The sequence below is a fragment of the Battus philenor genome, unplaced genomic scaffold (assembly GCF_028537555.1).
Source record: "Battus philenor isolate CCGP_79_NKW_IND1 unplaced genomic scaffold, ilBatPhil1.0.hap1 SCAF_9, whole genome shotgun sequence".
Taxonomy (NCBI): Eukaryota; Metazoa; Arthropoda; class Insecta; order Lepidoptera; family Papilionidae; genus Battus; species Battus philenor.
The window spans coordinates 5618396-5690484 of record NW_027181759.1 but is presented as its reverse complement, the minus strand read 5'-3'; the positions used below and the strand labels follow the sequence as shown (position 1 = coordinate 5690484).

The 72089-nt window shown below is 31.7% G+C and overlaps 1 protein-coding gene across 1 annotated transcript; it reads right to left on the bottom strand.

Annotated features, from left to right (window-relative positions):
* Positions 1-13635: 13635 nt before the first annotated feature.
* LOC137932489 (voltage-dependent T-type calcium channel subunit alpha-1G-like) lies at positions 13636-43479 on the bottom strand. The gene is made up of 33 exons (XM_068776118.1): positions 43383-43479; positions 41852-41985; positions 41548-41645; positions 37678-37849; positions 35413-35689; positions 35241-35333; positions 34756-34988; positions 32916-33030; positions 32169-32267; positions 31270-31420; positions 29551-29744; positions 29296-29479; positions 29020-29230; positions 28740-28949; positions 27662-27779; positions 25200-25355; positions 24757-24891; positions 24473-24643; positions 23720-23920; positions 23184-23479; positions 22863-23032; positions 22203-22372; positions 21570-21675; positions 19482-19636; positions 19196-19344; positions 18852-19044; positions 18628-18777; positions 17859-18020; positions 16959-17177; positions 16250-16442; positions 15162-15731; positions 14862-15091; positions 13636-14622 (listed from the first exon to the last, which is right to left on the bottom strand). The coding sequence occupies exons 1-33, from the start codon at positions 43473-43475 to the stop codon at positions 13843-13845; spliced, it is 6588 nt and encodes a 2195-aa protein (XP_068632219.1). The 5' UTR covers positions 43476-43479; the 3' UTR covers positions 13636-13842.
* Between the last annotated feature and the right edge of the window lie 28610 nt (positions 43480-72089).

The window sequence follows — 72089 nt, the reverse complement described above, 5'->3', positions numbered from 1 at the left end:
GAAAACAATATATAAAATAGAAAGTGTTGTTTATTTTTATTACTATATATATAGTTGTTGATAAATGAATTATCTTTCACCTCTTTAAACCGTTTATACTGATTTCCAATAAACCTACGTCAACCAATTACTCTGAAATGTGTTAGATTGATTTTTTTTCTATTGGAATGCGGCAGGCCATTTAATTCTGGCAGTACAAAATCTGCAGTGATCTGTAGTAAATAATAATTAATTTCAATAAGTCGTAATCCAAAGTTTAAAAACAATTTTTCTTATTATTATATATTACCATTACGTTATTTATTTTTCTGAAATTATTTAATTTTGGTTAGGGTGTCATTATCATATCAGGTAAAAGATGCCTACTGCAAGGCAAAAATCGTCAAGTTGACCGATCTTGCGCAGTCCGCATCAAGCGACTTCGCGCAACCTTAATTATATGGGGTTGGCGTTGACTACACGCGCTGTGCTATCCATTGCCATTTCAGACAGGCAATTATTCGAGCTACGTCTGAGCCTTTGGTTCTTCTGCGAATCTCCATACCTGTGGATAGGGTGTACTGTACATTTATAGACGGCAAATATATTACACATTTGCCCCTTTAAAGCTTTTACCGATTTCCAATCATTCTTATCATACAAACTAATATTGAATTGAAAGAAGTACAAGTATTACTAAACATTCACCATAGTAAAATTAAAGTTATATAGTACTTCAACGATTTCCTATTTACTTATTTATGAATATAATCTTCATATGCATAAGTACATAGACGAACTTAATGCTTTAGGTATTTATCGACCAATCGACCTTATATTGCAGAGATAAAATTTGGTAGATGTAAATTTACTTAATAAATCTCATAGGAAAAGTTCTGTTTGCTGTTTTACCTACAAAATTTATTTAAAGTTATAATATAAATCAATACAATAAATATACATACACGATGAATTCGTGTGTTAAAACAACAATTCTCCTTACATTCAAAAAAAATCTGTCTTTCTTGATCACGCCATAACGTGAGAACGTCTTTATCGATTTCATTCATCTTATTTTATAACTTTCCTAATACTTTGTAAAAGGTCCATGTAAAAAATAAATTTAGAAAAGTGCGCAGAAACTTGAAAAATTTCTGCAAATGTAATGTCTATTGAAACTTTGCTCATTTGACAGTTTCCTACGAGCTAGTGTTAGACAGTTTTCTTTAATGTTCGATTTGATTATTCATAGTTAAGACAGGACGACATATGTTGCGTTGGTTAGTATTAAATAAATAATTATATGTATTAGTAAATGCGGAATCGAAATCGTTTTGCGGCTGAAATATTCGTAATCTGGTATCGCCATCAACATATCATTGACTTCGATGTATATGACGGCATAGTTGCGTTGTCGTGCTGTCAAAGTCAATGACAAGAGTAACTTTTCAATTACCAGCGGAGCGTGTCTAAGGTAGCGGGGCGGCCATCTTCGATCGGGACAGTTTTTGATCGAGTCATGAACGCATCGCGCCAGCGACAAATCTCTCAATATTGCATCAACCATTCTTTTTCCTACTTTCTTATTATCTGATTGTATAAAGAGTTTATAAAGAAAATACAGCATTAATTTTGAATAATAACAGAAAAATTACGTTAGTTTTCAAATTTTCATAACCTCCTGCGATCACGTTTACCTGACATGGATTCTGGTCAAGGTCCTCCTGCGCTTTCATGTATTTATTTTTGACATTTAATTTTAATATACATAGAGTTTATAGCCTGTTGTATAAACATATATTTAAAGAAATTTCTTTACGTTCTGAAGATAAACGAGTTTGAATTAATACTGTTTTATTTTTGAAATTCTTATTATTTAAAAAAAATATATTCATTGAGAATGGATCTAAAATTTTACGAATTCAAAATATGTGTTAAAGCAACGTTCTATTTTGCTGTCAATACTTAAAGCGGGACTGACAAAAACGCGAACAATTTTACGCAAACGCAGTGACTCGTATGTCAGTTACTCCCGTTGTGCATACAGCTCGCATATTGGATGTCTAAATTTATTATAAATTTTATTTTTTAAAACCATCAAAAACAGATTGTAGAACGTGTATTGTTTATGTAATTCACTTGTGAATAATATAAAACACAAAGAAAATATTCATTTGAACATAATGTTTCGCTGCAGCTGTACGATTTTCTAGGAAGAACACGACATACACGTTATAATAATTTATATCAATTGCTAATGCTTTTTGTTACTAGAGGCAGATTACACTGCAGCTACTATTTTTGCCTTCTAGTAAATCCATACGAACATGTACTTCCCAAAACTATATTATATTATATAACTTTTAATATAACATGTTAGTAAAGAATCCGGTGAATCATCTTAATCCGACATTCAAGCTTCGTTACTAATTAGCCGTTGCGTTCAAAAGCTTGAATAAAACCATTGGTGGTAGTAATTATTCAGTCAAGTTAGTTACTACAGCAAGCGGAAAACGTAAATTTTTAATAACGCTAATAGACTGTAGATGTTGTTTAAAAACGCCTTATATGTTTCGTAATATATTTGTATTGATGCGTGGAAAGTAAAGATAAATATCAGGTTTCTCAACTATAAGCTACGGATCTAATTTTCAATTTACGTGCCGCGAAACCGAGTACACAGGTCTCTATTCTTTTAGTTTGTTGAATCAAAGAATATAAATAAAAATCAAACAATCAAAATTGAAATATGTATTTCTACAGCATTTATTGTATTTGATCAGGTATATAATTTTTTATGGATTTTTATCTAGAAAACTTAGTTGAGTTAAAATTATGAAATAATATAAAATGTTAGACAACTAAAAAAATTGCTCTATTTAAAAAAAAACAGCAGGAGATGATGCTATATACTCTCAAAGTCTCACAATACAGTTTTTCAGGCGGAAGCAAAAGAACAAACTCCTCTCAATTCTTTAGAGAAGGAATATGGATGGTACTTAAGAAGTGAAACGCCTATCAAGTGACTTGAAGTTTAAACTTAATATTATACTCGATTTTTTATAGTGCAATTGACATTATTTTTTAAAATTTTATAAATTATTTTTTGTGTTTCACATTGATCTAACTTTTATAATTGTTTTAATAAATAAATACTTCAAAGTATCTACAACTATTTAAGCACAAAACAGTTGGAAGAATATTTTTCAAACAGGTGTTTGCGAACGTTTAAACTCGATAACACGAAGACTTCTTTCTCGTTAGCGCATGATTAGTTGAAAGCCTTAACGAGAATGAAAGTTCTGTTCAAAATAAGCGTTCAGAGTAGATACTAGATAAATCTTTTTCGGTTTTTTCTTGTTCAACATCAATTCACGTGTATTGAAAATTACGTCTACTAGTAAGTTTATATGTTCGTCGTTTTAATAAAAAAGTAGTTATGTGAAACACGAATAAAACACCAGAATATCACACAAATTCCTTTTGTTTTGTCAGCCGATAGACGCCCACTAGCATAGGTCTCCGCCAAAGATCGCCACGATCAGCTGTCTTATGCTGCCTGTCTCCAGCGACTCTCCACAACCTTGACTGTGTTGTCGGTCCACCAACTGGGAGCCCTACTATCGCTGCATCGACTATGGTCGCCACTCTGTCCACATCTGTCAATTTCACGTGCAATTAGAATATTAATTTAAACCAAGGCGATTTATAAACTGGAACACAAAAATATACCCAAGTAGTTTATTGATTTTAAAAATATTCCCCATGGCAACTAGATATCTTCCTGCAAAAAAAGTTAAAACATTTCATATTTAAATACGCATTGCAACAGCACGGTATAATAGTCAACACTAGTATACCTCGAATGCTAAGTATCTCACATATGTATATGAACATTGCAAATGCATGAATGTTCTTGAGAAACTAAATTTTTATAAGATTGCCGAGACTAACATCGGAGCTCCAAAGTATACTCCGTATTGTGGTTGTTAGTTTAAACGACGTACTTGAGAACAGCCGCGGTCAGTCATTTATAACAAGAGCGACGGTTTTTGGTTCCGAATATATGACGTTATTTGAATAGACATATTTTTACAGTTGAATTCTTTTATGAGCGCTTACAAAAAATACAAACAAAAACCATGCCAGTAATGTCCTATAATCTTTAACTTTAGTTTCTGGTTACGCTACTGTAGTTTCGTAATAAATTATTTCAGAAATCATTCATTTTTGGAAAGGATGGCTTAACTCTTCTAAAGCTTTTTCACCAAAAATCAAACATCCTATATATTATAAGTGAATGTAGTCTGTGAAGAAAATAGAAAAAATTAATTACTGTGAGACTACAAACGGGTGGACTCAGTTAAGTTTCAGTTAGAGTTTTTAGACGTTAAATTGAACATAATTTTACGATTACTATGCTGATTAAGGAAGGCAGGGTTTGACCCAGTCTAATATACATTTTATAAAGTACCAAGTCCTCGAGATTAAATTGTATTATGATTTCATAACTTTGTGAGCTTCACTTACCTCTCTAGTAACTAATGTTGTTAAGTTTGTGTTGTACATCCATGCTTGTCTCACGCAAACTACATTTAATTAAAATAAGCTAAATTTCCCTAATAATTAAATCACCATCAATGCTATATATTGGACTTAAATTGTAAATAAACAAACTGACTATAAGCTGACTATAGCTGACTATAAATACAAAATTTTACGGCATCTATTTATAAATTTTATAGTATATACCAGTATAATGAGATATAAAACAAAAAAAAATAAGATAATGTAATCTAAACTTTAAAATTCAAGACAAGATAATTTTTAATTATAAAGTAACTATGTAGGTCGAGGAAAAAGAAAATGTTTTTCAATTGCGCTTGTAAATGCGTTCTCGAGTCTCGAAGCAAATGGGCGATAAAAGATGTCGTTAAATCAAAACCGTGAGTAATGGTGGGTGTTTCTGGAATTTTGTATTTTGGACGTTCTAGAAAGTTATTATCATTTAATTCTATATTAAAATATTGTAATTAATGTCTTTTTTTAAAAAATATTAACAACAACAACCTTTATCTATAAATATTTTTATTTGATTGGTAAAAAAAAACTTGAAATTTGGGGAAGCAAGTAGGTTTGGTTCCCGTGTAGTTCCCGCAGAAGGTAGAAGCCCCGCAAGTTCGGGAGGGCGCTGGTTCTGTTTTTTGCAATAGTGATAATCGTTTGCGTTAAGAATGCAGTGCAGAATGTACAATAATTTTCTAATTCTCTAATTGAAAAGTAACCGTTACAGTGAGCAGTTTAATGGCATACTTTAGAACGCAACTGTTAATTAGGAAGGGTTTGAATGGTTACGTAACGTGGCTATGGACTATGGTGATGCATTTTTACGTAAGCATGGTGTAGATAACGAAGCCTTTTTATGTAAAATATCACGGTAAGACATAAAAACATATTATAGAGCATGAGTAAATAATGATGAAAATGATCTATCATTAGCATTTTTTATATTTATTCTTTTTGAATGATTTTTATCATAAGTAAGAAAAGGAACAATATATAGCTACTTCCGCCATGCAGCAGTAATCGTACAATAAAATGCACCGCCCGCTAGCCCGCTGATAAATGCGCATGGAGCAAACAATGTGTATTACGCAACTACCACTGTTAAATCATTCAACACATGTTTCAGCTCTCCACGGGGCATCCTCAGGAGCAATGTTACACCGATTAGTGCCATACAGACTCTGTGTTTGGCACTATTTGTTTGTCGCATGCACATTTATTAGCGGGCTGGCGGGCGGTGCACTTTATTGCACGACTACTGCTGCATGGCGGAAGTAGCTATATATTGGTCCTTTTCTTACTTAGGAAGGACTTCCGCAAAATAACGCCTGAATCCATCAGATATTTTTATCATCGCCTTACTTTCTTCGCTTTTTTCCTCAAATATCACAGAATTATTACATTCGTATGTTTGTTTATGCTATTATACATGTTTATCTTCTTTATAACATGCTATTTACTACTACTATATATTATATAACATAACAATTTTTATTGTTTTATATTTTATTTTGAACATTAGCATTAAACGTTGTTGCATTCATCACCATTATCATTTTAGCCATAGGATGTCTACTACCGGGCATAGGCCTCCCCTATAGATTTTCAATAGGACCGGTTGAAAGCGTGTTGCATCCTGCAACATTAATAAGGCTGTTTGTCCATATGGTGATTGAACGTCCTACGCCACATTTGTCAGACCGTAGTCGCCACTCTAGAATCTTAGGGACCCAGTGGACTTTTAAGTGATATATAGTCTGCCTATTGCCACTTCAACTTGCCAATCTACTTATATCGGTTACTTTCGTTCGTATACGGATCTTTTCATTTTTAATTTGATGTCGTAGAGAAATTCCACCCACTGAGCAACTGTGAGCTTGTTAATGAGGTTTAGAGTGAGAGATCACATTTCTGTGCCCTAAGTCATCATTGGTAACACATATTGGTCGTAGTTCTGTCTTAAGGCACAGTGTATTATCAAAAAAGTGGCAGGAAATTACAAAGTATATAATAAGTCTTTAAATGATTTTTTTATATGATTGTTCTATTTATTACAAAAGAGCGACTAACTTCCAAATATTTTGTGATTATTTCAAAACTATCAATGCCTGTAATAAAATACAGGAAGCGGCAATATTGTAATAAAGTAGCCTCACTTCTCAATACTAATTTATTTGAAAAACTCCTTTTCGTTACTATAATATAAATACAAGTTATATTAATATATTATTAACGGCATTCAACTCTTACATGAAAAATTAATCTATGGTGCATTATCATCTCCTAGTTATCTACGTAATGCTGTACGTTAGATGGAAAATTCCTTTTTTAAAAATCCTTTTAAAGCAACTCCTAATTAAACAACATGTGCAATGGTCAATGTTCATTTTTTATCGTAATGAGTATTAATCGTGTCAATTTTGTGCGGTACAAGACTAAAACTCCGTCTCTAATGGAACATTACTTAATTCCCCCACCTCGGACTTGTGTTACTTGTCGTAATGTCCAGGTTTCTCTTGCACACATTTCGTCTGTTATTTATCTCTCCGCTAATTAGTTATAGTAATGTGTTAAAACACATATAAAATTTCTTACTTAACCAGGTTTTGTTCGAGTACCTATCAATAGTTAAGTGCATCTTTCTTAACAAATTTAACTAATTGAGAACTAGAATATCTATACATTATCATGACTCCTAGTGCTTTCCAAACAGATGCTTGTCCCCTTTCAGTCAAAAATTATTATATATGATTTTTATTCAATCTAATGGCACAAATAAAAACTTTTTCACCATATCCACTAACAAAAATTTTAACTCTTCTTTATAACGTTAAATAAACGAAAAAAATATGTAGTGAGTAGAAGAAGCTTTCATAGGTTCGTTTCCTGACGGGCGGTATACCTTTCAAATTTGAAACATTTTTAGTAAATATATATTATTTAGAAAAAAAAACTATTAGATAGATCTGTAGAGTAAGTATTTTGGATACGGTCCACTTTTTAGACAAATGCTACCTCTTTTGTTTCTCTTTCGTTGACTTTGATCAGCCAGTCTTGTCATGTCATGTTATGGTGTGTGGATGTCGGTGATGTTATAGCAGCTGCACTTGAAGCTACATATGTTACCGTCGAATATGAAACTTAAAAGAAAGAATAATCCGGATGATGCTAGATGACGGACAACGAGTAAGGCCTAAAGTGGAACAGAAGCCGTGTTTATAAACATCGCCACAACGAATCATCCATGCTCCGTGCGAACGTGGGAACTCTTCCTGATATTATCCCCGAAGCTATAATAGTCATGGAACTTAAAATACTTGAATTTCGTAATAGTATTCCATATGGAAAATTCATGGATACTTCACACAACCCTCTTTTATTTCAATAAGGATGAAGAATTTATCACTTAACTTTAAAAGCTCCCTAGAACTAAAATATCATCAGTCCAAATTCTAAGCGGTTTTCAATGAGAAAAAGGTCGGCTGGAAGTTATGTATATAAACCTATAGTGGTTTTTGGCCCTAGAAAATATCATTTTAATTACGTGTTTCTGTAATATTAGTAAGTATATGCGATGATAAGTAATAGAAAAAAGTTTGCGTCTGCTTAAAATTCAATTGCTGTTAATTTAATTCTCTACTAACTGGCAATAACGTTGAAAATAAAACATTTATTCATTAAATAGCCATTTTAAGTTAAATGAAATATCATTTCTGATATGAACAGACTTAAATCCAGTATTCGACGTGTAACAGTTCATTACTGACCTTTGACCTACGCAATATTCAATTACATTGGACATATAACTGAGCGCGCAGAAATCTGTCGGTGGCCGATCGATGCAATCATAGGAGATTACGTTCGGTATTATGGAAGATTATATGACAGACATATGTGGACGAAGGACTTTAAAGTGAATCTTCTACTTGATTTATCTACTTTTATAACTTATCGGCTTATAAATCTTTTCATTATCAAGACTTTCTTCTCGGATACTGTTTATTATTGTTCACAATTGACTCATATAGTTGCCGAGTGGAACTGAATGTAATGTGCTGAAAATGAAAACAACATTGACTTTGTTTTCAGTCCTCCTTAGTATTTTGCCTTCGTAAATGCATATGCAAATTTCGTTTTCAGAAAATCATTTTTTTTGTGAGTATGGCAGTAATAACTGACAACTGTCACTTTAATCTCGTGTATGTATAGTTTAAATAAGATGACTTTTAGATTATCTATTGTTAAAAATATAAATGTTGATGTAATCTTGTAACGTAATCTTCGCTTCTTTCACGAGTTATACTTTTTGTTCAGTCAGTATAATGGTATTAAAGTATCTTCTTTTTAATTTAGGGAACGAAGAAGAATTTAGAAGCTATATTCTACTTAACCTTTCTAGCTGAACTAATCATTTCTATGAAACTTTTTTTCTTTTTATATAGTTACGTTGAGCAATGCTTTGTTTTTCATTTGATGAAAGAAGATTTGTCGCTTGCGTTGGACTACGAAATGGGGACAGGCGCCTCATAGGCGCCGAAGACAAATGTGACAGAGAGGATCGTATTGAATCAGAGACCTTTCCTTTTATAAAATCGCTAGGTCGTTTTAGTCGCAATTCATATTTATTGTACATTAATATGCAGATGTTATAATTTTATTCTTGAGAGAGTTTATGTATCTTCTAGCTTTTATTATTATGCTTTTATTTATCTATTATATTTGACTTAAAAATTAAAAAAAAACACGTTGCCTAGCTTCTGCTTGCGCTGAGTAATATAGTTATTTGGTCGTCATTATCATTTATTTATTACATTATCAGCCATACGACGTCGACTGTGTGGACATTTAGATTTCCAGTGGGAAAAGTTGGTAGCGGCTTGCATTCAGCGTCTTACCTTAACAGGGATATCTGTCCATCTTTCGAGTGATCGTCCTGCGCTGTGCTAACCATTCCGTGGTGTCTACTCCAGAATCTGCGTACAATCGTTCGACACACTATGTGGTCTACCCATTACCACTTCAATTTTGAGCTATTTTGGTTCGTTCGTGTACGGATCTCCCAACTGATCCGATTTCATAGAGCATTTCATTCATTCCGAGCACAGTCTTCTGCTATGCGAAATTTCTCTGTCTTAACTCAAGGAGCAAAAGTTTTTTATGGCTCGTTAAGTGACAATTTTCCGATAGGCCCTAAGTGGGGGACCATATTTTATTACCGTATCCGTATATCATCACTGGTAACACACGTTGGTCGTATAACTGTCATTTTCGGTCATAAAGATAGACATAAACTCGGACCCTTCAGATGCGCTCACTAATGCTGAAGACAGCCACAAAGTAAAACACCATTGTGAAGATGAAGGTTAGCCCTAATTCATAGTATGAAGAACCATGAACAATGAGGAAAACGATGATAAGAAAAGGGTTTTTATTCTTAAAAAAAAAAACTGTTATTCTTTTTCAAATAAAGAAAAATTCAATGTTAATGGTCAAATTCGAAGTTCAGTCAATGTACAGTTCTCTGGAAGGGAATTTAACTTGCAGAGAAAAGTATCTATTATTTATTATGTACAAAGCTATGTGTAGGAACTTCGTGTTAATGTTTCTTCGTCTCTTGTTAAACTTGGTACGGAACAATTCTTAAAAAAAAAGAATATGTTGTGTGAATTGTCTTTGAATTTCTTTGATATTTTAATTTAATAATTCTCGTTTCATATCATGTTAATTTATCGTTATTTATTGTGCAATATATTTATGTAGTTCATTTTTTAAAATCCTGCGATATCATTATTAATTAAAATAAGAGAAAATGAATAAGCTGATATTTAGATAAGTAAATTTAATCACAACTTTGTCAAATGTGAGTTTTTTTTTGAGGAAAATGCGGAAAATAACCCCGTAATCTGTCAAGTTCGTAAACTAAGTTGGCAATGGATTGGACACATGTGTGACGTAAGTGACGGCTGTGAGTCTGGTAAACTTTCGCAGGGATGACCTTGTCAATACTTGATAGTGTTCTCTGCGTTTATTACGTACGCAGATGTATTAATTTTATTTAAAGTTCGCTCTAATGTATCGATAGATGAGACTTTAAGAAGCACAATTATTAACTTTTTATTGGAACGGCAATCATATATATATATATATATATATATATATATTAATGGATTATAGGTATAAGAGCATAAAGGAGGTCATAGCTCATTTATCAATAAAAAGTTTATACACATATTTCCAATCATACGGTATAAATTAACTTAAATGGGACAGGCGAATAACTTCTGCCAATAATGTCTACAGAGACAGATGATAAACAGTAATTAACAATAATATAATAGTAATCCGTGTTTTGAAATCTTTTCTCTTACTATAATATCATTAAGTCATTTATTATTTCTAAATCTATTGATTTTTGGATAGGATGCACCATATATTAATTAAAAACAAATAAGACACATATACACCTCTTTAAACCTTTTACACCGATATCCAATATACCTGTATACGTTAAATATCGGTGTGTTAACTACACCATTTATAACTTAAGAGCGGCTAGACCAATTTATATAACTTTTGTGGTATTAGATTTTTCTTCGTCCGGAATGAGTTCCGGTATTATATTTTAATACTTATTTTCTCAATAATAAGTATCAAAATATAATATTAATTGATTAAAAATAACACAAAAGTCATCAGTCAAAATGCCAGTCTAGCCGTGTAAAAAATTGAAGTTAATAATTATGTATAAAAATAAAAATCTCAAATCAGGTCATTCATTGATTGTTATGCCGAACGTAGTTCGCGAGTCAGCTATTTGCTAGGATTTTTTCTTTTCTTTTTAAAAGAGAGTAAGAAGGGGTAGAAATAGACTATAATGTTAAAAATAAAACAAGTAATTTAAATTTAAATTTAATTTTTCAACCTAACAGCTTCGTAACTTTCATAACTCGATAGTTTACCGACTAATTATAACAGATGCACTCGACTAATGAACATTGTTCATACATTATACAATTACAGTCAGTACCGAAAAACAATTATTTATCTTTATCACGAAGTTTGCTTTTATCACGAAAGTACTATTCTTACATTTACTAAATTCCCAATACTCAATTCATTTATACAGTTTGAAAGACGATTTTAAGATGTGTTTACACAAAAGAAAGTAATCGTTATTCGTTACAATATTTTTTAAATAAAGTTTTTTTGGAACTATGCAATAATAACACATGAGAATAACAAACAATTACATATTTTATGTAAATTATACAGTTAAACTGCCAGGATATAGGTCTTTGGGAGAAGAAGTGCTTGTGACAAATATTATGGTATGTTAACATAGGTAAATTGTTAAAATTTGTTTGATATTATGATTAAATTACAGTAAGGTATTAACAGTTATACCCGCTATCCGTCTCTTAATGTTTACATATAGTTCGAATTCTATTGACAATTATTCACAAGCTACATTAGAAATAGGAAAGGCACAGTTGAAGTATAAAATTTATTGCTGACTTCCCTAACTAATTTAGTTTCATTTTCACATGAAGAACTGTAGTACATTTTACAAATTCAATCCAGAGAAAAATTCTTACAGGGGATTGTTAGTCTAAATTTCATTTGCTAAATCCGTTGTTCATAGTACGACACGTAAGAAGAAAAATTAAAAACATTGTCAGAAAGGTTTAAAAGTCAATTCCAATATGGATAAAAATGTCACGAATAGTTTTTAGAAAATATCATTACATTTACTTTTGGCACTTCCAATAATACTATTTAAACAGTAGAATAACGTTTTCTTTTTACGTTCAAAAGTAATTATACCTGACAAAAAGTTTTTTTTTTAAGTTGTTTTATCTACTATCTATGTTACTGTGCGTACAGCCAGTTACAGATCTACTTAAAGTACAATGTAAGTAAGAAAATAGGACTTTTTTTTCAGAAAATATTACTTTTTTCTATGTTAGAGAATATTCAAGCTATTACCATGTGGTTCTGTTTTAATGTCATTATTCTATTGAACAATTTCAAGCACTTCAAGATAGCGCAGAAAGTTTTCTAAGTAAACAATTCAGTAATTGATTAATTCAATTTTCGACTTACACAATATATAACTTCAATGATTTGAAACCTTTAAATATTTTCTATAAGAATTGACTGACGACTACACATCCATTAAAACTAACTCCACTGCACAATCTACTAATTGTTTCGTTGAGGTTTTCATATTACACAACACTTTACATAACGTATTACACATTAACAGCAAGCACCGTACTAATTATAGAACTAATTACAAGTGGATGAAGTGATAATTAGTTTTCGTAGAAAATGTCTCACTAAAACGAATTGACTAGCTCTAATGCTTATACTGAGTAACATTTAATCTACCTTAAATTTATTAAAGTCTCTGAAACCTTTGAACCGACCGCAATATTTATTGAAGTGTATAGGGTTGTAAAGGTAAAAAGAAAAAACAGAAGGGATGTAAAACTTTCCGAGCACATCCACTTTTTTGTTACTTGCCGGTTGTGACGAGGGAAATCCCTCAAGACCTTCTCTAGTTACCTACAAACTGCCATTCTGCAGGTTGTATTCGTACATACATATATGTTTCATTTGTCTTTACAATTCGAAGACCACATTCAGTCAATACGAAAATAGAAAAAAATAAATTATTGTGTTTTTGGCGTTAGTTATAAATTTATGATATATTCATAGAAATAAAATATTTCTGTGTACATATTTTCCTTTACTTATATATATATAAAAATATAACTTTAAAAAAAAATTGTATGTACTCGATGAAAGAATTGGAATACGTCTTTTATAGCTTCTAGGAATTCAGATTTTATAAATCAGGAATCCCCAAGTAAAAGTACATTATTTTAAAATATTTTTCTTTGTTTAATGTTATACTTTTAGATATGGAAAAGAGTTTGTGCCGTATAATAAGCAACGTATTATGTTATAATTGAAAAAATAAAGTATGTCGGTATCGAATTGATTTTTAATAAGTTTTAATTCACTGAAACAAATCATTGTTTTTGAGGGCAAATTTATAAAAATATCATAAAAAGCCTGGTAAATTTAAAGATTAATGAAGAAAATGTTTTGAATTTGCACTTCTTGAGATAATAGACCAGCGAATTGTACAGACAAATTTATAACTTTTCATCTGTATCTCATCTAAGATGGTATAAGGAGATTAATAAAACAAAAAAGACGAGGAATTACAGGATTCACTTGTGTTTAGATGTAAACTTCATGGTGTTGTTGCGGCCGGCCCTGCCTGGACTAGGAGCCACATTCTGTTAGTTCTACAGTGTCATCAACTTCTGGTCTAGCTGTGTCTATTTTTCGTCTTTCTGCAATCACAATTCTTATACTTTCTTCTTCACTAATTGGTTGACCAAATGAATCCGACGCTAAATGAGACCGAACCGAGCCATGACTTACGTCACTATTAGCGGTAGAATCTGTCGAAGATCTTTTCTTCGTTGCGATCAATCGTAAACTTTGTCGTGTTGAAGGAACGGCTAAAAGAACTGGAGTCGGTCTCAGTAGTCTCGCTTCTTCACCTCTTAACGAATTTCTTTTATCTACTCTTTGTCTTCGATTATTTGCGAATGAGTCTCTTCTAGGCGGGCTGCCAGGTTCTAATTCTTCAATATCATCAGCGTCAATGAAACGAGCGTCTTCTTCGTAAAGAATAGTTCGGGTGTCAGATGTAGATTCCTGACGACGTCGCCCAAACGCATGAGGCGATAAAGAAGCCCGTCTTTTTGGTGCTGCTAAGGGGACCGGTAGGAGGGCTTGATGTGAATGTAATGTGCGACGGCGACGAATCGGAGATGGTATTGGTGGCTGCTTGGGTTCACTGTAGGTAAAATTAGCTGGTAGAGATGGTACTTTGTTCAAGGGCCTGGGTGGTGATGTGCATTGTTCTAACGCACGACATAAAGCGCGATCTTCTTCGTCGTCTGCTTCTCGTTCCAGTTCTCGTTCAAGTTCGACGTCCATATCTATCTCATCCTCCATTTGTTTATGTGATTCTTCTAGGTGTTTCATTAGTACCTGGTGAAAATTAGTTGTATATTTTATAATCTGTATTTTAATATTTTTTAAAATTTTAATCAATAAAAAGTTTTAAGTAAGTTTTTTTTTTAAAATTTGAACAACGATAAATAAACTTACAGTACTCAATATCTGTTTCTTTACTTAAAATTTGAAAACATTATGGTAATGTCTATTTTCAGGTATAATAAACAAATCTCATAGTTAAAGTTTGACTTATAAAAAACATTGTTACTTACGGCTACAACAACATTGACGAGCACGAATTGAGCCATTAAAACAAAAACAACGAAAAAAATTGGTGCAATAATTGTCGAGACACAACAATTGCGTACGCAATCAACTGAGCTGTCGCAGTCTTCTCTAAGCGTGTCTTTCATTATTCCATTCCAGTTATCTCCAGTTGCAACTCGGAATAATGTTAAAAATGCCATACCAAAATTTGCAAAATGCGCGTGTTCTCCGAGACCTAAAATAAAATATAGTGGGTGAATTTTCAATACGGAGAATAGGAAATTAAAAATAATGTATTCGAATACCTTGACAAGGAATATCATCGGAACATTCTAAGCGTCCAAACAACTCCACTCCCAAAGCAGCAAATATAAAAAATAACAGGAAAAAGAGAAGACCCAAATTGCCGACTTGCGGTAAAGCCTGCATTACAGTGTCTAGTAATGCTCTTATACCTTTGGCCATTTTCAGTAGTTTTAATACTCTCGCTATACGTAACACTCTCATAACTCTCATGATGGTAGGATTTATTGGTATGATGTTAGTTTCGAGTTCTTCTAAAACTATTCCAACTATGGAAAGGATAACTATAATAACATCAAGCTGATTCCATTTGTCTTTAAGATATATTTTAATTCCGAGTGCGACAAGCTTCATTGCTGCCTCAAGAATAAAAACGGCGGTGAAAAAGTAGTTGAAAATTTTTAGTGCATATTCCAAGGCCGGTGGCATTCTATAATATTCTATTGCCATGGTTACCACGTTTAAGCCTATAACACCCGCAATGGCCAAGTCAAAGTACTTCGATGTAACAACGTTATGAACAAAGAGTCGTGTTTGTCCATAGTCTGAATAATAAGGGCGTTGATGCATTTCTGTAAAACAATAAAGAGTATAAAGATTTGTTATTTATAAAGGGTGTACGATGTATTACTTCAAAAAATTGCGTTATTTTCCGCCATAATGGACAGGTATTGGCAAACTTTAAAAAATTTATATCACATATTTTTTAAATTAATGTGTTTCAAACAATTCATGAATTATGTGATCGCTGTGACGTTCTTTTTATTATTATAAAAACAATTATTTTACTGCGGTGATTAACCCTTTTGTAAACAAGAGACAAAACTCATAGTTCTATTGCCTAATTTCGAAAGAAATTTGCAATTTTTGTCCAACTATGTACTCTAAATTACTGATACAAGTTTAATCAGCCGTGTAGGAAAAAAGTATTTAGCAATGTTGGCAAACAACATCCAAAGAAAGAGCGTAGTTTAAATATAACTTTAAATTCAAATTTGGTTAACAACGATCTGATCGGGTTTCGGTTTGTCGTTGATTTATGGAATCAAGAAGTAAGAAAAAATCTAAGTGTAAAAAAATATTAGTTTACTTCTTCGTTTTTTCTCCATTTGCAGTGCCCTTTTAGCTGCTCGTCTAACTCTCTCTTCTTTCTCTTGCTCCTCGCGACATCGGTGGAAATTTTCAACCACAACTCCCACAAACATATTTAATACAAAGAACCCAACTAGTAGTATAAATGCTATAAAGTATAGCAGCCGCCATTCTGAGTAATTAACGATTGGCTGAGAAAAAAAAAATTAATAAATTATTGTATTAATAGTTTTAAGTTTTAAAATATTTTTGTTGAACATAAATACAAAGATCTTTAGAAAACACATACAGTCGTTCAGACAAAACCCCGTCAAAATTATTTAACAAGAAAGTTTAAACAGATAGTGACGGTACTCTGTATCATTGATAATGTAATAATGTCTTTTTGTACCAAAACTAATTTTTATTTAAATAAATACTTATAGTAAAAACTTTATTTTTTAGTGACAGCTATCGATTAAGCTAAAACTTAGTTGTTATATGTTACTGTGCGATAAATTACTCAAATTGTATATAATGATATCATGTAATCTCTATAATATAAACTAAGCCTAGCCTGTGTCATAAACACAGGAAATTAAGTCACGAAAGCACTAGGATTAGTAATTTCATTGCACACTTGATAATAGAACAAAAAGAATATACGAGTATATTAATTTTGCCAATAATAAAAAAATATATAAGGCTAGAATTGTGAATCCACGTACCTGTTGATCTACTCCTACGGCATCTAATCCCGTGTACATTATGTTAACCCAACCATCTCTCGAGCTTAATACGAACAGCGACATTAATGCTTTTCCCAAATCATCAAAATTGTACTTTCGATTAACCCACACATTTCCTTCAATGGCTAAGCAATCTGATTTATTTTTTACATTTTTAATATGGGCTCCTTCGCAATAGTAAAATGCACCTTTAAAAAGCTGAAAAAGATAAAATTTAGTTAGGATACCAAAAAGGGTGTGTTGCCCGTCAAATTATATGATGTTATACTATTAATACAACATCGAATAATATTTATTTAGAATTATTGTTATCATCATTTCAACAGTACGAAAGCCACTGTTGGACGTAAACCTTTCACATAGTTTTTCAATAAGACCAGATGGAAGCAGTCTGCATCTAGCGTCTTCCAATAACCTTAACAAAGTCCACGTTGTGGGTGGACATCGTACATTGGGCTTGACAATCATTCTCCACTTCAGAATCTTAAGATTCCAACGGCCATCTGTTCTGCGTTTTATGTTGCCTATTTACTATCAATTTAACTTGCTAAGCCCCTGGACTATGACGGTTACTATAATTCGTCTACAGACAGCCTTATTGCTGATTCAATTTCGTAGAGAAATCAAAATCAAGTATTTCTAAAGTTCGAAAAATTACAAAACCTGGTTGACTTTAATAATAAGAACACAATATTATTTATTCTTAAATTTTTTATCAGTGTCATGCTTAATAAAAATAATTGTTTATTAAGTAAATGATCTCGAAAAAAGTTACAAATGATAATGTTGTCATTAATTACAATATTCTGCAATACATCAAGTGATTATATAATCGATATAACTAAATCATCTATTCTAAAAAAAATTATCTGTCCTCACCTGGACTCCCAAAATGCCAAATATTATGAAGAATGTACAGCAAATTAGAACGATGTTTCCAATTGGTCGCAGAGAGGACAACAAAGTTTGGACGACTAATTTCAGTCCGGGTGCTCGATTAATTACTCGAAGCGGCCTTAACGATCTCAGCAATCGGAACACCTACAAACATTTTAAAATATTTAGAATCAACTAGTAGATTTTCTCATTTAGCCGCTAGCTCTTACACATTATATGTACATTATATAAATAAATTACACAATATGTTACATAATAAAAAATAGGTTTTAAAATAATGTCTAAGTCTGTATATTGTGATAAAAAAGTCTCGCGGCCGTATGTAGTATATGTCGACAATAGTACATGGAAGTTAAGCTTATGCAGGTATATTAACTTAATAAAATATCGGCTTTATGGAACGCAAAAAATGTTTTGTAGTAGATTATGATTTAGAAGTCGATAATAGAACCAATAGCAAAGTGGATGTATTAGGTGTATATACAAAAAAAATAATACACGACATATCCGTAGAAGTAAAGAAACAATCTATGTATAAGCTAGCCTAATTATTGCCGGAGCTGTGTACGCCTAAAATAAGTAAATATATTAATTTTGTACTTTGTTAAATGAAACTATACATTAATTATATTATGAATTGCTATTGGTGAAACTATTTGAAATAGGAAAACAAATAAACAGTTAAGAAAAGGACTGATTTATGTGATAAATTAATTATTCTGAAACGTGAAATAGGACTTGGAAAACTTACTCTTAAGATTCCAAAAATTCGAGGACTCGATTCAGATACCAAAGACATCAACAGGTCGATTATTGAAATAATAACAAGCGAACCGTCCATGATGTTCCAGCCGGAAGTAAAGTATGCTTCTGGTCCGTAAAACATACCAGATGCAACAACCTAAAAAATAAATAATTATCTAAATACTTTGTACATGCATACATATACAAATTCTGAATGTTAGATGCAAATACCTTTATAAGCATTTCAACGGCGAATACACCAGTGAATACGTAATTAGCGCTGGATAGAAAAGCTCGCTCTTTCGAATCAGGAGGTATATTAGGTCGTTCCATTGCAAGCGTGATACAGTTGAGCGCAATGAATAGAAGGACGATGTTGTCAAACCAGCTTCTAGTAACCATCCACGTACAGAATTTCCTAATTCTACACAAAAAAATGTTACGTCGATTCCCATCATAAATGTATAGTAACTATAATTTACATAAAAAAATATTTCAATGGATGCATTATAAGGTATAATATTATTTTGCAAGACAAATAAAGAAATATTGTGTAAGTTAATTAAAATTCTTACTTGTTATCGGGCGGAAATATGTAAAGTGAGAAATCTTCCTTTTCCTTAAGACAGCCGGTTGGTTCCATGAACCGGAATAAATCCTTAAATCTATACTGATGTCTATTAAAGCGCGATGAAAATAAACATACATTATTTGTAAGGGTAACCTGAAAATGAAATTATTATATTGATGTCGATTTGTCTTTTCAAGATGACTTCATGATACAAATAAAACCAAAGTTTGTTCATTTAAAAAAAGTCCTAAACTTTTTACAGGTTTTTTGTTTAAGTTTTAAAAACCTACCTCTTCGTTTATCTGTTTTATTAGTGGGAGTGGTTGATTATTGGGCCGAGTCGCTAAAGGAGCGACATCATTTTTTGGCGGTCTTGTCGGTATTTGGGATAGTTGGCCCGAAGGTAATGCCAAATTACTTGCTTTTACTTCCGTGACTGTGGTAACTGTAACAATACAAAATCGGGATTGAGGTTGAACAAAATATATTTAGGGTTTTATCTTTTTACAAGCCTAGCTGCCGAATTAACCCTTTCAGGACCATAAGGTTACGGTACCTTATTTAATCAATTTAGCTAGATGTAATGAATTAATAGGCATCCTGAAAACATAATTTATACTAAAAATTCAAAAAAGTCTCACATTTTTTTTGGAAATTTATGGGACAAATATGTCCCTATGGTCGCTAAGGGTTACTTTCTACTTAAACATCTAAATTTTGGTTTTCTTATTGGTAAGTCTGTTTTGTTGTAAATAATGTACATTTGTTACGTAGTGTACTTTTTTTTAATTGTTTATGAATAATATAAATATAATAGGGCAAGTTATTTGTGGTACTCGGCGAAACAATTCCTGTTGTTAGATGATTGGTTGATGATTAGATGGATTGTTTTTTTGAGATGTTGAAGGTTCAGGTGATTCTTGCCGTTGAAGAGTCGTCGTTTCTTCAACCTCGACATCAAATACCCCTTGGTCATCATCCTGTACTAGAAGTTTTTGGTCTCCGTCATCAAGCACTAAGTCATCTTCCTCATAGCTATTGTCACCCACCAAAATTTAAAGAATTTTATTTTTTCGAAGTTCAAAAACTTCACGTCCCTTACAAAACATATTCTGCGAAAAGTATGTATAAGAAAATGATAGCATTTTGGTATATCACCAAGCCAAAAGTTAAGAAATTCCGTATAAAAAGTATCCCTTTACGCCGACAGGGACATCCGTGTCCCATAATCTTTATAATGATTTATCACAGAATACAACATAAATACATTACTACTGAATATTTAGAATAACCATTTACTTACCAGGTAATGATAATTTGACACTGTAAAAATTTGAAAAGCACTTTTATAATATCAATTATTTATTCCAAACAGCAGATCATTCGCGCCAAAAGAACTTTAACGTTCCGGTGACGATAGACAATAAACGGTGTTAGTTATCATATATTTCCAGTAAAAAATAATAAAAAGGTACTTTCCGAAATGTTAAAACAAAAAAATAATTTACAATGGTTACGTAAATATTTAATTAATCCATGATTTTTGCTTGGGACACCGGCGTCCCCGTGGTCGTGAAAGGGTTAAACTTCATATGACAAAAGTTATTGTAATCAACTGTAGGTGTGATAATTTTAATATAGCTTGTTGTTTTGAAATCTTTGAAAATCTAGGTTCTGTTCTCCTAACTTACTTCGTAGTTTGTGTGAAAAAAATCTGTTTTTTCTCTCTATAAGAAACTTTTCGATTATTTACGAATACTTGAAAAAAAATTGCCAAGTTAGTCAAACCGTTGTTGATTTTTCGCGTAGCAACACATTTGGCATATTATTTTTATTTACATAGATTGATTAACATAATGGAGGATTTACAACTATTGACCTATAAAATGTTATTATTAACAAACTCCTTTCCCGATAACGTTAACTTATGTATGTTTTGAAAAGACCTTTAAAAGTTATGAAATCTCCTTTGTATTAGGCGGTCTAATTTTTGTCACTGGTTCGTCTTTTAATGTAGCTGAATAGCATATGCATTAATGTGATTAAGAGCATCGAGCACGACCATGTGATTGCACCTTTCCTCATAATGAAACAGTCTTTGGGTTTACAATTCATGATTCCGCTACACAAACTTTGGACGGATACTATAACTTTAGACGACTCTTGGCCTCAATTACACCCAACTTGTAACATCATTAACCTAGATATTATTTTGTTTCGCTTAAGTGCCATTAGCCTTTTTTTTTTAACAAAACCACGAATTATAATTTAGTCCGGTTTGAGTGGATATTTTTCTGTAATATTAACTGGTATTTTGGGAAAAATTTAAAATTAGAATGTAAAAATTTTGAATATAAAGATATTTCTTTTAATATTACCTGTTAAATAATCATTAGTAAGGGAGAGTCTATGTGGTGGAGTTTTTACATTCTCAAGCCTTATAGTTGAGTCAGAAGAAAATCCTTCTGGTGCCTTCCATGATACCTGTGAATGAACAAACTGTACATATTACTAAAGTATTAACATTATATTAATTATGGCAGTCCAAATATTTGTCCTGTATTTTTCTCGGTGATGTCTAAGTTTTTGTGTGAAATTCACAGAAACATTATCATAAGATAGCTGTTAAATTGGACATGTTTATACATCAATAATTATGAAAAAAGTTCAATTTACTACAATATCTCATTTCAGTGCAGTCTAACGCTGTACACCGGTCCTATTCGTTATTTAAGCTTAACTTACTTTACGGTATACTCTGTATGCTAGTTTGGTTAATCATCAACTTTTATTGCAGTTCTAATGTTATGGTTATAAACAAGTAAGAATAATAAAACTTATTTAATTATTAAAACTATTGAGACTGCTAATCCCCGCTGTCAAGTATTGTGATTATGGTATATTTTCACATCGTTATTTTTGTGAGAGATCTGTGACTTGCAGTTGGTATCTGCGGGCTAAAACGACGAAGTGAGCAAAGTTATAAATAACTTGAAATGTTTGTAGCTTACATCAGGAAGTAACGGCGTGGTATGAGCTGATATTCTTCTAGCAGGTTGGGCAAGCACTCGGGGTGCAGGTTGTTGGGATTTGGTTCGATTATTTGGAAATTCCGATTGTGTGTCGTTTTTTATTACCATGGAAGAGGAAAGAAGAATCTCATTCTTGCGTACGCTAGAACCTATAACAAAAATTAATAAAAATATGATAAATGTTTAACATAAATTTTAAAATTTTTATTTTAATATTTTAAAAGAAAACATATATTCTTTTAAATAAGCGCCCATACTGGGAGATTCCGTTCTTCTATAACCAAGATAATATATTTTTATTGCATATAAAAAATATGTATTTTCAAAGGAATCATTCGTATAAAAAAAGTTGACATAAATATACTTGTTAATAATTATTGTCTACCTGATATGTTTCATTATAAACTTAAACTTATAGCTTAAACATTATTAACTTATAATAATGTTCCAGGAATATTTGTATCACAATCGATATATATTTTTTATATTCGTTGCAATAACAGAAAGCGGATCTAAAAAAAAACAAGACGCAAAACACTTTCGTCAAAACAAATAATCAATTTTAAAATAACATACAGTTATATTAAAATTTTGTATGGACACATTTATAATAATCTAAAATATATAAATTATACTTACCATTACAGGATGCATGATCTCTACCATTATTTAGTATTACGGCGTCTGAATCAGAACCTGTCCTTTGTTTCTTACGACGAAGACTTGGTCGTGATATTCGCCAGCTATATCCTCTCTGCACTCTACATTTATCTTCACCGTTTGTGGTAGGTGGTGTTACAGTCAGACTTCTGGAATCAATGTTCTTAGTTCAGCTAGATGACTGAATTTAAATACTCTACGTTATTAATTGACTGCAAACTCTTATATAAGTCAAAACATCTATATATTATGTAGTTAAAAAGCGGTAGTGATAAATTAAGTCACTAATAAAAAGCTTACTTTTGCGAGTTGAGCAAACTAGATTTATCACTAATGTTGAGACAATTATCTTCTTTTGCAATCGATACTTGTAGATTTTTCTCCGGTAGCATAGGTGAGGGCATTGATCGTGGAGTGGTCGGAGAAGTAGCCGCTGGAGACGTTGATCTGGTCGGAGGTGGTGCTAAGGTTAAAGGAGGAGGGGCAAGACACATAGGAGGTAAGCGAGCTTTTTCGGCGCCCAGTTGAGCGGCCGCTGAATGCAACGTTAGCGTGTAGCTGTTTGGAGGCTTCAATAATCCAGGTATGCTGGTGCACTGAAACAAACAAATTCATCACAATCATTATCATCATTTCTGCTATAGGACTTCCACTACTGGACTTGGGTCTTCCCCATTTATTTCCAATAATATTGGCTGGAAACACGTTTCTTTGGATGTACTTAAGAAAATTGTCTATCTACTATTTTGTGTCCTAGGCAATAATAAACAAACCAATAATTTAAAGATAACGTTAATAAAAAGATTAATAATAATTATGATTAATAATTAACTTACAGATGTACGGTCAATAGAGTCTAAACTTGAAAGCATTGAAGATCTCTCCAAACTTAGCACCATATTGAAATCTCTAAAAGACGCTCCAGGTTCCAACGTAGTTGAGGGAGAGTCTTGTGGCGTAGCAGCTGTGTGTGTTATCATGGGGACTACTGTTGTGTTCTCCGAAGCAGCGGTGTTATTAGCTAACATTTTCGACTCCTTCGAAACAATAAAGAGTAGTTATTTAGTCTTATTAACCAAAAATATACAACTCTGTGCCAGCTGTAAAATTAAGAAATCTTGTGAATCAAAAGCTATTGATGAATTTTTAAGCATAGTAAATATACGCTGTTATTTGTAGAACTACACATATACTATTGCATAGGTTTAATATGTGATCGATAGATGAACATATTGTGAAATAATACGAAAAACCTATGTTTTCTGCTCCAATATATATAATATAGTGTTTAACTGGGAACCTCAGAGGACTTTTATACCTTATAATAAAGAGGTATGTTAAACAATTACGGTACTCGTAAAGATATTCTATATTTGAAAAAAAATTAATTAATAAAAATTATATAACTTTGTTATTTTTTTATTTAAATTTGGTAACGAAACACATTTTGGATTTTTGCAATAAAACATTTAAGTAAAATATATCCCATCTCGTTCAAAAATTCATGAAATAATATATATTAGATAAATAGAAAATAAAATATAATAGAATTAACATATTTATAACATAATAATTATTTATAAAAATACCTTTTGTATGTTGCATTTATTGGATTGTGCACAATCCTTACATAATGTAGGGTGATGCGTCGACGACCTAGTTTTACGCCTTGACTTCATTGATTTGTCTTTATGACCATTTACATCTTCTTTTGCTTTCCTGACGTCATCGGCGGAACGCCAAAAATTTTTTATTTCGTTCTGTTTAAAATACATAATGAATTATATAATGACATTAAAATCGTTATTAATTAACTGCAGATAAACTACTTGGAAAATGAGAATAGTATTCATTTTTGTCACTACTTTTTCACCTGGGAAAAACTGTCGCTAGAATTGGACCCTGAATTAGATTCATCGTATTGTATTTCATTGTGCTCTGAAAAACATTCGCTAGATAATTTTGACTTCGCTAATTCTCGTTGCTCCCGCTCCCTTCTTTCGTTGCGCTAAAAGTTTTTACAATGAGTTAAAGAAATATTCATTTTATAATAATTTTAAATTATAAACAATTTTTAAAATGATAAGTGAATAAGTCATTAATTCATTTTAGGTTATTCAAATTTTAGTAATTGGTTTAACTATTCTTCTAGTTTTAATATTGTTTACAAGATGTCAGATATGATTTTATTATATTTACGAGTAAGATTGTGTATATTTGTAACGTAATGTTCTACCAAAGAATTAAAAACTATTTTATTACTGAGATTCAACAATTAATGCAGTTATCTATACGACTAAGTAGCTGTTTACTTACTTCTGAACTAAAACCTTCCACTAAAATGGCTACAAGTAAGTTAAAAAGAACGTAATTCCCAAAGGTCATTAACGCTACAAAATATAACGCCGCCCAGTGACTTGTTTTTTCCATGCCGTTGAATAATACAACATTCCAATCTTCTTGTGTCAGTACCTGAGAAATCGTTTCATATATAAATGCTATTTTCATTTGCACAATTTTTTTTTCTACTACAACATTCATTATTAACAATTTATTCTTCTTAATTAATCAAAATAAGCAGGGTGTGCTGATAAATAATCTTCCGTGTTTAAATGTTGTGCCTCGTTGTTATTAAAGTGTGTTTTTTCTTGTCGTAAAGAAAAAAAAAACAGTATTTTCGTGAGAAATTAGTGTTAGTGTTAATAGGTGTTGTGTAGACGTGTTAGTGTAAGAACATATACACTGTAATGAAAGGAACACAGACGGCGGTTTGGAGTACACAAGCAAAAAGGGTCCAGCACTTGTCTAAAGCTAACGTGACTAGTGAAGCGAGATGCACAAACTACAGAGCGCTCAATTGAATACTACAAAAATGCAAAATTTACACCTTCGCCAATGGCTCTCAACGTTACTTGTATATACAAACTTATGCTTCTGGTGAAAGTTTACTAAAGTTAAAAGTTTCCACTAAAATCATTAAGACAACAGATACGTGATACCCGCAGTAAAAGTCCTCTAAAAGCACAATCGAAGGGATCGCAAATTAACCAGTTTTTTGATACCTTTTCTAACATTTATCAGACTCACCTGAAATACGGTGACTGTAGCCCATAGGATGTTATTAAAATGTTTTCTGTCGCACTCACACTTGGGATGGTGCGATACGATCTCGGGGCAAGTGCAATCACGTTCGGTGCCATTGTCTTCGACGAACTTGCAAAACTTACCACCGAATAGATACATGCCAAGAATACTGCACGACGCGGGTCCGATGAAAAAATGAAAGAAAAACAGAATGCTATGCGCATACGCCGCGACCGACTCAACCAGACGTATCACGTACTCGACGTTAACACTGCAACCTCTTTTGCCTCTCGCATGTAGTGTGTTAAAATTTTTGTTACAAAAAGAGAATGTGATTCATAACAATTCAATCAATTACTATATCAAAATCTAAAAATTGTAACATGTGAGTGCTTCCGAACGGGGAGCATTCGCAAGGCATAAGTGCGTAAAATGTCAAACAACCGTTGAAATATTGAATGACGTAATAAAGCTACATTTAAATTTATTGTACAGTCGAATGTTTAAAAGCTGAATTAGTTAAGCAGTGTTATCGCCATCGGTACGCTTCCACCAACGGTTTTGTTAATGATGTATATTATTTCAATTATTTAACATATTTTAACAATTTCGTTATTTAATGCATGTACCCCAAATGATATTATTAAAATACAAATTAGATTTTTGTCATATCATTATCGTAGAACAGTGAAATGCAAAAAAATAATTTTGAAGAGAAAGTATGCAAAAGAAAAGTGAAAAATAGTAATAACCAATAAGTTTCATTCAATTTGTATTAACAACAGAATGTTTTTGAAAAAGATACTCATTCTCAGAACAATGTTCACCTTGACAAATTCTCTTTGAATAACTCAGAGATACAGAAATGAAGGGAAGAGACAAGAACGGGCATCAACAGTCAAACATGTGGAGTTCTAAATCGGAAAACGGAAAACAAGTAATCAAAGATTAGATATGTTTGTTAAAAATGGAAAAGTAATTCGGACGTTCATGAAAAATGGAGTGAACTTTATACACGCATAATAATAAAATATGTATTAATTATTATGGTTCAAAAGTACACTTCATTTATTTATTAAAAATACTAGATAGATAATTAGATTCTATAAATTAGAAGCGGCATGCAAAGAGTGAAAATTGTTAAACGGAGTACAGCTGTAGTATTGGGATTTAAAGGATCGACGAAAAGGGAAACTCCGCGAATCAACATAAATCGACCTCAAGCTAACCTACGATTCAATCAAGCTCACTTAACAATGTGCTTTTGTCAAATTTTGGTGGGAGTATTTAACGGCACAACGTACTGTGATAGTTACACTAGATGGTTCTGGAGCAATTTGTTACGAATGAGTCTAAATTTGTTTACTACGCGGGTTCTAGGGTAGCTGTTACGCGACTGAACGCCTGTTTGACAGAGCACAAAGCTGCAAGGTTGTTTTGAGAACCTAATTTATAGTAGAAATAAATCATATGTACAACGCATCGCTTGCAGCAAAGTGAAAAGTCGTTTGTGTACTCGCGTTGTTAGTTAATCAGCCGTCATAAGGACAATCATCTGTTAGAGGGATTGTCTAATTGTACTTGAGTGTTGCCTGCTGACGGACTCGAAGGTAAAAGCGTTTAGTATGTAGCAAGTTCAGTCTGTTTTTTGGGTTGTTTGTTAGGTTTTTTTTTAAATTTAAAATATTGAATACCTGAAACACCGTGACAAAGGCCCACAAGAGCGTATCAAAGTTTTTTCTGTCGCACTCTTGGTCACCCTCTTCGTCTTTCTCGCAGAATTTGCACCCGAAGAGGTTCATACCGAGGATGCTGAACGTTATCACGCAATATACGATTAGAAAATAGTACGCTTGCTAAAGTCCTTCCCAAATATGTACAAGGGATGAAATAAAAATAGAATACGCTAAAGTGCAAGGTCTAAAACGGAAAGTGGTTAAGTGCAGGTGTAAATAAATAGAGGTGAAAAAAGCAAAAAGCGTGAAAGGTACTATAACCAAGTTTGATAATAGAAGAGAAAAATTGTAAATAGTGTGGATAGTGGTGGTGTGTAGTGGGTAAGATGTCAGAGACAGAAATGATTGAAACGTTAGGAAAGAGAGAAACGAAAATAGGGCAAATCACTCACAGTTATACCAGTGCACGGGTTAAAGGATGCAAGTGTGACAGTTAAGTAGAAATTATTCAGATTTAACGAATTCGAACAGTTGAATTAATCTTCTTGTCTAAAGAAAAATGAGAATCCCTGATGAGCAATTATTAGGTAATTGCCTGGGAAATTAAAATATTCTACTTGATAGCTACGATAAAAGAGGAAAAAACGTTACACTGCAATAGAGCATGGAAGTAAAAGAAATGAATTGAGTTAAAAAATAATGTATCAACTTGCACATTAGGATCTAAGTTCCGCTGATTTTTAAAATCCTCTTAAATACTCGTACGAAAATTCATCCCATTAATAACCCAAACTGTAAACTCAATAATTACAACAGTAGCTTATAAGAAAAAAGAAAACAGAAGAAAGTCCTGTGGGGACCCAGCAGAATATTAGTAAAAAAATTGAAACCTTTCAATGAACCCTGTTGTTTTATTTTATTTATTTATATTCATGCATTTTAGTTTAAGATTTAATTTATTTTTATTTTTCAGGTAGCGTTATTTATTAAAAGTAATTAATTATGGATAAATATTTGTAAATGAACAGTAATCCATAATTTTCTTACTATATAATATAATGCAATGATCAAAAATAATTATAAAATTAACAATTACCTGAATATAAATATGAAAAGAACGAGTAAGGAGAAGAATACAGCGACGTTGTCCATCGTTCTCAACATTACGAAAAGCTGTCTGCGAAGATTCGGCATAAACCTTACTAGCTTTAAAATGCGCAGTAGTCTGAAAGTGCGCAAAACCGAGAGACCAGAGCTTCCCGCCATGTCCTTGTCGTTTCCAAAACTTTGCGCCAGTTCAAATGCACTGTCAAACACAAAACCATAGAAACTAACTGTTTTTCGAAATTTATGTACAAGTCTGTATTATTACTTACCTCAATATAACTATAACACCATCAAAAACGTTAAATCCATTTGATATGTACTTAAACGGTCCTTCTGCGATAATTTTTAGAACCATTTCTATAGCAAAGACAGCTGAAAAAACCACGTTGCTAATTTCCACAATGACCGTAAGTTCTTCTGGTTGGTTGTGATATTCGATACCCATCGAAAGTGTGTTTATAAGTATTGCAAGTAGAATACCTAGTCACAAAGACATATTAATACATGTTTTTCAATATTACATATAAAAAATTAAACATACAAACCTTGTTGAAAGTATTTGTGGTTAACGATAGTTTTAATATGTTTTCTTAACAAGAGAAGGAATTTTGATATTCTTTTCCAGAACAATGTACATGCGTTGCATAAGCGACTTTTCTTTTTTTCTTTCGCCGCTGCCTCTGCAGCTATAAGGTCGGCACAACACGAAAAATCTTCTATTTCAACAATCTGTAAATGTTTTTATTGCTGTATTTTCTAATAAAGAGTTACAACCTTGTGGTTATGAGTTGGACAATTACCTTCGTATCTGGCTTTTCATCGCCAGCTCTTTTACTGATGCCTTTTGTCAATTCTTCGAAGAATGAGTCTAAAGCGACTTGTCCGGTTGGTAATGCAGCTGATAAGGCACCTGACAGCGCCAACAGTTCTTGACAAGACATCGTGCCACCTGCGGCTGCACGATCGTCCACGTCACTTGCGGGTAGGTCGAACTCTACATTACCAAATTAAAAACACTACAGTACGTGCTGCTAAAGGGATTTGCATTAAAATTCTACCAAGAAAGTATTCATGTAAGCCATTTTGAAACAGTTGTAACCTTATATAATATTCTTTACTTTGGTAGACAAATTTTATTAGCTTGTTGACATTTATACTTTCTCCTACTTTGAGGTGAAAAATCGCTAAAGGCACTTAGACTAAACCTTTGGTCAAATTTTAAAGTAAGCTCAAGGGCTCCATCAGGAACCTTGACTTGGGCCCTTATAATGTTCACTACGACGGAACGAGTGATTCACTCTTCATTATCACATATACATTCATAATTTATATAAACAAAAAAAACTTATATACACATCAATAAGGAAAATTAAAAAATCTATGAGGTATTCGTCTATGTTTTTTTGATAATAAGAATTAAATTTTAACTCTAAATATATAATTTTGTTATTGTAATTCTATTTCTAATTTGTAGAAGGAATAAAGAGTTATTTTGCACATGCCCGACTAATAGTTCGTCTAGATCTAAAACATCTCTAGACTCACCGCTTTGGCTCTTAAGCCAGTCACGTTGGCACAATGAATCTACAAATATTTATTTTAAGTGTTAATTATTTGTGTATATAGTAACATACTACAAGAATTTCAGAACACTTTTAACATATTATTATTCGTAACCTAAAAATATTGTTTGTAATGTCTGGTATGTATGTATTATATCCTACATATATGATTGGTTGTTTAGAGGAGCGAATATATAGCCTGCTTGTCAGCAAAAATCTTTAAAGATTTTACACCTATTTCCTACCATCCAGTATAATGCAACCAGTCCTTAAAATGTTACATTAATTTTTCTGCTGGAATGCCACAGGCGAATAAATTCTAGCAGTGCAGCCTGCAGAGACATGAAGTAAATTATAACAAATTTTATTAAATAGTAATCCGAATGTTTAAAAAGTTTTTTTTTACCATATCATCATTAAATTATTTATTTTTCTAAAACCATTCATTTTTCGATAAAACACCATACACATGTTGAAAGCAAATATACAATTTTCCATTTATGGCTTTACACCTATAACCGCCCTGTGTTATATCACTAAGTTATCCTTTACCATTTCCGTTTACAACAGAATTATCTTTGAAGTATAAACTCGGCCACATTCAAATAAAATGTTGCATTATTGTCGTCTTTTAATAAAAAAGTTGTAATGAACCATGATTCCAGATCCATTGTGGGAGATTTAAGTATAATTTTATTTTATTAGATTAATATGGGACAGAGAAACTATATTATACCTTTTAATAATATGCGTAAGATCGAATTACGAGAAAAATAAATTATAAATTTAATTGTACTCGTTTTTTAAAACCAAAAATTTTATGTGTAAATATTTATTTACCTTTAAACATTAATTAAATAGAAGGAACATTAAATAAATAGAAGAAATACCGTGAATTTCACAAGACTGAAAATAATAAAATTTTAATATTGTACATTTAATTTTTTTTTATTTTACCTGTTTGTGTCATTTTCTCTGAAGAGCACACGTTATGTGGGTGCGCCCCTGGAGTGGTGGGGGTATGTAACAATACCGTGTCGCTGAACATAACTGATGAACGTCGTCTAGCAAGAGACGGCGGCGAGAGTAGGGATAAGTTTGAAGCATTCTGTGTAAAATTAGAAAAGGCGTTATCCAAAATTTAACAACAGTTTCCATTTTTTTTAATGACATTTTATTTTCATATCCGAAATTTTATTATTAATTTAATTAGATGAAAACATATCATATGTGTAATCATATCATAATATACGTCTTTCAAATGCACACGGCCTTGAAATAGTTACTTTTGTAATGTTGATAGATTTAAGTCGAATATCTTTACAAGATTAAAACTAAAAAATTTTGACAGCTGTCCTCTGAATTAAGAGATATAATTAATAATGAGAAGATTCGTATACGAACTAACGTAACCGACATAGTCCAGTGAATTGACAAGTTGATGTGGTAGAGGACTAACCGCATAGCGCGTAGAATAGACGGCCGCTGGGGCCTTCATGTTCTAGAGTGGAGGTTACGAATTGACAAGGGTGACGTAGAACATCAGATTACAAGGTAGACAAACGATCCCGTTAAGATTGCTGGACGCAGGCCGCTTTTAATCAGTCCCATTGGAAATCTTATATCCAGCATTGAGTGTCTTTCGGTTGAAATGGTGTTCGTGGTTTGAAATTTTATTTTAAATATTTCTTTGGCACATTTTTACATTACAATTAATTTACATAAAAAAACGGTTTAAAAGCAAGCTTCAGATTTCAATGTTTGTAAGTGGTTTCGAAAATTGGCTCATATTTCTGAAAGGAAATAAGATTTTCTAAGAAAATTTGCAAGAGAACATGTTTTGCAAATAAAGTTACCTCAAGATCGGCGGCTGAGAGCGAGGGTACGCGCAACAGGCTAGGTCTACTCAGGGGTTCGTCGCCCGCCTCCTCGACCCCCATCTTCCCTCCATTCCCCTACCACAAATCCAAATATAATATGTTTCTTTACATTAAAACGACATTTTTTGTTGCCGAATATTTTATCATTAATTAAAGTATATTTTTTAATTCATAAAACTACTTATCAATCAAAAAAATTTCTACTTTTAAATTTTGTAAATAAAAAACAATATGACCATAATTTAAAATATTTTCTCTGTGTTTATTAAAAAAAAAACTATTTATGTATACATTACGACTGATTGAAATTGGATAATGATTGGATGAAAGAAATAGGAGTTGATATCAATGTAATAATTTAATTATTGACTTTAAATTTGGAATTCTCACTTTTGGCAGCAAAAAACTTGGTATTAATAATACGTAACGAAGACGCACAATGATAATAATAACAGATAATAATATTATTTTCAAAAAACGAGAGAGAAAATTTTTTCAAAGATTAATAAATTATTATTATAATAAAAATCTGCGAAAATATGGCACGGTAAGTCTCTTCAAATAACAATTGTCATAACCTGATAATTAAAAAGTTAATCGACTATTTCTACGATAGATGAGTCATGTTCATTCATTTCATTATATAATCTCATTTAGAATAAGGTATATTGTTTATACATTGAATTGAAATTGAAAAAAAATATTATTGTAAAATTATATTACCTGTGGATGTGTCCGGGGACAACAAGGATGATGTTGCTTCGGTTTATTTGCGGGTAATTGAAGAGTCTCGCGACTTTGCCTCCAACGTATCTGGGCTTTTTGATATCGATAAACTCTAGAAAATAAGTATTTTATATTTCAATAATATTTTATCATTTATACTGTGTTACATATACTCAGTACAAAGGCCTAAATTAATGGTAGAGACCGGTTTCAGTCACTTCAATAATTTTATATTTTTGTGGTTTGCACGTGTTTGAATATATGTCAATCTAGGAGACCAGTAAACAGGAGATAGAATTAGAATTAAATGTTAATAAAATAAAATATAAAAATAAATGGTGATTTGTGATAAATAGTAATAAAAAGCGAATTACAGGGAGGATAAAGATGTAAAAAAGCATAAACAAATATACAAATGTGATAATTCTGTGATTTTTGAGGAACGAAGCGAAGGAAGTGAGGCGATGAATGAACGAAAATTGATATGGTAAAGAATGAAAGATGATTCTAGAATGAAAGAAGAGGAAAGATAGGTCTTAAGAGGAATGACAGAAGAGCAAAAAAATAAAAAAGAATGCGAAAAAATCAACACTGTCCCAAAACAAGACAGGGGTACGAGAGATCTCTAATCTCTAATTGACATTTGACAAAAGAAATAAACAATTTCAGTTTTAGCCTAACAGACACAAAACAAAGCCATAAATGATTAAACGTTTTTTTTTTTAATTTCGAGAAACGCCTGTTTACCTTTTGTTAGCTATAGTAATATAATAAATACATGAAACATTGTTTGTCCGGACTTTCTTTGATTTAAAATTCTTTTTTTGTTTCTACGGTATTTTTCTTGTCAACATGCAAGATAATACGCGATGTTTGTAGCCTTATTTTTTAAAAAAAATTTCGATATTTGTCTATAAGCCATCAGTATTCAATGTTTATTTAGTACAGTTTTTATCTTTGTTCTGTCTTACTCGATTTTAATAGTGAACATTTTGTCATAATTTTATATACAAGAATTCCAGCGTTACTTAGATTTAATTTGAAATCGTGTGTGTGTAATTATTAGTTTTTTTTATAAATGGGATGGAAAAATAATATATTTTTATTTTTAAAAGGATGCAAAAATTTTTATATTCACCATTGGTGGTTAAACATTTGGCTAGTATTTGAAATTTAAACTTAATAGACATTTGATTGAACATATTACTAATCTATGCATAATAAATAATGTAACGTCTGCAGCAATATAATATCCAACAATATATATATAATATGCAACATAATATCCTCATTATATTACCTACTACTAACTACTATTAGTTAAAATAAAACTATTCGCCGTTTCCTTTTAATATGAAAACAGAATTGCTGGTCAATATATTCTAGAACTGAAACTGTAGTCAATCTTTTATGTACAAAATATACTTTATCTGATCGCAGTATTGTATTATAATACGCAAAGGGCGCTGCTGTCCATTTTCTGGAATCTTGTTAGTTAGCAGTGGCAATCCTACATAATTAATGCACAAAGTGTGAATTATATTAGAATGTATCCCGGGAATCGAACCCGCGACCTATAATTGCAAGATACCGTTCTTTAGCGCTGGGCTATCACTACTTAAAAGTATTCTCTAGCAGTATGGGAAAAGGGCACGGGTATGTGCACTTTTACCATCTTAACTTTTGCTACATGCGCATATACATATATCTTCTGATAGTATTAATTGAAGAGCATTAGAGTTCCTATAATAGATTTTTTCATACCTAAGTGACATAAATTTGTTTTTAATTCTTGTTTTAGTTTTATGAAAATTTATGAATATATAGAGTGTCTGACCTAATTTTTTTAGCCATTCTCCTCTTAAATCTTCTCCACAAGTGGGCGACATATTTAACTATTTCTGCGTAGCATGTGGCAGGCTCACTGTTGTTAGTGGATGAAGCTAAAGTAGAAGAAGATGTAAAACGAGCTCTTTCAGCGCGCATTCTTTCCATTTCGCGTTTCTTTGTTTCACTGAATTGTGTCGCTATTACGACAAGGCAGAGATTAATCATGAAAAATGAGCCAATCTGAAAGATAAACATTTTGTATTGTTTCATTTTGGTTGTAGATAGATTTCAAAATTGTATGATTATGGATGAAAATCTTTAAAAAGTGATTATGAAAAAACCACCGTATAATACTAAAAATGTTTGATTATTACTGTAATACTGAAAATGTATTACTGTGTATGTTACGAAAAACAGTTTTATTATGGATGAGACCTTACAATACTAAAAATGTTTCATTATAGATAAGACCGTAAAATAGCAATACTTTACCACAATCAGTAACACAAAATATATCCAGTCCCAGAAACTATGAGCGTCTTGTACGTAATACATTATGTCCGTCCATCCTTCTAATGATATGACCTGTAAATGAAATGTGTTTTAAATTTTTTTTCAACTAGGTTCCACATACAAAAGTTTGTATATCTTTTGTGAAATTTACCAAGAATATAGCCACCCATGCCAGTCCAATATTGTCAAAAGAGATCGTGCCCTGGAACGGGTTTGATCCTCTTTCCGTACAATTAGTGTAGTATTGATTCCAGTTCACGCACGAGGTGTTTGTTGGTCTGTTATATGAAAACGGTCTTGCCGTTTCGTTACAAACGAGAGGTCCGTAGCGATACGGTGGAAAGTTACCGCATTGATGCATCCCGCTATCTTCAGGCGTAGTGCAAATGTAATCCAATTCTTTGGAAAACTCGTAGTGGAACGATATGCTGTGTACAAATTGTTTGTCTTAGTTTATTTTGAATAAATAATTCCAGAAATACATTTAAAGGCAGCCTGATGTTTCCGTCAAAATTTAATAATATTATATTGACGAATTTTATAACCTAGTAAATTAAATAGCAATAAAATGTCATAATTAATTTGCGATTGTGTAAGATTTCTTTTTGTAAATAAAACATTGTTGCTTATTTAATAACGAAAATTGTTTCAATTGCGTTTACTGGTTAAAAGCATTATTGTTATTGTTTTTTGTACATAAGAAATTCATTATGTAATGAAAAATGTTTCTATACTGATCAGGCCACAATTAAATTGATTGTATTCTACAAAGCCGGACATTAAGCTGTAATGATTTACAGTAATTAAAGGGACAAACATGCTTTCGCAGATATCATGCATCGTATCATGCAAATTAAAAAAAATCATTAAGTTTTAAGATTAAAAGTTTGTTTTAAAGTAATTTGCAGTACTAATTAAAATAATATAGAGTCAATGTATGTGAGAGAGAAGTCTGACAAGACACCACAAGATCTTATTGAGAAATGCCTTGACTAGATTGTTTTAGCATAGCACATTTACTACAAGCTATGATTAAAATTTACTTTATTAAGAATTAAAGAGTATTAGCTAGTCTTTCATATGGTATATATTAATATCTATCCTTAACTTAGAAATTTATTAGTCTTCACCGAAAATTTCATTTTAGTTTATTAATGTTACAGTAAGCAAAAAAAAAAAAAATTAGCCATGGCCATATGAAACATAACATAGACGATAAATTTTAATTAATGTGTTAGATAAATTGTTCACTTGTGTGAGTTTGCATAGAGTTTGCATTCTGTCGGAAGAAAGTGTACGGTGGTTTACTAAATTATTCTCTTCATTAATCATTTATAATTTGTGATTTTTACCTAATTAGTTTACAAGGTTTATTGTATTTACAAAGTAAATCGGTGTATAGATAAATTTAAAATGAATAAAATATAAATTATATATTGACAGAGCTACTCAAAGGCTTTGAGTGATATGATACAAACTGGCAGTTCTTAACACGAATGTTTGTGTTGAGTAAAAAATGTTAAATCTGTTTTTTGAAGCCTAAATCTCGGAATAAAACTGCCAATTCGTGGTAGATAAGCAGACATTGTAGCACATCTGGACGGCAGATGTGTGAAGGTACACGTGACAACAAATTTCAATATTTTTACAGAAACACTTAATTTTTATCCTAATTCCTTACGAGTTTACTCTGACGCGCACTCTGTACCAATCTGACAGGTCTCTGGAACATAAATTGAGGATGTGGTGATGGGTGTTATGGTCCTACAAAAACTAAGGCATCTGTTCTATTAGATCATATATAAAAGTGTGATTGTTTTTATATTGATATCACCTCATTTAAATTTAGTTAAATTATCAATATGTCGGTTGATCTATTCCGCAAATGTATCGCTTGTTTCCTACAATGATATCTACTTCTATATGATATTATAACAAAGATGTTTGTTTCAAAAACATTGTACTTAGCAAATACACTTGTATAATATACATGCATTTCGCTACAAAAAGTTTTTTTATATGTGTGTGTTTTGTTTAATACATATATAGAATGTACTCCTTGACAGTATGCAATATTTAAGTGTGTTTAGTTAATAAAGTATGTGAGTTTTAATTCCAACATGCGCAATAGTAATTTGTTAGAAACAATAAAAATAATGTACAACGACATAAATGACGTGGAGCAGTGTGTGTGCTCTTTGAATACATAAGCGTTAAATATTGCATGCAGTCAACTTTAGTAATGGAACGTGCCTCTAAAACGAGCTTTCGAGTTAATGACGACATGGAACAGTGATTAAAACCTTCAACACATTCAAATATTATGTTACCTTAATATTAATTTTTATTAACATTAGGATTTTTACGGGACATTTTCGATTTCTGTCCTAATTATTTCAAATGTGTGATTACTCACTTTGGTCGTAGAACATTTGGGGGAAGGACAAGCTCGCAGCGTTGCCTCAGTATTCCCGCCCATAACTGGACGCCGACGATGCCGAATATGAAGAAAACGAAAAAACAAAGAAGCAAGACATTACCGAGCATTGGTAATGTATCTAAAAGTAACATCACCAGGATTCGCATACCTGAAATCAAAATGTTGTTTAACTAAATGTTGTATTTATTCATATTTAGGATGCAGAACACATGGCAGTTGGTGCCTTACGGCTTTGGACCACAGACTACGGACCGGCAGGTGCAGCATAGAATGTCACAAGGTCTATAGACAACTGTGCTAAGGTCGTTGGAAGACGCTAGATGCAAGCTGCTTCCAACAAGTCCTGTTAAAAATCTATAGGAAAAGCTAACGTCTAACAGTGGACGTTTTGCTGCTGAAATGATATACGCTGTGCATATGTATTCCAGAACTAAGTAACTAGTAGCTAAAGTTCAAATATATGTAGGTTTAGTTTCGAAGCCGTAAATAACAACGCGCTTAAAAGCATTGACAAATAAATTACATATTTTTGGAGAGTAAGGGAAATTGTTGACCTAACGACATATCTTGTGACATTATTTGTAAAGTCGACAAAAATTGATGATAATATGTAATGTCTTAGCACAGCAATGTAAGGCGTAACATGGTTATATGTAATAAAAAGAATGAAACCTTTAAACTAAGATTATATATGTATTAAGATTAATATTTAAAAGACGTTGAAATATCTGGATAATAATATCACAAATAGTAAAACGTGAAACAAGTACAGATGTGTGTCCAACCACAAGGCGTGTAGCAATTTAATTTGTGGTGGTTGCATTTTCCCTGTTATTTACGTTCCAGTCGGTACCCACACAAAACTTTTGAGCGCAGCTTTCTTTTGTACAAATGCCATGTTTAATATTGGAACGGGGGAAATTTAAAATGGATATTCGAATGTTTTCTTTAGTGTTGAAACATCGATCGCATATAAATTGAAAAATATTTTTTGTGGATATTTTTTAATCTAGATATTTTTTTCGTACAGTGGTAGCTCGCGTCGTAATTCTCATTGTTGAGGGTCATTCAGCTTATTGGGTTTTTCTCCCGTGATCTTTTCCCTTCTAGCTCGCCTGTAACGATATGCTTATCGAAGCTCGATCCATATTTTTAATGTGACCAAAATACTCAAGGACTCTTTGTAGACCAATTGATAAAAGCCTCGTCGTTTCGGTGTCCAGGGAACACGCTGCGCTTTTGGGATGTAGAGGATTCTCCTCAAATCCACACATCTATGGTTATTACATCAAAGTGTTCATGTTTCGGTTTCATAGATGAAAAAAGAGAATCCGAAGTCTGCACGAGTTTCTGTTTGTTTATTTTTAAAATGTTCCAATCCTTCTATAACCTCTCTAATATACCTATGCCGCCTTTGGCCATATAGTACAAATATTTTATGGTTTGAAATATCAATTCCTTTATAAATTGTTAATTGCTTCCAGGGAATAATTTTCTCAAGATATTATACATCCAACGAATATTAATTATAGATGTTTGAAGTATTTACGTAACATTTTTAATTAGGTACGTATAGACCATTTCGAGTTAAAATTCAAACTCTTGAATCAATTTCCTCATAATGTCGCGGAGAGGCAGGAGTGTTTGCCGGAGGCTGCGGCCGGGTTTACTTGTTGCTTGCCGATCGATCTCATCCCACGCCCGCTCTCAATTCTCGCTCGGGGTTAATTTCTATAAGTACTCCACTGGCATGAGTTTTTAACAACAAAAATTCACCTTTATTATATGTTTATTATATCATAGACACTAATAGATATTTATAAAGCAAGACTTGCCTAGTGGTGACTATCGTAGATCCTAAGTTTGATTCTCGGCAATTCCGTGTGGATTACATTTTTATTCAATATTTTTGCGTTTGGATAAGACCGTCGATTGTACTTTTTCTTGCATATTGGATATAATCTCTTTTTTCTGTTCCTACTATCTTGATGTTAAATAACAAAAATGAAATAAACAAATTCACCAATGATAAAAAACGTTGAAGAAAAATATTGTATGGAAACCGGAGGGTCTTTAGACCAAAAATCTGAAAGTTGTTCGATGTTAACTGCTTATACAACGAGAAACAAAAACCAATGGAAGAAGTTGAAGGCGACCTATGCCAAAAAAAGAAAAATATATAACACTTCTTTTTATATTATATATTGTGCGTAACATATGCGCCCCACAAAGATCGCCACGATGACCGGCCATGCTGCCCGCATCTATGTCGTCGTGGTCACACTCGAGAACCTTATTTCTAATCTTTTTTATTTGTCTTTATCACTGGCATAGAGACTGTCCTTTGATTTGTTTGCTCTTTCAACGTCTGTTTTGTGCCTTGCCCTTAATTTTTTTACTTTTATTTTCACACTCTACATTATTATTATTTTTATTCTACTATACTACTTATCTTTTTATAGTATTATTAATTCTTAATTGTTCTTTCTTATTTCTGCTCTAATATTTATAATATTACAATAATATATTCAAATGAATAGTGGTTGCCCACGTAGAGAATTGAGACTTGTACATAATTATATAGGATTTCCACTGCTCACAAATAATTTTCAGAGGATGGGCCACAGCGTCCTTTGCCTAAAATTGTACAATACCGCAATCGCCAACCTGCCAAGAGTAGCGATTATAGTATATATCTCCATAGATATCTATGTGCAGGGTCTATGTCTTGTGGGCTGAAACGAATATATTCCAAAATACAATCAACCTCGTTTACTTTTTTGCCGGATTTAAAACTTATATAGCAATGGTGCCTTGATGTAATTATTTATTACGTTACTAATTAGACTCTTAACAAAGTAGGTTTAAACCAAAAATCGCTGTAAATTATACGCTGTCTGAAAACTTTTATAAACTGAACCTGTTGCGATGTGAAGTTTTGTAAAGTCGTTTAAACACAACTCTTACATTAGATGAGATGTTACAATGTTATATTCTTATTATGGTTTAATTTTATTTTATCTAGAAATACTAATTTTATATTTATATTATTATATTCATAGTTGTTATTAGGTAAGACTACAGTCTTAAGTAATAACAGTCATTTGCTATTTCTAAAATTGAGAAAATATGTTTTTTCTCAATCAATTATACATTGATTGACAGCAAATGGCCTTATAAAGATTTTACATTTATAATTATTTATAGGTGTAATATTAGTTTTTGTATAAGCCTCATAATATTGTCACTGGTTAGAAACAAGATTTGTCTTAAAGAAAGAGCAAACATTACAGGCACGCGGGTGTTTTGCGGATACGGTCGATGAATTTTTGGTCCTAAGATATATTGATTTTCTGATTGTATTTTCCTTCATCGTGTGTGAACAGTATTAAAATTATGTATCGACCGAAAAAATTTCTGCAATCGCGACTTGAAGTGACAATGTTAACACTAGGCAACCGGTATTCAAACAAATATAAAGATAAATGACAAGGAAATAAATAAAATTGAAAAAAAAAATCACAATTTTTTTATTTTTTTCTTTATAAGAAATAACAAGAAATTTTATTAATAATAAATTGATATAACTTTGTCATTGATTCCGTCTCTTAGCTATTATGTACTTCCTATTGTTTATTTACTATTTGTCTCGCCTTTATATTGTTTTTAAGTTTCTACTTTTCGTTTAGCTTATAGATTCAATGATAATAGTTTTGTCCTTATTAAATAAACATGTGCACTTCTGTGTTAAATGTGCACTAGTTTTAAAAATTGTCTTAATGTTTTACGTATACGTTTTTGTTTACGTTACTGATGTGATATAAAACAGACGGAATGCATACTTACTCGGTATCCGATTGATGGCTCTGAGAGGTCGTAGTACTCGAATTGTTCTTATTGCAGAAAAGTTAATGTTTTCAACATTTAATGTATATTCTACAGCCCTGTTTGAAAGAAAAATATTATTAAAAGCGGTAAAGGAAACAAAATATTTTAGTGCTGGTGCGCTGGATGTTAAAACTTTAATTCCCGTGTGACGCAAACTTGTAAGTATATTAATAGATTATGCGGCCTATTAGGCCTGGTAACCATTTTAGATTTATAAAAAAAATTATATTCGCTTGCCTATATACTAAAGATTTTAACTTACCCCGCCATCACAATGAAGAAGTCTAGTCTATTCCAGGAGTCGGCCAAGTACGTTCCGTGACCGTAAACTCCCATCGCTACCATTTTAATTGTCATTTCTAGAGTGAAAAACGCAAATATGATGTCGTCGAAGACCTAAAACAAATAATGAAAATATTGTTATTTTTAATTAGTATAAGTTTTTCTGCCACCGTAGGGCGACCTCCCATAAGGTGTAGAAACGACTTTGTATGGTGGTTAGGTTAAAACGTAGCATGCAGGCTGTTTCTACCCGGTCAAATTGGAAATGTATAGAAGAGACCCATGTCTAGTAGTAGATATCCTTCAGCTAAAATGATGATGATGATGATGATCTATGGTTTATATTTTACAACTAAGCAAAAAAAAATGTACCTTTAAGTGTTTATACCTGTAAAATTATTATAAAATTCTAAAAACTGTAATTAAAATGGTATATGGTATTTACTATTTTTTTCTGTGACCTGATCATAATGTACAGACAAAATAAACATGAATATCTTGAATAAATATTTGTGGAACTCATGTAATAAAATTCATCAAACATGTTGACAAACCATTAGCGCCATAGTGCCGATGTTCGTATCGATTCATTCATGGTAAGTTGCATCAAAAATTTTACTATAAAAATTATTACCAATGTTAGAGTATTTATTCAATATTTATACCATATTATTTAATATCTGTGGTATTTATTTTACCAGATCCATATACTAGAGTATATTTTATGTGCCAAGAGTTAATAATATTTGATTATTGATATTTAATATTAAGGTCACAGATCTCTTAGAAACATGTTTTATTCCTCCTAAATAAATTATCTATGCTCATTAAAACTAATTCGATTAGAAATAAATTTCCTAAGATTAAAAAATATACGTTTAACAAGTTAGATAATATTTATGAGTATCTAGATTGTGACCAATAAGACCAATTGAAAACGGCCTGCATCCAGCGTCGATTTATTTACAAGGTGATTGTTTATCAGTGTTGAAGCTTTAAATCGATGAATATATAACAGCTTCTTTGTCAGCAAAAACCTTTAAAGCTTTTTATATGTACTTCCGATCACTCCTTATAAAGTAATCACACTGATATATGTTTCATTAATTTACTTTTTCAATTGACATGTGAGAAGCTCATAACTACAGGCAGTACAATGTCTGCAGAGACAGAAATTACACAATAATATATTTTAATATTACTATATATTAATGTTTATTATTGTGAATTTTTAAAAAATATTTTTCTCACTACGTTACTATTACGTTATTAATGATTTATGCATTAAATTTCAATTAAATCATGCATTGATTGATAGTAAATGAGCTGAACGTTTACACTTTTAAAACTTTCACACCTACAACCAGTGATTGGTTTACTGCATATGAAGCAATAAAATATATAATGTTTATTGTGCGAGTAGTTTTGAAGATCAACTACTTTGTAATAACATAAAATTACATTGAATAAATAAATACTAATTATAACTAAAATGATTATGAAAGAATTACCTGTAATATTTTGCATCGGTTGGTGACACACTGATCGTCCACGCATGGCTGGTACATCCCCAGTGTCACGCAGTTAAACAATATCACCAGCATTGATATTCGCTCGAACCATGTGTTGATTGAGTCAAGAAAAATAGCAGTGAAATATTTGATAAATAAATTATTACTACAGAGTAAGGTGATTCTTATAACAGATTATCATAATAAAGCAGAAACTGTCGTCGTTCGGCCTCCCACAAAAGATATCTTTAGGGGATATATCATAATCGCCACGTTTAGCAGGCGAGTTAGCGAGCGCAGTGTGGTATTATGGTACAAAGAGGACGCTGCTGCTCATCGTCTGGAAACTTGTTGGTGAGCAGTGGAAATCCTATTTAATTAACGTAAAAGCGTAAATTATTTAAGACAGATTTTTTGGTAGTAAGCGTTTTTAATTATTACGACACCAAATAAAAGAATTTGGTAATTGTTCTCTCGTTTTATTTCTTTTTTAAAAGTTTGCGGTGGAGTGATAGGCGTTGAAAATAATTAGTCTGTTGAGGCAGCTAGTATACATTAATGTTAAGTGCTTAATCGTGTGTGAGTGAGTGTTTCTGTATTAATTATCCCATAATAATGACAAATGTAAAACACTGCTTAATTGTCGCCCCAGATTACAATTTTTCGAAATGACATCGTTGCTTGTGTGCCTTTAGGCATGTAATATAATGTACTTGTACAAAATTTGTTAACGGTTTAATGGATTCCTTTGAACTCCTCTGTTAAAAGAGACTTTTTAGACCTGGTAGTGAGTAAGGAAGTAGATAATGTTTTGGGCAAAAGAAATAATGTGGGCCTTTATAGATTTTACAACCACAGAAACGAAATAAGATTAAAATTTCATATATTATTTGATTCTCTGGTTTTTGCTAATAATGTTAGTGTAATAAAAAATTAGACAGAGTTTAAAAATGATTTATGCTTTGATTTAGTAATATGATATCTTCCACATTTTTTCACTATATTTGGGAATGATATGTTTTTTTTTTCTCATCAAAGTTTTGGAATTTTGGCAAAGATTGGTGTATATTCCGAGTTATGAAGTATAAAACAAGTATTGTCTGTCTGATGTCTGATGGATCTTAATAAATTTGTATGTTTTTTAACATTTCATACATACGAAACTCAAAAATTAAAAATCACTAGATTGTCGAGAAAATTGCAAATTGGTTATTTGTGACATAGACGATTTATTTGTTATGTATTTGAACATTAAATATCACTGCCTACACAATAGTTTCAAGTTGATTTCGATGTCGAATAGATGAACCAGAAGCCCCTTCTCTAGAATAGTCAGTAATGAAATGAATTCATATTCAGTAATTGAAGCGCATGTAGTAAAATTAGCCACGAGCTTTACTGAACAGTAAAATACTACTTGAAACATGGCCAGCAAAGTTAAAATGAATAGCGCGTGTTATTTTCAAGATTAAATGACCGTGTAGAACGCAGTTTTAATGGAGTTTTCTAAATTGTTTTAAACTTATATTTATTTCGTTGCTTTGAGCTTGCGGTTCAATTAATGGTTAAGCGACATCGATCTCTGGTTCAGGCGGTGGCAAAACTATCGTAAGAGCTGCATAATTTCAAAGACTAAATACGGAAAAAGTTTCGAGACTTTACACCGCAAAAATGAAACGGAGTTTGATGGATATTTGTAGCCTTGTTTTGTTGTGCAGTATTGAAAAAACATGATATTAAGAAATGTGTACAAAATACAGTAAAATAACAAACGGTCTGGATGATATTCTTCAAAATTTTTTTAATCGACGATATTGCGTATAAATCAAGTCCGTCTTATGTGATATTGATAAATAGAATGATAGGTTATATTTTATGCAAAAAGTTTTGAAACTTCTACACCTGTTTTTATTGATTATTGGTAAAGTAATTGACTCCTGTCTCGCATGATGTTAAGCGATGATGAGGTCTCCGTCGATACATATTTGTTTAAAAGATCAATTTACACTTGAGTCGAAGAGTTTTTAGATAAAGCTAACTGGTAATAACGTTGCCGGCAAGTTGTTTCATTCCTTGGCTTTTCGAATTATATGCGTATATACTTTACGCAAAACGCTTAGTGTTACTTTAAGAATTTCAAGAGTATAATATATTTGTGTATTTTGAGTTCGTGAATTAATTCTTGTAGCTCCGACACACACTCTCCAAAATGCAGTCTTCAGAACTTCGATTAACTAGAAACTTTTCGCTTATGCTTCAAGTTCTGAAGCTTAGCGCTCACCAAATAATTGTTACCGTTAATCCTCTTGGCACGTCTCTGTATGGAGTTCAAAGCTCCGAGCTGATATCTCGCCTATTTTTAATTATATATGTATAAACTGATTACTCTGAAATATGTAATAGCTAACAATAACTACAGGTATTACAAAGTCGAGTAATTTGAACGTTTCCATTACTTTTAAATCCGTTGATTTTTGGATGCACCATACATAAATTGACAGTCATTCAGTAAATGAACATTCAACCCTTTAAAGCTATAACATATATAACTAATCAACCTGTATAATAATAATGGTATCTTGAATATGAGTTATTTGCATGTTGGCTTATTGCCATTAAAATCTTAGATTAACTGTTACACTTGAAAACATTCAACCTTTTGAACGCGTTTGTATATATCATGTGATCGCTAATAATAATATTGTTCTATAAATAGGTAAAAGTCTATTGATTTTATATTCGAAAGATATGTGCTTCGCTACGTGTGAATAAAAATGTAGCCTATGATGTTCCTTTTGTCACTTGTTAATGTTTGAAAGAAAAAAAAATAATGAACGTTCTGATCTGTACGAGGACAACAATGTAGCAAAGATAATACCAAGTTAATGTTTCGTAAGCGTTATAACTGGTAAACGAGTTTTATGGCGATGACACTGTAATAAATAACATAAATAACGAACGTTTGCAGATCTGTACTGTACTTATTTATGTGGTTGATTTATTTATTATCATTTATCAAAATTAATCACGGCGCGCACGACGTAAAGCTTCCAGAAAACAAAGAACCCTGGAGAAAAATAACAGCAGAGACTGACATCTGGCCACGCCTTAGACAGGTGGAAACGATTAAGAAAATCATAAACAAAACGATTTTATCAATTGCATTATATATATATTAAATTTGCATAGATTCGATTTTGAAAAAATGAAGTCTTGTAAAAATTTGCAAAGATATTGGACATGCAAGAAAAATAGAATATCTAGAGAATGATGTTTATAATATAAATGGAGGAAAATATCGAGTCATCGCGGTTCCAGTTAACAAAAACACGTCACAACCAACACAACAAAAATCGTAGAAATTTTAGCAATAATATGACATTATACTTTAACCTAATCTGACTGGTTTTTTTATGAACTGTTAAATAATCATTTATCTGTGGTAGTCAAGTGGCAAAGACTGGGTTAGGCTAAAACGAATATTTTTTTATATTTGACTAATATATTTTTTTTTAAATTTTAATTTTTAACAAAAGTACCTTTCATTAATGTATAGAATTTCAAATAAATTTGTGACGAAATAGTTATACCTTTCATATTTTTAAACCCGAAGGCCATCTGGTAGAAATTAGATCCTTTAAAGGCTTTACACATTACCTTCAGTACTTTGTTTAGCCACCTTCCCATTTAGTCTAATGATCCATAAAATTTATTCCCACGCCTACCTACGACCTCAGTAACGTTCCGTAATTCGTAGCGAGAAAATAAAGCTAAGCACGGCGTATATTTACCGAACAACTTTTTCACAAGTTCTGGATATAAATAAAAAGTTTGGGAATCGAGGCACGGTTTTTCAAACTTTAGACTTGTGGGCTTAATTTAAAATTTTATTTATAGAAAATTTAATTATAACTATAAAAAGCAATAATGGTTAACTACTTACTAAGTAACTTTTTAAATCCACTACAGACCTTACTGACAAGCTCGCAATTGCTCACTCAGCCATAGAGAGGGCTATGTCAGGGATTTCTATACGAGATCGAATTAGGAATGAGGAGACATGAAAAGATATGTGGACGAATGAAATTAACTGACATGACACAGCAGATTGGCAAGCTGAAGCGGCATTGGGCCGTCCACGTAGCAAGCAGAACAAATGAGGTTTGAAGCCATTGAGGTTTTAGGGTTTTTATGTAAAGACCACAAATCAGTAAAGGTAGCGTAGGACATCCAGGTCCTATTGGAATTATATGGAAGTCTATGTCTAGCGGTGAGCGACCTATGGCTGAAATGATGATATGATTTTAAGGTCGTTGGTACTTCGATAAATATACAGAGAGAGCCCTATGTTAAGCAATGGACATCCTGCTTGTATGGTGATAATGAGTAAGGTAACCTTGAATTATATTGGTTGCTACTGAAATCGTATTGTATACCAAAAAAATTCAAAACTTGTGACTGTATAATGCTGAAATAGTTCTATGTTTATGAGAATCAGTTAAGCTTATTGTATGAAAGTCAGAGATAAGAGTGAAATATATTTTAAAACCAATAATCAGAGACTTTGATCCTGGCAACAAAAAATAAAGAAAGATTTTTTTATTTCGTCAGATAATTATGAAGAGTCGCGCGTCAAGCTAGGCTGTTATTTGAATGTGCTTTGCCACCTCTCTCGAAATGCACGAGAGGTAGCAACGGCCTAGCTTTTGTTCGTTGAAGCGACGGCAAAGCCTTGTTTGAATTATTAAAGTGGACGGATGTATACGTGCAACAGTTCAGTGTTTGTGTATTTTTCATTCCGTTCTTTCGTATCTAAAATTTACATAGAAATGGCGTTTTGAAAATTATTGTCGAATTTATATATACAGACATTGTAACCGTCGTAAAATAAAATTATATATATATCAAATGAGCATTTTTTTAATATCCTTAATTATACACATTAAAACACGCAGATATAATTTTATTATTTCTCAGCTTCAGAATTGTGTAGTATAAAAATTTGTTTATGTCTATAAGCCAACAATATCACATAAAAAATATATAAATATGAAATAAGTTAAAAAATACAAGCAGGTCTAAGTCTTATTAAGTTCGTCATCAAAAAGTAATACCCTGGATCATAAACTTCAAAATTATTATGGTCAGACAGTCGTTCAGAAGTATTGGCATAGGCTCGATAAAGGGTAAACTACCTCGGTTTCTCCGAAATTTTGTGGTAAATATATTTATAATCACAGATTTTCAGGAGCAACGATGTTAATTTAATTCGGTCGGGAATCAAACTGGTAACCTACAAGCGTAAAACACAGTCTTATTACATTGCTACATACACATACATCTGAGAAATAGCGTTAGTAGTGTTTTAATAAAAACGTGATGTCAGCTACTGTGACTTTACTAACATTGTTTCGGTTTACAACACAGTTTATTGATGATCTTATATTTGACCACCAGCGTAACTACGGTTTGAGAGGTCCGAACGTACGGGGGTTCAAGCGACATATTTATCTTCTTTAGTCGTTATTATTGTCCACCAATAATACTTACATGTGTACGATCACCATCAATAATTTTTTTTAACAATTTTTAATGTACGTATACGTAACATACTCGTATGTGTCTTTCCTAAAATATTCTAATTTGGTTGGCGATTTATCAAAATAGCTCGGTTTCGCAATGTTTGCTTAAAAAAATGACATCAATTTATAGATGCTAGTACAGGTCGATTAATCTATTTTAGTTATTTTCACAGCATTGTGTAGGTTATTTGTTTGCAGTAGTTCTGCTAATATCAATACAATTTTTTGTTACCAAAGAGAGTTGTTTATGCAATCTACAATATAAAGGATTTTAACGATAATAAAACTCGGTATTGATTGGCTTTACTACTGTATTATCAATATTTGAACGAAAAAATCCTGTTTAGGTGTATTATGGCTTCTTTTCAGATTATGATATTAGGGGGACTTCGGAATCTTAGTAGCTCTAAATAGAATAATGCCGTTGTAAGGGTGTTCTAACTGTGTAAATATTATTATATGGATAAACAAATTATTAATAAATTATCAACAATTAAATCAACTTACAGCGCGATCATATATGTATATTTTTTATAGACCACTAAAACTGTGTCATGCTTCAGAGCATCTCTTTGCGGAAACGAGTCCGCGATAACGACTCCGATTTCAAATCATCGAGCTTCTTTAATATTTCACTCTTCACAAAAGACTGACGTTTTTAAATGAAATCTGTTCAGATGAAACTGAAATTGAACACCGTAATGCTTTTCGCGATTCCATTTCATTTGATGATGCTCCAAGATTTATAAGTACGAAAGCTTTACACCGTGTAATATATATTTTTAGAAAAACAGTTCATTTAATGATTTGATAAACGTATATCCTTTTCTGATTTTAAATATCATTTTATTTTTTTTATTTGCTCTTTGTAGAACAGATAGCTGCTGGTGTATTAAGGTTGTAGAGTAGACAGTAGGATATACGAGCTTGTTAAAACGATCGTTGGAAGACGACGGATTCAAGTCGCTTGCTACCGGTCCTATTTGATATCCATGGGGTAGACCTATGCCAAGCATTGGATAACCTATGGCTGAAATAATGATGATCTACTATGCGTTGTACATCTACAGCAAATAAAAAAGAATACAATTAAAAAGGTTAAAATAGTAACACAACTAAAGTGACGGTCTATTCGCAAACGGTGATTTTTTTCTTATGACCATTTTATCATAATTTCGTTTCATGTATTCTTTAATAGTTGTGGAAAGCAACACATATGGCACATCGATTATATGAAATTTAAAATTTTGCATAAATTATATAGGTATTTAAAACAAATATGGAAAAAATATTATTTATATCAAATGAAGTAAAATCAATATTGATTGACAGAATGTATTGTTTAACTGATTGAGTTTTTAACGTAAGGATTACTTTAACTAAGACGACGGATCCCACACAATGTTTGAAACCTTCCATTGCTAGATGTAAGAAAAAGTAAAGAAATATGCGAATGGTTACTGCACAGAAAATGACTTTATAGAAGACACTATATCTCGAGAATGTTGTGTTTGCGTCCATCGCTATATCAATATTAACTAAAAATGAAATTATTCTGTTCTTTTAAGAAATACGTGGTCCCGTTGAATTTTATTTACTACGTTATCAGGTCTGTGGTATTTATCATACAGGTGGAAAACACATCTTGACGACAAATAGATAAGTCCCATATTTAATAAAGAATTTTTAAATTTACTTTGAAATATAATATCAATAAGTTTTTCTGGCATTCCTATACATATTGATTTTAAAAAAAAAGAACTTAATGATTCTTTTTATGTGGCATTCGACTGAATTTAGTAGTTTGATTATAGTGTATAACTGCTTGACTGCACAGTTATTAAGATGCTCAAATTTCAGCGAGAGCTTTGAATTAGAATTTGGTCGGAATTCAAATTCAGTGAAGTATTAAGTTTGCTTTGACTGCCGAAAAATCCTTTGGCACCGATGCGGGCTTAAAATTTTGTAGCGATGCCACATACACAAGCAACAACGTTATTTGAAGTTTTATTTTTAAATAGACGGACATTTTGCCTTTTAGGAAGTTTAATTGCTATGGTCATTTTCATAGATCCGCCTATTAAGAACAAAAACAATAATAGTGTTTTCAATAACAAAAACGAAGTGCGTTATTTTTAATTCCAATTTTTGAAAAAAATTGTCAGCTGTTAATTGTTTTAGAACTTAATAGCTAACCTTATAATGACACAAGTCAATCAATTTTTGATAAAATTTAAAAGCTAAAATTATTCTTTGTCCAATAAAACAATCTGTATACGTAAAATATAGTTTGATGTACACTGCTTTGTTTTATCCTTCCTTCTTTACATCTGATAAATTTCATATAAATGTTAGTGTTCGTAAAAGTATTAAAATCTACAATCTCGATGAAATAAAATCAAAGCCATTTTATTAAGGTATTTTCGTCACAAAGAGTGCTCCGGGGAAAACAAATCTTTCAAATACGTTATATAAAATTGTACTTGAAGAATACATTCATGAAACGTAACATAATATCTCGATGTTTTGGTTCACGTAGATAAATCAATAAGTTTTTGATAAAAGTATTTATACGAAATTTTTTTAATCGTATTTTTAAAATAACACTACGTGTAAATATTTTTTTTTTAAATTGGCCATGTGGAATATTGAAAATCGTAATACTAACTTATACAGGATGATTGGTTATAGGTGTGAAAACTTTGAATGTGGTAAATGAGCTTATTAATCAGCAAAAGCTTTAAAGGTATTAACCGTATATCCAAAGATCCTGTATTAAGTGATTACTTACTATAAAATATGTTCCAATAATACATTTTTTGTATTGGAATGCGATAGGCTGTTTACTTCTAGCAGTACAAAGACTGTATGGACAGATGGTAAATTATTAGGAAAATGCTTTGTCTTACCACGTTATTATTATGTCATTTATTATTTCTTAAGCTATTAATTTTGGAATAAGATAAACAATGTATTAATTGACAGTAAATGGGATATATAAACATTCCTTTAAATCTTTAAAATATAAACATTTTTATATTTAAGGTTTATTTATAAAATGTATGCATTATTCTGTAGATAAATGTACTCGTTTACTACTATATCTTACATATCGAAACTTTTAAATGGTCAATTATCGTCGCTCACACGTGAGCAAACTTACAAACTGTCTCTTGCTGAACATAAATTCACAATATTATAGGAATACAACGGCCGCCTTGCTCTTGTATATTGTACTTCGACGATGTTTGTTATTGTGTCATAATTCACGGATGTTAAAGCGAGTCTAAATCTATACTTGTGTAATATTGGCTTTGAGACTATGACTGGAATATTAAAGAGAGTATTTATCTATATAAGAATACCATCAAGCGATTATATCATTAATGCCATGAAATAATATAATTTTTTTCTCAAAAAAATAAACGAAAAATAATGCTGATCAATTATAATATAAACGATTATGAAATTAAATACAATTATTTAAAATCAATATCTGAGGATGAAGGTCGTTGACCAGTATGTGTTGTCGCTATTGACTTAGGGATCTGAGACATGGTTGCTTACAATAGGATAAAACCCTTCTTATAAATAACAAGGTTCAAAACACACACACACACACACACACACACACACACACACACATAGAGTTGGAGAAAGAGAGAGTTATGCTTGGAGCTTCGCTGCGAGATGGAATAAGATATAAGGAGATCCGCAAAAGAACTAAGGTTAACGACGTAGCTCGAAGAATTGCTCGTCTGAAGTAGTTAGAGCACATCGCTCGTAAAACTACGTAGGGATCAAAGGTTCTTAAATGGCTACAGCAAGCTAGTAGATGCGACATGGGTAGGCTACCTAATAAGTGGACTGACGAAATAGCCATGATAGCAGGGTGTAGCCGAATGCGGGCAGTGCAAGACCGGTCATCGTGGCAATCTTTGGCAGATGCTTTCCAAATGGCAACTATCGGCTGACACGATGAACATGGTAATGGTTTAAAATAAAAAAAGCAGTTTATTTCGAATTCCTTAAACCAATTATATTTTAAATAATGGTATGAGAACTGTTTTACTTGCGAGTTTTTTTTTAATAAAATAATTGTCGTGTCTAAATACAAAAACCTTTATTTATGTAAAGGCAATTTTATTAATTAAAACGAGATTTTTGCCAACATTTTTTAAGTACAGAAAGAATTATCTTTGCAGAGACATTTTTCTTTATCTATATTATTTGTAGAATAGGAGGAAAACGTTCTCGGTATTTCCTTTCTGAAGATGTTCGTTAATGTTTTTTGTATACGAATATTTATAAAGAGGAAATATTTAAAAAAATAACGGTTAAGTTATTTGAATATATTTTCCCATTTTGAGTAATTATTTTATTATAATGGCGTAATTAAAACTAGTTGTAACAAATTTAATTAAATCATTACCGAAACATTTATCATAGATTTGATTCTTTTAAGACCTATTTTTTTGTTAAGAAAACATATAGTTACATGTTACATGAAAAATAAATTTGAAAAAGAATCTGAATGAAGTATGATTCATGTTTTGTTCTAGAATTCAATTCGCCGGCTCGAAAAAACAAGCGTAGCTCAGCTTAATTATAATGAAAATATTATAAATATTCATTATCACATTTTATTGCAAGTAAAGTTCAAAAGATTTGTTTTAAATTACGCGTAAAACGTACTCATAACTTTTTACGACAATGTTTATATTTTGTTTCACTATGTTGCGTTTATTTATCAATTATCAAATATTTAAATATCACGTATTATATAATAGTATTTTTTTATCTACATTTTTTTTAATCACACCATAATCTATTTTTTTAATGAACGACAAATTAACATTTTTAGGGTATATAATATTTTAGCTGCAACGCAGCAGAAAATGTCGCCGCCCTTTTTAAAATTCCCAGACCAATGAAGATACAAAATTATATTATATAATAAACAAAGTCGAAGCGATTTTTTCTCCACCGGCCAGATAACGAGTCTCTTGGGGCAGAGATGCTCCTACTAAATTTAATAAGAGAATAAAATTATTTACTAAGATTGATATGTAATTTAGTTGAACAAAATAATTATTGGCTTTTATAATAGAGAGATAAGTCGAGCGTTTATCTAACTGTGAAACTTTACGAGTTTGCTGCGGGATAACTCTGTGGGAAAAAATATCGAGCGCCTATTTCTGCCGTGTAAGATTTTATAAATCAAATGTCAGGGATATAAATCCTTGTATGAACCAAAGTGTGTTTATCAGTGCTTTAAGACGTACAATTGTGGATGGTAAAAAAATGTTCGATATAAGAGCAGAATGCAGCGTTCTATTATCTTTTTGAAAAGCCCTTCGTTTTGCTATTTTGAAATACATTGGCATTATGCGAGGAAAACAATGTTATAGATAAACTTATTGTTTTCGATATATTAAGATCCAGATATTGTTCACTTTAAAATTGTGCTATTGAATGAAAGCCCTCACGGATATACTCCTATATCTATGCGTGCAAAATGACTCGGTAAGAGTGATCGCCACTACTACTCTATTTTACGATTAAAAAGGACACAAGTTTTAATGTGTAAAAGTAAACACGCTCGTTCGTCACCTTATGGTTCACAGTCTTGACTAAAATGTGCACAATGCACTGATTTTATTATCAAATATTATCATTTATTGATGTTCTCTTTTTTGTAGACAGATATTTCATCATTTAGCTGGACATTACCTTCCCCCAACGATTTCGAATTAAACCAGTTGGAATTGTAATGTATCCAGTGATTTTCATACTACCGTAACAAGATCATCTGTTCACCTTATGGCCTGTCAGATCCGTGGTCTTCACTCCAAAACCATAACGTCCCAGCGGACAACTGTACTACGTGTTAAGTAGCTGATGCACTGCTATTTTAAGTTGCTAATTCACTGGCTGTCGGTCTCTTTCGTCTACAGATTTTCTAGTTTATGATTCGATCTCGTAGAGAAATAACTTGATTTGTTTTATGACTGTGACCTTACTAAATCTCAAGTATAGTTTGGGAGAAATTATTTTTTAGAACATTAAATTTTGTTCTAATAGAAAATCAAATAAACCCATGAAACAATAACCGTTACGTAATTTCTAGTACTAATTTAGAATGATTAAGTTGTAATAGATTTTTTGTAACAACTATCTATCAAAACAAAGCTTTTGTTTTACTTTGGTTTTTATTTTAAAAAATCGCTCAGAATGAACATTGTATAAATGGTTTCATGTAGGACAACAAGTGCTGGTTGATCAACTGAATTTGGAAATGTTCCAAGCGCTGTAGCTTGGGCTATCAAAACAAGTAAATTGTTTTCGATATCGGATGTAGTGGTTTACGTTACCGAATCAAGTGACACGTGATACGTAGTAATGGAATTTTACAGATTTCCCTGAATTCGAACTGCCGTGGAAAATAATTTAATTGAAACTGTTATTAACACAAATAGGACACAATTATGCTAAAACCAAATAAGAAAAGTCAAAGTAATCAATGAGTTTTTCCAAAATTAAATTATATACGTGATGATAATTTATTGATATTGATTTTACAGTACTAAAACTTCTATCGGAGAAGCTGCTTTTAATAATGCAAACACGTGGTCGATTTTCTTGTAAGCTGTTATTTAAAATTCTCATCTCATTCTCAATTCCTCAAAGATGATTTATTGAAAGTTTTCGATTTTTGGACCATAAGTCATCTTTAGAAGAGGCTCCGGATCCTGATCAATCACACCGGTACAGTGCTCAACGGTGAAAATTATATAGAGTCGTTGGTTGTTGGAGTAAAAGCCTTTAAAGAAGTGGTAGCTTTTAACTGTCAATTAATGTATAATACACCCTATATACCTATTTAAATATGGTTTCCGAAATAATAAATAACGTATTGATAGTATAGTAAGAAAAAGCGTTTTATAAATTCAGATTAAGGCATATTAAAATTATTATTCATAATAGTCTCTGCAAACATTGTACTGCCAGAAATTGCAACAGCCTGTCGCATTAAAATAGAGTCTCAAAGAGACCAATTTATATAGGGTTGGTAAACATGATACGATACTTATTAAATAATACGATACATTTATTGCTGTTTTTAAAACACATTATAACAGAAAGAGATGTTTGTGTTTATTTTTCATATATGTTTACCATTAATTTTATAAAATTAGGTGAAAATTAAGCGAAGTAACACGCAAAATATACACACAGTTAATGTAAGTACACGAGTTGTTTAATAAAGCTTTGTAAAAAAGTTTCGCACCTCGTATGGAAAGCTTCAAAGGTATTGTTAGCGTTACGTCATCGACGCGAAACGGGTTTAACATTGTTGAGATTTTTACTTTGGAAATGAGCCAATGGAGTCTTTGTTTATTTATTATGGACAATTTTATAGACCAAAACAGACGTGTAAAAATAAAACAAGATGTAAATCAGTGCTTGAATGTATATACTACAGAATCTACAGCTATTATATGAGGCCGAAAATAAATTTCAGCTTCATTGTTCCTCAGACGATTCTGGCTAGTATGAATATTTAAACGCTTTCAAAGTACAGGCTTTGTAGTGAAACGGTGTCGCAGCGAAGAGTTCTTATTTAACGCACCAAATATTACAACTTTTTTATTTATACTTTAATAACTTTCCATTTCGTTTACATCGAAAAAGACTTACAAGTCAAGAAGTACATAAAGATTTCGTTCATAAATTTATAATACACTACTAATATAGCATTCCGCCGCTTCCAACCGGTCCTTTTTGAAATATCTAGGGAAGGCTTATTGGTTGTTTACTGCTGGATATCCAATAAGTAAATAACATTAATACGACCAAAGTAATTCTTGCAGAACTTTTAACAAAATTAAATCGGTATGAACATGTGTATTATAAGGATTATTAAATTCTGAAACAATATTGCCAAAAGCTTAGTAGAAGGAAGAAGACATTAGAGTTCCTGATATAAAGCCTTAAAAAATGGACGATGAAAAATCACTACGTCCTTTTTTTTCTTGGGGAAATCTTGGTTGCGGAGACATCTAAGAAGCCGAACTCCTTCTGGCTTAAACCTAGCGTATTCTTCTACGACTTTAGTCAAAATTACGGGTAACTTCGCTTTACGGCGGTGGCCCAGTTACTCGACTTAGAGTCGAACTTGTAGTTCCAAGCTACTATAAACGAACCATGTGCTATCCATCTCACATATGTCGAGGTCGCACAATGGAACGTAAGATAATTTCGTTCGTATTATAACGTGTATGGAGCTTCAGCTTTACCATAAATCGTTAAAACGCTAGGCCAGTTCCGTTTAAACCTCGTTACTACACGGAAGCGTATGCGTACTTTCAATAAAAAAAGCCTTGAGGCTTTAGCTAGTAAAAGTAATATAATCATTTCGTTGTCCCCGTAGCGTAATAGTAATACAACAAGAGTAACTATTACTTTTCGGTTTTGCGGTGTGAGAAAAAAAGTGGTTAGTAAATTCAATTGTACCATCATCATGTCAACTGAACCTAATGGACCTGTGAACGAGGAATAGTCCTGGGCTACCCATACTCAGCGACTAGACCAAGTAGTTTATCCACCTAGCGTTGGGCTTACCACATCTAGCTAATCGCCACTAGAATACCTAAATTACATTGTAATAAGAAGACATATCGATTGGTTACAAAAAAAGATTAGAGCAATTAAAAAGTAAAAGGTTATCCGGCGGCCACCGCACGATTTATAAATAGAGGTTCTCAAACTACAAAACAGGTCTTTTTTACGCTATATCGCCTGAAAGGGCGGTTACATGCTCGGCGGAGTAGATGTGATGCGGTCTATAAATGTGTACACCGCGTACGACGGCCAACCTTTATTTACTCAACAAGCTTATAACTAATGCATTAGATAAAGGCTTCTTAATAATAATATGTATATTACTTCAAAGTTTTGTCTTAGGTCCTGTGAAGACTATCCATAAAAATGATCCCATGAAGTAAAGTCTTTTAAGATTTTGTTTATCCGTTTGAATATCTTCAATCTATAAAAACTGGACGTGCGCCTCAACGAATATAAAAATAAGTCCAATAAAATTAACACGTTCTAACTTTTATTTGTAAATATCGAACTCATCTTGGTCTTGTGTTAATAGGTGAGTTTAAGACGTAATAACCACGATGATATAAAAAGCAGCTTATGTTAAGTACTTCATATAATGAGTCATAGAAAGCGTTGGCAAAAAAGTGAATCAGGTTTGGTCAATTTCTTTCTCGAAATCTATGGTCGATGGAGTTAAAATATCAAATTAATTAAGGCGTTTGCCGTCGTCTTTGAAATTGATATTTACATTTATATAACCACAAAAATGTGGTGAAACTTATTTTTTTCGTATATTAATAGATTAATCGCTGTACTAATAAAACCGCATGCGGTACCGAGAACTGCGGAAGCCAGATAATTTTACGATGTACGCGTAATGTTCGGTTTTGGGGGCCAGCTATAATTAGACTTAATGTTATTAGATGTACAAACAATCTCCTTTAACATATTGGCTAGCTATTGGCTATAATAAGTTCCCAATTCTATCCTTATTGGGAAAGATGAAGATAGCAATTGTTATCTGTCTTTTGTTGCAACGAATTTTTAAATTATTATTGTTGCAACAAAATTTACACAAAGGTATCCAAAAATGTAAAAACGCAAAGATGCAATTAAGGGCACCGTTTCATGCGATATCGTCGTTTTTGGAAATATTAAATCAATTTCTAAAGCCAGTACAATTTAGGTGATTATACGACCTGATTACGAGTTATGTCCTTTCCAAGGGTTATAAGGTGATTTCTTTTACAAACTAAGAAAGTGACTAATAAATAGCTACTTCCCCTATGCAGCAGTAATCATGCAATGAAGTGCATGGTCCGTCAGCCAAAACACAACTACCGCCGTTGGGTTGGCAGGAGGTCGGGTGTCTATCACGGTCTAATATGTCCAGAGGACGCCCCGTGGAGGGGTGAAACACGTGTAGAGTAGATTAACGGTGGTAGTCGTGTTTCGCATTGTTTACCGCACGTGCATTTATCAGCGAGCTAGCGGGCGGTGCACTGCATTGCACGACTACTGCTGCATAGCGGAAGTAGTTCTATATTACTCCCTTTCTTAGGATGGACTTCCGCGAGGTAACGCCTGAATCTATTATATATTTTTACAAAATCCTGTCTATTTTAATCTCCGCCAGCTCACCTTATATTTAGGTTGCTAAAAAGTATTACTACGTGTTAGTGTAAGCTACTTCTATTCATTATCATCGTCGTGTCAGCCGATAGATGCCCACTGTAAGGTATAGGCATCCACCAGAGATCGCCGCTGCTCTACCCCAGCGACTTCCTGCGATCCTAACTATCACTTTGGCCCACCTTGTAGGAGACATACCTACCCTGCGTCTACTGTTTTGTGGTCTCCGTTCGAGAACCTTCAGACCTCTATGGCCGTCGGTTGACCGAGTGATGGGCCCCGCCCACTAGCACTTCAGATGAACAATTTTTCGAGCTACCTTGGTGACCTTGGTTCTTCTGCGGATCTTCACACTTATGATTCAATTTCGCACCGAAGATCCGGGAGTATTATTACTTCCATTATTATAAGAAAACGTTAACAAAGACATAACAATGAAAAATTTTGTATTTTAAAAACACAGTAATATTTTGTGTTTTTTGGACATAATTATTAAGTAATGATCGTATCTGTTTACTTCGGTAAAAAAATATTCTGGTGTCTCAGAATTTAGTATTAATTAATTAGCCCTTGATATAGAACTTGTTCTGATCTCTATACATCAACTACCGCTCTTTACATCGTTTTATTACAAACACGCTGTTGGTCTGATAGTAACCAGGCACGTATTTCATAAATAATGCGATAGTTAAACGAAACTGTAATAAATCTATCTTATTAGTGTTACTTCAAGGTATTCTGATTTTTAATATTTAAACAAAAAACTTTGTAAGCAGACAAAGTTAAAGGCCACTCCTGAGATTTCACCTTGAACTTGTCGCTGCTATTATTGTCCTATCTAATTGATAAGCTAAGGTGTTAGTCGACGAATATGTGGATTTATAAATTTAACATGTATTTAAAGTATCTCTATTCCATCTTTAATTAATAAAAATGTAGATAGTTTAAGAATTGAAATGACCAGATGAAAATGTATTTTACGTCAAAAAATATATTTCCAGTTTGCTTGGAAATGTGGTATGTAAACCATGTAAGGCCAAAACAAAATTTGTATATCTTGATTGGTTACTATACCGTAAATGACTGTATAAGATAGTACAACTTAAGAATGATATACTACGCCACCAGTCCATTACAATGTTAATTAAATGATTATTTTTAATCTTTCTTAAAATGTCTTCTACATGGATCTATCCATTTAGTTTATTTAGTTGAACGCTTGAACAGTCAACCGTTTGTTCATTCGTTAAAATAAATTAAGAACATAACTCATTTATAATTAACTAACTTTTATATTTACGTAATGTCTATTGTTAACCACTCGATATATGTATGAACATATACCGTGTACAGTTCTCCAAAGAGATTGCGCAATACCTTTGAACATCTCAACGAAGGTCCCTTAACACATTAATAATTCCTCCCTTCCCTGTGAGTAATGGGTCAAGGTAAAACATGTAATACTGGCCCTGGGTAATAAATTAACATATACAGGTTGGATGCAAAAACAATTAATTCCTCTGTACCGTGTGCCGTCGTAGCTTTGATGTTATACGTGGAACGTTTAATTACTGATACATAAAGCACGCTTGTCGTTTATAAAATCTTAAGAAGTTAGTCGCACAAATTTAAAAATAGTCTAATTATTGCAATAACATTTTATTTTTTTTAAATAAAAGGTTTATAGTTTAAAATATAATTCGGAGATTATCTCGACTTTTTCCTTCGGGACATTTTAAATTTCAACATTTTTACATTTATTAAAATTAGACGAAAAATATGATGATGAGATCTAATCATGCATATTTGTATTGCGGATGTGTTTAGGAATATGTAAGTTTTTACAGGTAATGGTAATGGCATCAACATCTTTAAATGTCAATGATCAAGTCGAGTCAATATTTTAGTTCCATTTTAGTTGCATACGAATTTTAAAGCCATTTTCTTTGTAATGCCTTTGCCCTTCGGGATTTACGTGGATCGCTGTGGGTCCTAGTAGTCTGGTATTTTTAGAGGTACGAAGCGTGAATTAAATATAACCGCGAATAATAAATTATAAGATAAAATAAAAATTATTGACCTGTGTAGTGGATAATGGCCTATATTTATTTATAACAAGAGCTCTATACTTCAACAATGTGTGTATTACAAGGACTAAGACATAAAATTATTTGACTTGTTTGTATAGAAATTATCTGAAGGCTTTAACTATTCCATGCCACTAAATCTTTCTTATGTTATGAAGTATTTTATGTTATAAGATTTAGAGCCTATTAAGGCATCAGCTAATAATGGCTGTATAAAATTCTTATTCCATAATATAGACGAAATACTTTATCGTTATCTATATAAATTTTACGATCGCTGTGTACATTTTATGTCATACGTTATATTTTGTGCCAAATATGAATTTCGTTTGTTAATAATTAAGTTGTTTTAGATGGTATACAGTCTGTAACCATGTTAAACATTAGATAACGCGCAGAATCCTTAGATAGCCCTTAGAACGCACATTTAGACAAGCTTCTTTCTGAAATAAAATACTGTCTTTTTAATCGTACTATTAAAGCATACAAAACCAAAGTGACGTTGAAATTTTACGGTGACACATTTCAACTTTTAGGAATGAATATTTAAAGATTTTGTCTTCATGAGATTTAAGTTGACTTTACATTCCATTTAAAATATTATTTTAACATTTAATCAGATTTAATTTTTATCTTTAATTCTTATTACAGAACATATATAGTTATTATTAAAAATGTATTTGCTGATTTTAAATTTTTATTCTTTGGATTAATGTTATTATAACTTCGGTCGGTTTTAATCTCTTCCGACTCAAAAGGTTTTCGACCTCTGATTTATAATGATGATGCTCTAGTACCTGTTATTATATTTTTTCATGCTTAGTTATTCTTGTAATAGTCGTTGGTGGAACTACAAATCTGTAAATAGAAATAATACATAAAAAACCATTTAAAAAGGATATGGGTTAGTGATGAGCTTCAGACACCAGCTTCTTGGTCTTGTTTCCTGCGTTAAATAACGCAGAGCGACAGGTGTGAATCCAGGGAAGGGCAGACCCTGGCCGCTCGTACTCTCCGTACTCAGTCCACCTTCCGAGTCCGAATTGCCCCCCTCTGATTCAGAACAGCCCCCACTCGATTCCGATCCTGGCCCTTCTTCTCTATACCCGTAGTAAGGCATCCTATCCCTTTCACCAGGCACTCACTTAAGATATAAGCTCATTTTATCACTTAGAAAGGTAATGTCTATTCTACTATTACTACTTAACCATCGCCGACAGCCCTTCAACTATACACGTAGGAGTCAGAGCGGAGTGGAAGGGGATGCTTAGATCTTTTCTTTAGAATGTCGAAAGAATGCTCCATTGTGGTGAAATGTTGAAGTTAATCTGAAACAAAAAAACGACATTATATTAAAAAGTTTAACATTATTACTTAATAATTAATAACACTTAGGTTTAAGCTACATTTTGTGAATGTAACCCTTATGCTTTTTTGTGGATGGTGAAGAAAGATCACTAGAACGATCATCTATACGTAACGGGTTTAGTATCTCTAACTAAATTTACTTAATCATAGTCAAGTGTCTAGGGAGAGGACTTTTCAGTAAGACGTGGTGGTACCAGTGCATAGAATAGATCCTGTTCTTTTCTCCTGTGGTTGCCGCAAGCTGGCTGGGGGTTTAATATTTACTTATCGTAATGTTCTTTAAAAAACAGACGATTTTATCTGGATCTAAATATCTAAGTCAGAATTGTTAGCTGTAGAATAAAACTCTGAACGAGAATAAAACCTTAAGCAATTTGAGGAATACGGAAAGAACGCTTTGTAGCAAACCAGCAATGATGACTACAATTTTAATTTACTTGAAGGAAGTCGAATGATTGTTTTGTTATTCGCAATACCAGTGTGCATAGAATAAAATTAGAGGATTTGTTAAATTTGTAAATATGTTACATAAATATTTTTTATTTTAAATGAATCATATACTAAATTTCGAAAAAACTCTTAAAAAAGGATTTGTTGTTACAGTTTTTATTTATCATGCTCTGTAAATACTGGTCTTCGAGATGAATTTTTTATTGTCACCGACTACAATTTACTTTTTTTAGGATAGTAGAGTGTTAATATAAACTTATTTTAGTGTAATTTGTATATGATGTATAAATGAAATACATAATTAAATTGCAAAGTCGTTATTATTTTTATACTAATACTACCCATATTAATATCATTTAAATAATCACTCTCAGAAGTAATTTTTTACTAAATTTAACAGTTACAACTGACACTTTTGTTTTGCAATTTTAATAGATTCCAAATGATTCTAACGTAATAGTAAACTTCTTATTCCATTTGTTCTACTTTACTCAGAACAAATTGATGGTAAATTTTTCATCTGTTTAACTCTTAAACAAAAATTAGACGGCATTTAACCTCTTTCCTCGATCTTACATTTAACAGTTTTTGCTAAAGTGCAGTTACAAATCTGGGTTCACCCAAACACTCATAACGCGAAAATATAAACATTTATTCTTGTATATGCTAATAAACAACGTAAGATTACTTTCCTGTGCTATATATTTTTAGGTAAAGTTATTGTTTGTTAAAACGTAAATCACCTTAAAAAATACTATTACTAATTGTTTGGTTAAATAGATTAGTAATTTTAATGTTGAAACTGCCTAATAAAATGGTAAAGCAATAAATATACTTTGATATTTAATCTTTGGCGTCAGTTGGCAATGTTAGAGAAAACATTATTTATTTTATGTTAACTTAATACTTGCAATCAATGAACATACGACGAATTTTCACAGATACGTCTTAATTTTTTTATTTTGTGATATTGATATTTACACAGTAGTTGAATTTTACTCGAATTACAAAAGTCTAGATCATAAATCATTATGTGGCAGAATTATAAAATATTTACATTATATATTAATCTCTTAATTCGAAATCCCTCAAAAATAAGGTTAAAGTGGTCTGAATACGATATATAGATAATCTTATAACATTTAATATTTTTTCGTTGAAATATTTAAAAACAAATATTTTTGAAGTTCAATAATACATATAAATATAATATATTTTTTAATTTATTTTCGAGTGAATGATATTATAATTGAAATAATTAAATTCGAGCTACACGTATGCAGACAGCAACGCGAGTAATAAAAAGGTAGTAAATGCTCGATGAGATATTGCTTTTCGATAGTAAAATAGCAAATAGGGATACGAATGCAAAATGTATGTCATATTTTTTCCCCACTTAAATATCCGTTATACTCGTGAACATAAAACACATACGAGGATTTGCAATCTCATGCCAAATAAATTCGGTAATAACACGACCCGTTCTCTTGCTGTTTATCTCTTGTATGCTTTATGTATATCTTATTTCCGTACATTCAAATTTAATGGGACCTACTCGCTTTTTTATTTTACTATTTTATTTTTGAACACTCATGTGGTGACTGTTGATATAAATTACGTATATTATAGAACAATGGTTAGTGACAGGAGTCCTGTCGCTGAAGGTGAACGTCAAAGGATCGTAAGAAGGTCTTTCTTAATCTACAACTCGGGTTGTAAACTCCGTAATCGACCCCTCTCTATATAACGCCGTCGGATTATTACATGTTTCGTTAGACAGCACAATATTTTAACAGTACTTTTGCTCATATAAAGATGACGAAAAATTGCTTGTTACCTTGATACCGTGGCTCGAAATACTTAAAATATAATAAAGGTTTTAAACAGAATAAGGGGAGATAGTTGTATATCAGGATAATCTATTGGTAATAATTTGAATAATGGACATCATGATTGGTTGCAGCACTTGTCAGCGAAAACTAAGCCCAAATATGTTAGATTTTTTTATATTACAATGCGTTAAGTCAATAACTTTTAGCAGTATAAAGTCTGAAGAGACAGACTAACCAATAATTAGTTACAATATATAGCAATGCGAATTTTGAAAACGGTCTTTGTTATTGTAATATCGTAATTTCGTTTATTTTTTCTGAAACTAAATGCGTAATATACATTCAACTTTTTAAAGCCTTTATTCCTGTAGCTTAACACCATGTTGTAATAGTTTTTCTGCACTTAGTTAACTTAATTCTTTTTAAGGGCAGTACCAAAAATTTCGTTTATAATTTCAGAACAATATAACTATAGAATGCATAATCTTCGCGCAAAGTGCGGGCATAAATAAGCAATAACATTTTAAGTACCTTGTAAAGATACGATTTAACCTTTTGTTGCGAGCCCAGGAATTCGCATCTGTAACGAGTTATATATTTAGCAATAAAACTATATAAAAATGTTGAATAACAACTGTAGGATAATTTTTCACAGTTTGGAAAGAACTTCCTACTGAATATTATTAGGTTAAGTGATTCTTTATTCTTGGTAAAACATAAAAATTAAAAAAAAAACATAAAATGACTACTATTTTTTTAAAGTAATCGATGTTAAGACATTTTGACTTTTAAAAGTTCTAATTTTTGTCCATATTATAGTAATTTTAGAGTAACAAAATAGTTGAGTAGTGGTAGCCCAGCGATAGAGGACTGAGACTTGAGATCGTATGTCCCGGTTTCGATTCCCGGGATACAACCTTATATAATTCACATTTGTGTATTAATTATTTAGGCTTACCGTTGCTTAAAAATGATCAGAGGATATGCAGCAATAACCTCTGCGTACCATAATACTACATCGCGATCACCAACTCACCTGCACAGCGTGGTTACATGGTATGTCATAGATATCTTTGGGGGAGACCTATATCTTACAGTAGGCGTCTATGGGGTGAAATGAATATAAAATACTAATATTTCACTCTATTCTTTAAATGTGTATGTTGGAGAAATCGTCTCACTAGTGTTTTTTTTATAATACAAGACACTTTCAATACACCTCAGTTTCAGAGAATCTTCTGATATTTGACTAATAGTATAACAACGTCTTCAGGGACCAACGAAGCAATGAACCAATGAACTCTTACTTACGCTGTCAGTATGTTGCTAAAACATTTATGACCTTAATTCTTTAATTAATATTTGGTTTAAAATATGATTATACAACGTTACTAGGAGAATATATTTCGGTTGTTATAAGTTATACTACCCATCATAAAAGAGTTGCATTCACAAGTTTGGAAAGAACAAGTTACCTCTGTGATTTTTAAGAAGCAGAAGTGGCCTCTGTAAGGTATGTTTTTATCATCACTAAAAAGGAGTTTCTGGGAGAAGCGTCGTTGTCGGCTATAAAAAAGTGTCTCGGGTTATGATTAGCAAGAAAAAGTAGTATTTTGTAAAAGTATCTCTTTCGTTAAAAAGAAGAACTTTATTCTACACGACGAAGAGTCTCTATCTTCTGGTAAAAAGTCATATCGAGTTGGTATGTTTTATAAGCTCAATCTTTGCAATTACTATGGCAAACTACAAACAAACAGTACAGTAATTTTTGGATCGATTAGAAGATATAGTGGCAGCTATGGAATCTATTTAGACAGACGTTAGCAAGAGAAGTCTGTGATGTTTTTTAAGTTTAATTAATTCTAGTAAGAAAAAACTTTTACATAAGCCGAGAAAACTTGTAATGTAATTTGTATTGAATGAAAATAATTAGATATCGAACCATATGCGCCTTCAATACGAAGTCACGATAGAAAATCGTGCACAACAATAGCTTTATTCCCGGCTAACGTAATAATACCCGACGTTTTCACAGTAATAGTGTTTTGTTGAAGAAATTGTGGGAGGCGACATGAACGCCTGAAGGCAATAGCCACGCTATTTGTCCCCGCAAATCGATTGTCGTCGTAAGTGTCCCATTATCTTTCTGTTTCGTACGGCGCGCACATTTATGTGGATTTTTAGTACGGAAATACCTTTCGCTTTTGTTACGATGATATTTGATCTTTTTTATATTCACCTTAACAAATTTAGGTACACGATTGGTCATTTAGGCAACCCCAAGGGTAATCTATAATAACGTTTTGAAATCACATCATTATATTATTTAAACATTTTATTTAACATCAAACAATGAGGAAAAACGAAAACTTTTAATTTAATGACATTTTAAAACATATGTTTTTTAAACATAAATTTTAGTATTAGGTTTTTAACAGAGATATTTATAATTTAGAAATCATTACCTCTAATCACACTAAGCATAGCAGTTACAATTTTTGTTTTGTATAATAGATTATAACTCGATAAACTAAAATAATATTAGATATAAATTGTGTCTTATAGCAAGGGAGTTCAAAATGACAGTCATCGATCGCAACGACCATCAACGTTTTCATCATTTCTGCCATAAGACGTCTACCGTAGAACAGAGGTCACTTTCATAGATTTCTGATCGGATTGGTTGGAAGTGTGGGTCGTCTCTGCACGTTGTGGGTGGATGTCCTAAGCTGTGCTTGTCAGTCCGTGGTATCTACTCCAGAACCTAAAGGCCTCAGCGATCATCTATTCTTCGCGCTATGCGGTCTGTCCATGGACAATATTTTTTTAAATATATCATTCTGTCTTTATTTTTAACCTGTTTCAATCACTCATCACTAAGTTTATACATTAATATTACTATTTATAAATAGCAGCAGAAATTATAATTTCAACGTCAATTGTAAAACTTCATAAGAAAAATCAGCTTAGAACAGTTAATTAGCGTCACCCAGCGACTGCTAGAAATTCTCTAGCATTAACGTTATATAATGTGGAAATAATTATATTTTAATTTCAAGTTTGCCTGCGTGTTTGACTATAAAAATTAATTACATATCTTTAGTTTCGTTGAAGTGGCTCTAATTTAAATAGATTAAATGGATTTTCTATATAAAGTTGTATTTCTTGATAAAAGTAGTCAAAATCTATATATGATTGTTAGAAGATATAAAAGATGAATATTTAGCTCTCTTGTTAACAAAAATTTTTGTAACTTTTAAGTTTATTTCTAATCATCTAGTATAAAATTTTTACTCTGAAAAGTCGCATTGATTAATTTTTCTATTGTAATGCGACAAAACAGTTATTTCGGACAATACTGATTCTACAGAGACAAACAGTAAACAATAATACATTTTATAATGTTCGAATTTGTCAAGGTCACGGGAGGTCGCTGGGTGTGGACGGCGCAGGACCGGATACCACGCCGATATTTGTGGGAGACCTATACTTTGCAGTGGGCGTCTATAGGCTGAAAATTTCTGATACACATTACGTTATTTATTATTTTTTATATATTTTAGATAGAGTGTTCCATACAATAACAGACAACAAATGACCATCATTAATCACCTTAAATGTTTTACATATACAATAATCATCAATGCTACTTATTAAATTATTATATAAATTTACCATTTCGTTTTGATTAATTCGTGTAGTGATAGGCAAAGGTTTACTTTAAAAATTTATTATATATATATATATATATATATATATGTAGTAGTAAAAACTTGCTATGTTTAATGCTTTAAGTTCCGAAAAAATAACATTAAACCACATTTAATTACATTTGAAAAACATCACGTTACTAGTGTATTGTTGCCAATCTAAATGTTGTAAGCATCTTAGTAGTTGTTTAAAGGGTCTTAAAACCTCGTACATGTATTAGCCACGTGAAAGCATGCTGAATTATTAATCTTATCGCGGATGATGTAACTCAGACGAAGTATCACATAGTATTAATCATTCGTATGACAAACTAACAACTCCATTCGTTTCGAGTCGTTCGAAAACACGTAGAGGTAATAAATCAAACAAATACACGCTCGCCGCACAACTCTTGTTCAAGTCAGTCCGAGAATATTTTATTCAGCGTCTTTTTTATATCGTTTCTGTGATACCTGTCTCTGTTCGGAGTAGTCCTGTGCCAGTCACAGAGGAATGCCATCACTTATAAATCGAATTTTGCGGGTGACAATATTTTCTCGGCGCACAAAGAGAAACGTATTTCCCCTCTCTTAACTTTTTCATAAAAGAAATAATTTGTGAGATAAAATTTCGAGATTCGTGACGAAATAATATAAAGATGTTATTGAGTTTGTAGATTGCGAAATACTTTTGGTAATAACATTAATAATGAAATATGAGATACAAATTGAATAAATAATTGTATTCATATTTAAAAATAAAGTATTACTACTTCGAAATATTATAATTAGTTTAAAATATTGTGTGTACATTATCAAATATAAAAAAAATATCTTTTGTAATTATCTATTTTTAGTTAGTATTAAAATGAAAATTGAGAGACAAAAATTTTAATAAATATAGGTATTCGTATTACAATAAAGTATTAATGTTAAGTGATATTATAATTAGCTAACATTATTGCGTAATGATTTATTTTCTAACTATAAAAACTATAGAAACGCCGAGATATTTTATAACAACATATTTATGAAAAAAAGAAAAGGAGCAGACAAATCGCATTTGAAGATTATATAAGATTTAAACCTGAATCTTAAGCGTTATTTTAACTCGTAGACAGTACTTCCTGCTAAATATATTTGAACTATAGACTACGTTGTCTATTTTATTGTTGGACATCCATACATCTGTACGGCTAGACGATCGAGCGGAGCGTCTGTCACCAGGAGCATTCCTTCTAAAGGTCGGACGTCTTAAATCGGTTAACAGCATTTCCGATATGGATCTTACGATCTTAGGTAATAGAGCAAACAGTTTGAAACATTCGCTTTAATCTATTAATTACATGTAACTTTAACAAACAGTCATGTCAATCACAATACGCTATTTTGTATATTAGTTTTATTAGTATTTATCAAGCCTCTACCCAGAAGTTACATAAAAAATTCAATCAAAAGTCAAAGGTAAAAGTTATATTTTGTGTTTAAATTACTTCGTATACCGAGTTTATTTAGCGTATTAATTTAGTTATAAATAAATATTTTATTATTCTGTTTTCAATGGCAAAATAGGTGTCATTTTTACTATTATCTCCGCAATTTTACATTTTTCTCTACCCAGAAATCTATTTGTTTCTTCAAAGTGAACATTTACAGACACTTTTACATTTTTTCATTTGTACTAAGTTAACTACAGCTCAGAATGCTGGTTTGATGAGAAGCGCTGGCCATAGATTTAACTGTTATTATTTTAAAATAAAATTTAACAATGCCGCATACAATATTACAACCCTGCATATATCACAATTAAGGAATATTGCACATGATTTGAATCAACTGAAAATTCTTGAGCTTTAAAGACTTAATTTTAGGTTTAAAACTAAGAGAAAAACTCTAATATATCTTTTTGGCTTAGCAACGTATTTGATGCTTTGCTTTTATTTATATAGTCTTATTTCTTTATAATGAAATCTGTATACAAAATTTGAAAATTACAAGAATTATTATTTCACGAGTTTATTTCTTAATCAGCAAACGAACACGTCACCCATACTACACATTGAAAAAAAAAATGTTTATTTTTTTAATTGAAACAAAACAGAACTTGAATGACTGGCCAGTGTAAGATAATCCACGTCCAAACAGATCAAAGCGCACGCATACCAATGTTTAGTATTGAACCGTTACAATGGGTTAATGTTATTTCGGTTCGAAGTCTGATGGTCGCAGACGAAGAACGTGCCTCTAACGTCTTTATTCGTAACAAGTGTTTTAATTGTTTGTATTTTCGTATAAAACCTCGTTTCGGAAATGAATGACGTCATGTTTATAGAAAAAAATTTTAGTTTACTTCCTTTACTTATATTTTTATCAAATACACTAATTAACACACCTATTTATTTTCATATACTACTAAAAAAACTAAATTCTTTATTAACAGAGATCTTTATCGTTATCATCATTTCAGCCAGAAGTTGTCCACTGCAAGCTCGTGGTCCACGCTCTAGAATCTTAAGGCTCCAGCGGTAATACATTCTGAACGCTATGTGGCATGCCCACTACCACTCCAACTTGCAAATCCACTAAGCTGTGTTGGTAGAGTTGTAAAATCCAATTTGGTAAACTCGTATTTCTACCATGTGCGAGCAGGGAACTTTTTTATAATAATATTTTTTTTCGCTTTATCTTTTATTTTCATTCTCATCTTACATCCTACCATTCGTTCTTCTTTCTTCACTTCAAATTATTATTTCATTTCTTCCCATTCTTTTCCATGCCTATATAGCCTCGCTATGATCGTCTTCTCTCTTGGATTCTACATTTACATATATTTATTTTATTACTTCTTTGGTTTTTGCATTTATCCTAATTTATTTTGTTACTTGTGCTTTCTTATTATTTTTCTTACTAGTTATATCACAGATTAAGTTAGTCACGATTTTAAAATTTTAGATTGATTTTTTTATCACTTTAATTTGTACTTTTTATTTATGACGTTTGATAATTGTTTTTATAACATTTTTACAGAAATCTAAAAAAATCTGGCGATGCTCTTCATTGCTTAGTAATGTAGCCCTCCTCTATTTTTAGTGGTATTATTAAAAGACAATACACATATAATTACAATCATATAATTAAGCAGTGCTTATAATATTTGTTAATAGCTTATTTGATGATGTACACAATTAACCGTTTATGTAATTAAAACTAACTACTAATTTTCAATTAAAAAGAGTTTTATCTGCTTTAAATTCTAAAGTGTTTATATTGTTACTTTTAGAAAATAATCAGTATAATCCATTTATAAAATGTACAATAGCGACAACGTTAACTAGTGTAAATCTGGTAAATATGTGCGGCTTATATACATTAGCCATAATGCTAACGCAAGCAAAACAGCTAAGCGGCGCGGAAAGGCATTTTAATTAAGCCTCATCGTGATGTACAAATCCATGTTCAC

Bases quoted from the DNA above. Each gene is read 5' to 3' on its own strand.
- LOC137932489 (XM_068776118.1), bottom strand. From the start codon at position 43,475: ATGCTGGTGATATTGTTTAACTGCGTGACACTGGGGATGTACCAGCCA. The intron at 27,780-28,739 runs GTAATTGTTAAT...GATAACGTTCAG, and splicing joins CTTTTCATATTTATATTCAG to CATCCTCGGTATGAACCTCT. The intron at 25,356-27,661 runs GTATTCAATATT...ACGATTTCTCAG, and splicing joins CCTTTGTCACGGTGTTTCAG to GTACTGACACAAGAAGATTG.